General features: G+C 44.4%; 4 protein-coding genes and 1 pseudogene across 16 annotated transcripts in view; 2 read left to right on the forward strand and 3 right to left on the reverse strand.

Annotated features, from left to right (window-relative positions):
• Positions 1-5,299: 5,299 nt before the first annotated feature.
• Positions 5,300-11,674, reverse strand: UBE2Q2P13 (uncharacterized; annotated as a pseudogene). The gene is made up of 3 exons (XR_009209567.1): positions 11,555-11,674; positions 10,368-10,523; positions 5,300-5,413 (listed from the first exon to the last, which is right to left on the reverse strand). The product of XR_009209567.1 is annotated as an uncharacterized UBE2Q2P13 (transcript).
• Positions 11,675-11,754: 80 nt separating this feature from the next.
• On the forward strand, positions 11,755-26,044 carry LOC131381189 (dynamin-1-like). 9 transcript variants are annotated; one of them, XR_009209744.1, is made up of 6 exons: positions 11,755-11,834; positions 13,534-13,663; positions 17,537-17,674; positions 18,461-18,674; positions 19,243-19,714; positions 25,960-26,044. XR_009209744.1 is itself a non-coding variant. In XM_058427682.1 (6 exons), the coding sequence occupies exons 3-6, from the start codon at positions 13,574-13,576 to the stop codon at positions 19,428-19,430; spliced, it is 630 nt and encodes a 209-aa protein (XP_058283665.1). In that variant the 5' UTR covers positions 11,851-12,222; positions 12,844-12,894; positions 13,534-13,573; the 3' UTR covers positions 19,431-20,491. The 9 variants fall into 9 exon arrangements, 5 of the variants coding, with proteins under 5 accessions (XP_058283668.1, XP_058283664.1, XP_058283667.1 ...); XR_009209743.1 differs by lacking the exon at positions 25,960-26,044 and adding an exon at positions 21,058-22,337; XR_009209745.1 differs by lacking the exon at positions 25,960-26,044 and adding an exon at positions 21,028-22,337 and having other exon boundaries at positions 19,597-19,714.
• LOC116482036 (golgin subfamily A member 8C-like) lies at positions 25,571-34,251 on the reverse strand. Its single transcript, XM_058427687.1, is given in 19 exon segments — positions 25,571-26,048; positions 26,138-26,293; positions 26,389-26,486; positions 26,570-26,670; positions 26,801-26,848; positions 29,110-29,223; positions 29,491-29,747; positions 30,100-30,117; positions 30,120-30,186; positions 30,380-30,487; positions 30,595-30,681; positions 31,727-31,769; positions 31,771-31,822; positions 31,917-31,960; positions 31,962-31,990; positions 32,079-32,126; positions 32,392-32,430; positions 33,284-33,608; positions 34,188-34,251. Coding segments are annotated over 18 exon segments (1,683 nt in total). The 5' UTR covers positions 33,551-33,608; positions 34,188-34,251; the 3' UTR covers positions 25,571-25,941.
• LOC131380666 (golgin subfamily A member 2-like) lies at positions 27,672-28,298 on the reverse strand. Its single transcript, XM_058427686.1, has 2 exons — positions 27,881-28,298; positions 27,672-27,800 (listed from the first exon to the last, which is right to left on the reverse strand). Exons 1-2 carry the CDS (start codon positions 28,190-28,192, stop codon positions 27,672-27,674), a joined length of 441 nt encoding a protein of 146 aa, XP_058283669.1. The 5' UTR covers positions 28,193-28,298.
• Positions 34,252-64,892: 30,641 nt separating the features above from the next.
• LYSMD4 (LysM domain containing 4) overlaps positions 64,893-69,941 on the forward strand; it is a 6,002-nt gene continuing 953 nt past the window's right edge. Inside the window, exons 1-4 of one of the 4 annotated variants that reach the window (XM_032175789.2) lie at positions 66,449-66,642; positions 66,935-66,999; positions 67,154-67,179; positions 68,611-69,941. The exon at positions 68,611-69,941 is cut by the window's right edge and continues 953 nt beyond it. In XM_032175789.2, coding sequence (XP_032031680.1) covers positions 66,449-66,642; positions 66,935-66,999; positions 67,154-67,179; positions 68,611-69,219 — 894 coding nt within the window. In that variant the 3' untranslated portion in view covers positions 69,220-69,941. Of the gene's footprint in view, positions 65,099-65,574; positions 65,715-66,352; positions 66,643-66,934; positions 67,000-67,153; positions 67,180-68,610 lie in introns of those variants that run through there. The other 3 variants (XM_032175786.2, XM_032175787.2, XM_032175788.2) reach the window with 3 other exon arrangements.

Genomic DNA, 69,941 nt, shown 5'->3' on the forward strand with positions numbered 1-69,941 from the left:
AGCGTGCATCTATTTGTGTTTTGAATGAGTGAGTGAATTAATGAATGATGAGAAAGCAATGACCTATGTTTTGTCTCTACCTCTTACACAAGATTATAGATAGACTGATTTAACTGAAGATTCCAGGTCCTATTCCTTTTGCTGTTGTTATTGTATATGTTAGCAAAAAGCTTCATCCCTTCCAAAAACTTCTTCAGTGGTAGCAATAAATTCAGTGTCTTCTGGAAGCAACATTGTGCTCTCTCTCTCTCTCCCTGATTTGCCTATTGCTACTTTGAATAGTATGTGTTTATGACTTTATAATTCATTACAGTACATGTAATAGGAGCCCTGCTATTTCTTCATAAGTGGTTATGAAAAAATATTCACACTTGCTTATGTTTTGTGAACATCTATATGTGGTGGAGCACATGTTATTATAATCTTATTTTAAGCGGAAATATAGATTAATGGATTTTCTCTTACTGTTCTTAATGTAAAGCTTCTAAATTAGATATACAAAAGCGCTCATCTAGAAGCTAGTGGCACCACAAGCAAAACACAGAAAAAGGCCTACCGAGAACAAATTATAACAAACGTTAGTTTATTGCAATAGAATTACTGAATTAGTACATGATGGAACAAAAGATCTATAACAAGTTTAGATGTCAGTAATTTATTGGACATGGATTGTATATATTGTACCCACAAAATTCTATCAAATTGTTTCTATTTCAAGAAATTTTCAGTTTATTCATGTTCAACACAAAAGTTAATTATACATGAAATATAAACTGAATGGAAAACATTGGCATTGTATTTCCTGGCTTTCTGGGAAGAATGTCGGAGTAGGGTTAATATGGAAATGCAAGAGAAAGCTCTTGACTCCTCTCCTTGTTCCCAGGATAGGACAAAATACACACAGCCAAGAATGAGAAAAGTAGGACAAAACCCAAGGTAGTCAAGAGAGTTATGACCCTGAGGTGTGAGGTAAGATCTGGCCCTGGGAATGTTGACTGACACTGCAATATTTCGTGTCTAGACTGGAATGATTAGATACGAAGTGGGTTAACTTGGAGTCTTTAGAGATGGCGCTATTCCCAGAAAGATAAATGAGATCCAGTCCTAGGACAAAAGAACAAACATCACTGGTCGGAAAAAGAAAAAATGATTTAGAAAAAGAGAGAAAGAGAAACGAAATGTAGAGGAGAAGAAGAAATCGCAAGGATGGAGACCAAAGGGTTGCCAGACAGTCTGTTCCTTGGGAATGTGAGTTACACAGCAACCTGGAAGATGATGCTACTTCCAAGCCCATGATTCTGTCTCCATGACTTAGGACACTAGTCACGAAGAAATAGAACACACCTTTCTCTTTCTAGATGTCATTGTCAGTTGAAGAACTGCTACTCATGGCCTGCTAGAGTGAAACTCATTGGTTCTAGGAATGAATGAAATTGGACCTGCTGGAGGCTTTTAATTATTATGTGGGCATCAGAACTGATGAGGATTGGTGTGGCTGTTATTTCAATAAAGTGTTATAAACAATTCATATATGAAAACTTTACTTTTTCTTAATTTATAAATACACTAATATGGTATTTCAATGTTGTTATTCAAATTAAAGACCATGTCAGTTCTTAGACACAATCTCTTACTGTGTATTAATCTCAATAAGACATTGTAATAACCACATATATATTTTATATATATATAAATTAATAGACATTACTTTTTGAGCTGTTTTAGGTTTACAGACAATATTAGTGAAAATTAAAGTGCGTGTCCATAGACTCTCTCACTCCACCCCCATTTCTCCTATTTTTAACAACTTATGGTTTTTTGTTTTTTTTTTTGAGACGGAGTCTCACTCTGTCGCCCAGGCTGGAGTGCGATGGCACAATCTCGGCTCACTGCAAGCTCCACCTCCCGGGTTCACGCCATTCTCCTGCCTCAGCCTCTCCGAGTAGCTGGGACTACAGGTGCCCGCCACCACGCCCGGCTAATTTTTTTTGTATTTTTAGTAGAGACGGGGTTTCACCGTGGTCTCCATCTCCTGACCTCGTGATCCGCCCGCCTTGGCCTCCCAAAGTGCTGGGATTACAAGCGTGAGCCACCGCGCCCGGCTCATCTTATGGTATTTTTAACATTAGCATGTTACATTTGTTACAAGTGATGAGCCAATGTTGATAAATTATTTTTACCTAAAGTTCATAATTATATTAGGGTTCACTCTTTGTGGTGTCCATTTTACGGATTTTAACAGGGTATAGTAAGACGTACCCACCATGACAATGGTACACAGAATAATAGTTTCACTGCCCTTAAAATTCCCTGTGTGCTACCTAGTTATTCCTCCTTTCTTTCCTCCCCAGGAACCCCTGGAAATGACTCATCTTTTTACTGTCTCCAGTTTTGCCTTTTTCAAAATGTCATATACTTGAAACCACATAGTGTGTAGGCTTTCACATTGGCTTCTCTCACTCAGTAACACGCATTTAAGGTCCTTCCATGCCTTTTTGTGGCTTGATAGCTCTTTTTCTATACAGAACTGATTCATATTCCATTGTATGGCTACACCATAGAGTTGCTGGTCCATTTGCCTATTGAAAGGTATCTTGGTTGTTTCTGTTTTGGTAATTATGAATAACACTGGTATAAACATTTGTGTGCATGTTTTACGTGGGCATAAGTTTTCAACTCATTTGGCAAATACCAAGGAGCACAGTTATGGAATCATAGGCTAAGAGTGTGCTTAGTTTCATAAGAAACTGCTGAGCTGTCTTCCAAAGTGGATGCACCATTTTGCATCCCCACTAGCAATGAATAAGTTATTTCTGCTCATTGTTTTTGCCAGCTCTCAGTAGTGCTGGGATTTTGGATTTTGGCCATTATAATAGCTATGCAGTGGCATCTCATTGTTTTAGTTTGCAATTTTCTAATGACATATGATATTGAGCATCTTTCCATGTGCTTATTTACCATGACTAATATGTTGCCATCAGTAACTTTCCTTTCCCTTTCCATTGCCAGTGAGATCCAGCATTTTTTTTTTTTTTTTTTTTTGAGACACAGTCTCGCTCTGTCGCCCATGCTGGAGTGCAGTGGTGCAATCTCAGCTCACTGCAACCGCCACTTCCCAGGTTCAAGTGATTCTCCCTGCCTCAGCCTCCTGAGTAGCTAGGATTACAGGCACCCACCACCACGCCTGGCTAATTTTTTTTTTTTTTTTTTTTTAGTAGAGAGGGGGTTTCGCCATGTTGGCAAGGCTGGTCTGGAACTCCTGACCTCAGATGATCTGCCCTCCTCAGCCTCCCAAAGTGCTGGGATTACAGGCATGAGCCACCGCACCTGGCCAGATCCAGTATTTCTTAATGGAAACTAAAACTTCACCAGTTACCACATTTTTCCCCATATATTTGTAATAAGTTCCAATGTCTGATAAGGCAAGTCCAACCCTCTGCATTTTTAAAACTTAATCAAGTTATTTATTAAAAATTAATATTCTATGCATATTTTAGAATCAAATTTTTATTAAAATCAATGACCATATTAGATTTACTGGAAAATAATGTAATTTAATATTAAGTTATCACATCCATTAACATGATAATTCTCTACTTTTTTGGATTTCCTTTAAGATAAATTCCTAAAATTTTCTATATAGATGGTTTTAGAGTTTTTTTTTTTTTGTAGCTTAACTACAAGATACTTTGTAGTGTCTGAATTTTTATTACAGTTTTACACCTTCTATTCAATTATTGCTGACACGGAAGAACTTTTTCTTCAGCATCTATTTTAGATTTAGTGGGTACATATGCAGGTTTGTTACATGGGATACTGCTTGATGCTCAGATTTGGGGTACAAATGTATCCATTAACCAGATGGTGAACATAGCATGCAATATTTTTTCAACCCTTGTCCTTCTCCTTCCATCCCCCATCTAATAGTCTGTTACTTTGTACTGTTTTCTATTATAAATTGGGGGGAAGCCATTATTATTATATATTAGCTTCAGAACAACTAGGTTCAAGTCATGGAAAACAATTTCACACAAACAACTTTAGGAAACACTGCTTTGAAAACAGTAATCTGAATTATAGCTGAAGCCACAGAAGCCAAATATTTACTAAAGGTTCTTTTAAGAAAAATAAGTTGGCCGGGAGCAGTGGCTCACACCTGTGATCCCAGCACTTTGGGAGGCCGAGGTGGGTGGATCATGAGGTCAGGAGATTGAGACCATCCTGGCCAACCTGGTGAAACCCTGTCTCTACTAAAATAAAATATAAAAATTAGCCAGGCATGGTGGCACGTGCCTGTAGTCCCAGCTACTCAGGAGTCTGACGCAGGGGAATTGCTTGAACCAGGGAGGCGGAGGTTGCGGTGAGCTGAGACTGCGCCACTGCACTTCAGCCTGGTGACAGAGCAAGACTCTGTCTCAAAAAAAAAAAAAAAAAGAAAGAAAAGAAAAGAAAAAAAACAAGTTGTATGGAAGGAGGACATCATTAACAGTGTATCTCTTCAATAATGGTTTATTTTACTATTCTCATTCTTCTCATTCCTCTCTTACTATGTCCCAAATCTCTTTACAGGCTAAAAGAAACTCTTCGGAATTAATCCTATTCATAAAGAACACCACTTACTGAGTACTGCATTTTCTTCTTCAAATTCTTCAGCATACACTGGGAATACACCCTATGGACCATTTTTATGTTTTTAGTTTTGGGGTTTTTTTTTTTTTTGGCTAAAGAAACTGCAAAAAAAGATTTAGGACCTCATTCTATTAGGTTAGTATTTGTCTAGTAAACTTCAGCATAAGCAAAATAAAATACATGTTGTTGCTCTGGACTGAAACCCCTCAAAACCATATTGTAAAAATTACAAAAAAAATTAACTGAAATCATGTTTTTAAAAATCTTGTAGATGAAAAGATATGATATATAGTAGGTTTAAGTACCTATTTCAATGGTTCCCAAAGTGGGGCCCTCAGACGCCCAGGTCCAAACTATTTTAACAGGAATACTAACATGGTGACATTTGCTGTAAGGGTGCAAATACAATAGTGGGTAAAAATGCTGGTACTTTAGCACAAAGGCAGTAACACAAAACTTAGTAGTCATGGTATTCTTCACTATGCACAGGAAAGGTTTAAAAAGGAAGGGCAGGCCGGGCATGGTGTCTCATGCCTGTAATCCCAGCACTTTGGGAAGCCGAGGCAGGTGGATCACTTGAGGTCAGGAGTTTGAGACCAGCCTGGCCAACATGGTGAAACCCCATCTCTATAAAAAGTACAAAATTTAGCTGGACATGGTGGTTGCATACCTGTACTCCCAGCTACTTGGAAGGCTGAGGCAGGAGGATTGAGCCCAGAAGGTGGAGGCTACAGTGAGCTGTGATCATGCTACCGCCCTCCAGCATGGGTGAGAGAACAAGGCCCTGTCTCAAAAATAAAAAGAATGTCTATGATGAAGCAGTGAAAATGTTACTACATCTTCATCCTTGAACATGTCTCTTTAATATTTCCAGTGATGAAACGGGAAGTACACATGAGCATTCCTGCAGAATCCTGAGAAAAAACCCTTGTGTGTCTATGATGAAGCAGTGAAAATGTTACTACATCTTCATCCTTGAATACGTCTTGTTAATATTTCCAGTGATGAAACGGGAAGTACACATGAGCATTTCTGCAGAATCCTGAGAAAAAACCCTCGTGTGACTAAGTCGTGAAGTGAATTAACCACTTTAATGGAATACCATTTTTACTTGAAAGGATGACTGACAAACAATGTTATTTCAACTTGGGTTTTTGGGAGACATTTTCTCAAAAAATGAGATTCTGTCATTTCAAGAAAAACAACAGACAGGCCATAATAAAATTCAATAATAAAATTGCTAATAATAAAATTCAATTAGAATTTTAGAAAAAATTAGAATTTTAGAAAACTTATATCCACCATAGCTTTCCAGAAGTATTCTGATGAGATTGGTGACGTTGATAAATGTATTTTGATACTGTATAATCAAATGTATCGACATGTAGAAGATCTCAGTGAACCATTATTTTCTAAATGACCAATGCATGATGTTATAATATCATGCAAGGATAAAAGATCCAAAGTTCAAGAAAAACCAAGTTTTGATGGAGTATCAAAAAAGAAGCCTAGGCAACATGGCAAAACCCTGTCTCTACAAAAAGATACAAAAAGTTAGCCAGGTATGGTGATACACACCTGTAGTCCCAACTACTCTGGAGGCTGAGGTGGGAGGATCACCTGAGTCCCCGGAAACTAAGGCTGCAGTGAGCTGTGATCACACCACTGCATTCCAGCCTGGGCAACAGAGCAAGACCCCACCTCAAAAAAAATTTAAAAAATACATATATATATATATCTCCACAATGATCTAAAATGGCTATCTGTATGAGATTGGACATTGTTCACATTTTTTTCAAGCAAATATCACACAATAAATTGAATGCAGATGAAAATGACATACCAAACATCAAAGAAATTTGCAAAAAAATGTAAGATTGTGCTATTTTGGGTTTAGAAATGTTTTCATAAAAGCATTTATAACAATATGTGGTGAGCTTTTAAAGAATAGTTTAAATATTTGATTTAATTTCTAGCGATAAATACCAATAGATATAACCTACCTAAACCAAAGCTCCTTGGGCCCTCAATATATTTTTAAGACTGTAAAGGAGTCCTGATTCCAAAATTTTGAGAACTGCTGCCTTCCCCTCCATTTTCCTTCCTTCCCTAGAATTTCTTCATTGGAAGAAACATCCCTTTGCCATTCCGTATTAACTTACAGAGTTCCATTGAGGCCAGTTTTGCTACCTCCCTCCCATCTTTCCACCTCCCTCTCTTGGCACAAAACCTAACCAACCCACCCCATTTCCAGTGATTAGCTGTCAAGGTGGGCTAAGCCAAGAAAATCTGGGTTTTCCCTGAGACTAGACCTCTCTTTCTGGGAGAGCTGGAATCACAGGGACAAGGTTGGCCACGTTGGGATAGTCAGAATTCATCTTGCCTAAATGGGGAGAGGTTAGGCAAGTTTCTAGAAAGCCAAACTGCTTTCTAGAAAGTCAAAGATAATTATACTTTGTGCCACGACTGTGAGACTGCCCATTTTGTTGCACACTTTCTAACATTTTTACCAAACTGATAAATACAAGCTGGTACCTAGAAGAAAAAAAGGCTGGGCATGGTGGCTCACACCTGTAATCCCAGCATTTTGGGAGGCCAAAGCAGGTGGATCACCTGAGGTCAGGAGTTCAAGACCAGTCTGGCCAACATGGTGAAACCCCACCTCTACTAAAACTACAAAAATTAGCTGGGTGTGGTGGCAGGCACCTGTAATCCCAGCTACTTGGGAGACTGAGGCAGGAGAATCGCTTGAGCCCAGGAGGCAGAGGTTGCAGTGAGCTGAGATCACACCATTGCACTCCAGCCTGGGTGACAAGAGCGAGACTTCATCTCAAAAAAAAAAAAAAAACTTTCCATACAATATAATTTGTTCCATCTCTAGAAACCAATTCAGCAATCAGAACTGAAAGCTACCCCTTGGAAGGTTTCAAGGATTCAACTCTACCTATTGATGTCTAAAGCATTAGTTAAGGTAGAAAAAAATACACACACACACACACACACACGCACACACACACACACACACCCCTATGTATTCAGTACCAGGAAACATGACTGACTAGATGGTATAGTCATCCAACAGAAAGCCCATAATAACTGAAGCCACTGTAGAGGAGTAAGTTATGACACGGATCTACAATATTGTTGAGTGAAAAAGCAGATTACAAAAAAAAAACTGATTTTTCAAGGGAGAGGGAACATATACATATATAGGAGAAAAGAAATGAGCAGATGACTGGAAAAATACAAAATTCTGATAGTAGTACCTTCTGAGTCATAGAATTATCGGTAGTATTTTCTGGTTTTGCCTAAAAATTTTCTAAATTTCTTAAAATAAGAAGGTTTTGTTATCCATATGATAAAAGATCCACCACCACAAGAAACTTAACCTTCAGCACAAACTCTACAACATGTTCAAAGTTTGTTCAGTTTAATATTTATGAGACAATCTATTTTGAAAGACATCTAAAATGATGACCAATATTTAAACCTATGCATTAATATTTTTCAATAATATGCTTTAAATTTTGTAATTTTGATAAGGTTAAGCTTTATATCCACCTTGAAAAGATAAGTTTTCTATTTGTCTTCAAAATATGACCTAAAATATGCCAGTTTTTAAACAGCGAATTGTGCTCAAAAATCACAATATAAATTCAGGCACTGTTCCTTACATAGAATGTTTAAGTGCTTCTAACACTGCTGTTTTTCACCGGTGATGAAAACACATTACAATTATCTAAGCATCTAATTATTCAGGTCCCTTGTTTCTCCTCCATTCTATTAGTTTTATAGCAATTTTAAGGCCTGTAAGGATGAAGTTGTCTGTGACAGCTACCACAAAGGTTACTATAAGTGGACAAATTTCAAACAAGTTTATCACCACTACCATCCCCACCATAAAACTGTCTTGATCAAGGGCAACACATTTCAAGGTTAACCAAGACAACCTCTTTACCTGTCATTGCTCAAGAAAAGGATTTTTTGGTCTTATTTAGAATTAACTTTCTGTATCCATTTTTCTCCATAAATCCACTGAGACCAATGTGTGGCTCTATCTCAAGCAACAACAAGCAAAACTGCCTGCCAGAATGTTCAGTTTTTGTATCTTTCCAAATATAGGACACAGCTCTCTTTTGATACCATAATTTTTTGAAAATTGATGCACAAACTTCTTGAAAATTCAGCCAGGCACAGTGGCTCACGCCTGTAATCCCAGCATTTTAGGAGGCCGAGGCAGGTGGATCACGAGGTCAGGAGTTCAAAACCAGCCTGGCCAAGATGGTGAACCCCGTCTCTACCAAAACTATAAAACTTAGCCAGGTGGGGTGGCAGGTGCCTGTAATCCCAGCTACTCAGGAGGCTGAGGCAGGAGAATCGCTTGAACCTGGGCGGCAGAGGTTGCAGTGAGATGAGATCATGCCACTGCACTCCAGCCTGGGTGACAGAGTGAGAATCTGTCATAAAAGAAAAAAGAAAAGAAAAGAGAGAGAAGGGAAGGGAAGGGAAGGGGAGGGGAGGGGAGGGAAGGGAAGGGAAGAGAAGAGAAGAGAAGAGAAGAGAAGAGAAGAGAAGAGAAGAGAAGAGAAGAGAAGAGAAGAGAAGAGAAGAGAAGAGAAAGTTCAGATATACAGCAGTTATAATTCTTCTGAAAGCTAGTTATGGGACATACTACTTTCATATTTTGCTGTTCAATAAATGGGTGGAGAATAAGGTAAACTGACAGAATTACCATATAAAATAAAATTCTAAGTGCTCTGACAACAAAAGAAACTTACAGACACACACACACACACACGCACACACACACACACACACACACACACGGTTTTCCCTGCTAATCATTTTACAACTAAACAACCAAAGTAGCTAACCCTGAGCCCACAACAGCAGAGTAAAAATTCTAACACTTGGTTAAATAAAAATGCACATATACCCCTGTGAGCTAAAAAAAGATGCTTAAGTATTCAAAGACAGACAGCAATTACAGCTACTGAGAACATCATTGAAGCAAACTGAGGCAGAGAAAACAAAGGTGCTGATGAGGAGTTGAACCACCTAACCTGCAGAAACCCACTGAATGGTTTCCTAGGTTCCGAGTTGGCATTGTCTTTCAGAATGATTTCTAAAAGAGATCACATAATACTGTTACAAAGGAGAAAGGGACCCTTGCTTTATCTCTCTGGCTCTCCAGTCATGCTTTACATTTTCACTTCTTACACTCTCTTTCATATGAAACCAATTTACAGACTTCCATCAAGCCCTCAGAGACCTTTTTGAACGATCTGTGACAAGTTCTTGATGTAGCTCTGCACTTTTGACAAATTCTTAGCAGTTAACCTACAAGGCAGTTAAGATTTTTGTTCAAGCACAATATAGCTAGAATAGGGTCATATACTCAATAAAACAAATATTTACCAAGCATTTACTGACTGGAAGATAAAAAGCACAAAGCATAATTATAAAATATTTTCCCCTGCCACTATAAAAAAAAATTAAAAAGGCTTACAGAATATAGCATAATATGACCAAAGCAAAAAGTGAGGACCAAAGAGGGGAGGAAGGGAAATTATCAACATGAACTGAATATGACCCAGGAGAGCCTTGATGGTCAGACATGTAAAGACAGATTGGATAGGGTTAAGGGGTGGAGGTCAGGGACACAGTCTACAGGGGAAAACCAGCTGACACAGAAGCCTAAAAGGAAAAGCGGGCAGACACCTGTACAGGACTCTTACCTGCCGCCTCGACGGTACAATGAGCCTTTCCAGAACACAGCAGCGCGCGGCCAGGCCCGGGGGAGAGGGATCGCTCAAACAGCACCAGAGGCTGCATTCCACCTTTTCCTCCGTCAACGAGTCCGTTTTCAGTGTTAGTTTCTCCTTAAACACAAACTTAAAAACAACTGGCTTAAATCTACTGTCGCATCTTGCGTGATCATGTTTGTGCCTTACAGTGACAGGTTGCAAATGATAGAAATTCAACTCAAACTGTCACAAGAAAAGAAGGAAAGGCTTGTAACTATTTAAACATATTGCTAATTAAAGATGTCTGTACAAATTGACTCAAAAAAAAAAAAAAAAATTGGCCGAAGACGCGAGAACGGGGAAAACCTGACTGAAGAATGAGACCTTAAAACTTAAGAGTCTTGTGTCCCGGCGCGGTGGCTCACGCCTGGAATCCCAGCACTTTGGGAGGCAGAGGTGGGTCATTTGAGGTCAGGAGTTCGAGACCAGCCTGGCCAACACGGTGAAACCCCTTCTGTACTAAAAACACAAAAGTTAGCCAGCCTTGGTGGGGGGCGCCTGTAATCCCAGCTACTCGGGAGGCTGAGGCAGGAAAATCGCTTTAACCTGTGGACTGTCAAGAGACATAGGCTGCAGTGAGCCGAGATCCCGCCACTGCACTCCAGCCTGGGCGACAGAGTGAGACTGTGTCAAAAAAAAAAAAAAGAAAGAAAAAGAAAACTTTTTTTTTTTTTTTGAGAGAAGTCTCGCTCTTGTCCCCCAGGTTTGAGTGCAATGGCTTGATCTCGGCTCACTGCAACCTCCGCCTCCCGGGTTCAAACGATTCTCCTGCCTCTGCCTCCCAAGTAGCTGGGATTAAGGCGTCTGCCACCACGCCCGGCTAATTTTTGTATTTTTTAGTAGAAACGGGGTTTCACCACGTTGGCCACGCTGGTCTCGAACTCCCGACCTCAGGAGATCCGCCCGCCTCGGCCTTCCAAAGTGCTGGGATTACAGGCGTGAGCCACCGCGCCCAGGCAAAAAACCCGACCATCTCAGAGGCCTTTTCCCTTCGGCGCCTGGGCTCGTTGTTTAACGCTGGAGCGCCCTGCCCCGCCCTGTCGCGGTCCCGGGAGCAGTCCCGCTGACTGAGGGCGACCACGGGTCCCAGGAGGGCTCCGGCCGCGGCGGGCTTCCACCTCGGTGCGCAGCGACGGGGGTCCAAGAAGGGCCAGCAGCCCCCAAGCCAGCCCCGCGCTCGGAGCGCGAGAGACGCGCCCTCCGCCTCCTCCCGCCCAAGCCTCGCGCAGTCCCGGGGGCGGGGCCGGGCCCGTTGAGGGAGAAGCGGGGGGAACCGGGGCCTCTATTGGGCAGGCGGCCGTTTGTCCCGGGACTCCCCGCTCTCCGCCCCGGCCCTGCCCTCACCGCGATGTCGCAGTGGAGCGTGAGCCGCCGCTGCGGCTCTGGTTCTCGTGGAAGGTAGACGCCAGCACCTTCCGCCTGGCCTTAACCCTGACGGGGACATCTTCCCCTCATCTCCCGCGGGAGGGCGCGGAAGGGGAGCCGGTCCGGAGCCGCTGTCACTGCTGCGACCACCCGGCGGGACCGCCCGGCCGAGCTCTCGCGGCTTCGCCTCTCCCCGCCGCCTCAACCTTCGTGGGAGCGCGGGTGGAAAATGGCGAGGGGCACCGAGGCCTCGGCGGGGAGCGGTGTGGCGGCCTCGGGGGCTGCTCCCTGTGTAACCGACTCCACCGACAGGACGGGCGGCTCCTGTCAGCCGCAGCTTAAAAGGGCAACAGCGGCCGGGCGCGGCGGCTCACGCCTGTAATCCCAGCACTTTGGGAGGCCGAGGAGGGCGGATCACGAGGTCAGGAGATCGAGGCCATCCTGGCTAACGCGGTGAAACCCCGTTTCTACTAAAATGACAAAAAATTAGCCGGGCGCGGTGGCGGGCGCCTGTAGTCCCAGCTACTCGGGAGGCTGAGGCAGGAGAATGGCGTGAACCCGGGAGGCGGAGCTTGCAGTGAGCCGAGATCGCGCCACTGCACTCCAGCCTGGGCGACAGAACCGCCCCGCTACCGCCTGGGAAAGGGCTGCCCCAACCCTGCCACCTTCCCTGTCACCCCTTCACCCCTCACCCCGGCGCGCCCCGCGCGCACCCGTTTTGGCGGTTGCAGGAGTCCAGAGCGCGCGCGCGCACCCGGCTGCCCCCTCTTCCCCTTGACCCAGCACCTTTCTGCCCGACCCATCTAGTCCCTACATTCCTCAAACTCGCCTACTGGAGGCTCAGGGCGGCACAACCACCAACTGTAGTGAGTGTGTGTGTTTCTCGTGTGTGTGTGTGTGTGTGTGTCCCCCAAGGGAACAGAGCACTGTTAAGTTCAGGTTATTAGGTCATGGACTGTCAGCAAAATAGAGTCACAAGAAGGCTGTGGGCTGTTTTGTCTTTTGCGGTGACATCATGTTGCTCATGTTTTATGTTTTTCAGAGTTCATTCGTTTCTATTTGTTCTCAGTTAATATCCAGCTCAATAGATAGCGTAAGTAGAATACCCCCAAACTGAAAGTCACCTACATAAAGTGTAGTGAAAAATATGTCACCCACTTAAACGATAGCTTAAACTATAGTTGAAGATGTGTACACACTAGTTTTGTGTAGCCAACACTAGGTAATGGGTAAGGGCACAGGATCCTGGGGCTCTACTGCCTGGGTTCAAGTTCCAACTTAGCCATTTGCTGGCTGTGAAATACTAGACAGCTTTAAGCCTCAGTTTCTTTTTTTTTTTTAAACTTAATCCCAAATGTGATAGTAAGTCTCAGTTTCTTGATCTGAAAAACAGAAATTATTCAATGAGAGTCTATGTGAAAACATTAAAGTTTTTAAAGCCACTGCCTGGCTCAGGAAAGTCCTCAGCTTTAGCCATTATTAGCTATAATTATTATTGTGTTGGCTACAGGTGCATTAATGAGGTAGGAAAATGCTCAAGGATAACAACCAAGTATCCGAATTATCTCGTGAGACCGAGAGAGATGCATATGTGTGCATGCTCATGTTTCAGCTCAGAGCCCTTTGTCTAGAAGGCTCTTGAACTCAGAGGCCCAGGCACTATCGACTTTGCAATGGAGCCATCACTTTTGTTGATCAATGAAATTGACATAATGCTCATTTTTTTTTTTAGCACCAACCGTGTGCCGAGAGCTAACTGTGTCAAGAAGAGCATGCTTCAGTTGGCTGGTGTGAGCAATTCGACTTGTGGAGGAGTGAGAAATGTTAGGGTTGAGACAAGAAACATAAAACCCCAGGGTAAGGTAGGAATCACTGAAAGGCAGAGGAACTGGCGTCCAGTAATGAGTTAGGCTTTGCTGGCTTCTGGCCCTACAGATGGCTCTTTGGAGAGGAAAAAATTAAGCCAGGCCTGGGGCACAGATCCTAAGGGAATGCTGGCAGCCTAGGCTGTTTTCTATGGAAGAGAAGTAGCGGGTGGCACCTGGGTGAAAGAGGGCGTTGGGGGACAGAGCTTGAGCCTGTGTTTACAGATGGAGTCCTCTGATTAAACTGGCGACTGGGGAAGGAGATCGTGCCCGGATCGGGGACCTCAAATCAGAACTCTTCCCACCCACACCCCTTCTTTTCAGGGCGTCTTTCATTGCAAACAACAGATAAACTAGTTGGAAAGCTCAGCAGATTCTCACGGTGGTGCCTAGCAGGCCAGGCCTAGCTGCCCTTTAACCTGTGACTGAGGATGATGCCACTGGCCTGTAAACACACATCGGAAAATCTTTATGTGCATGGACACGCCATGCCCCACAGAGACAGCTGTGCACGGTTCTTTAGGTTTGGGGTGCTGTGCTGGCAGTTGCCTGATAAATGTGTAGGATTAAAATGGGATGCCCTGGAGCTTAGCTAATCTTTATCCCCCCTCCCCCCTCTAAAATGAAGGGGCTGCTAGTTTTGTTTGCTTTAGGAAAGACGGATCTGTCATTGTTTTGAGAACATTTGGAGAAAGATTTCTTGGGAGGAAGCGATCCTGAACCCCCAGAGATTTTCTCATTTACTAGTGCACCAGCTTTAGAGTCCTAGGTCTTCATCCTGGCCCAGCCACCCTCCGTCTGTGTGACCTTTGAGATGTTGCTTGACTACACTGAGTCTCATTGTCACCTATGAGTGGAGGTTGCTACTGTGTGGAGCACCTACCCCCAGGCACTCTCACAGGGTGATGGTGAAGAGTAAAGGCAATAATGAGGCTGAAGGAGGAGGATCGCTTGAAGCCAGGAGTTCGAGACTAGCCTGGGCAGCAAAGCCAGACCACATTTCTATGAAAATGTTTTTTTAAAAATTAGCTGGACTTGGTGGCTTAGGCCTATAGTCCAGCTACTCGAGAGGGTGAGGTGAGACCACTTGAGCCCAGGAGTTTGAGGCTGCAGTGAGCTGTGATCGCACCACTGCACTCCAGCCCAGGAAACAGAGAGAGACCCTATCTCAAATGAATAAGTAAATAAATAAAATAATAAAATAATGCATGCAATTAGTACATGATCAGGCACATGATAAATGCTCGATAAATGGTAGCCCCAATAAACTTTGTAATGTTTTAAGGGAGGATGTCCTTTGGACTCAGCCCAGTGACAGAGCATTTGAAAACACTGAGCACTTTGGGAGGCCGAGGCGGGCGGATCAGAAGGTCAGGAGATCGAGACCACGGTGAAACCCCGTCTCTACTAAAAATACAAAAAATTAGCCGGGCGTGGTGGCGGGTGCCTGTAGTCCCAGCTACTGGGAGAGGCTGAGGCAGGAGAATGGTGTGAACCCGGGAGGCGGAGCTTGCAGTGAGCCGAGATTGCGCCACTGCACTCCAGCCTGGGCGACAGAGCGAGACTCCGTCTCATAAAAAAAAAAAAAAAAAAGAAAACACTGATTTGTATGATGGCTATTTCCTCCAGGTACAAGACTGTACCTCCAGGGACCCAAGGCATTGGCTCAATGGGGCACCTTGCTCTGTTTACTCTTGTTTTGGTCAGCACCGATTGCCCTAGGGCTAAGAAGGACTGCCACCACAGACTGGATTGCCAAGAGTATCCTCCTCCCTAAGCTAGCCATGGGAAAGCCACTTGCATCATAAGACTACAGGAAATGAAAGGGAATAAAAAGCACAATTTAGTCACCTCTCTCCAGTTGATGGGCAATAGGTTTTTGCTATTTTGAACAGAGCTGTTAGGAACATTCCTCGTCCACATCCCCAGTTTTATATAGGCAAGAATTTCTCTTGCATGTAGAGTAGAATTGCTGGGCTGGGAGGAGTGTGAATATTGAACCTTATGAGAGGGAGCCAAACTGTTTTCCAAAGTGGTCATAACAGTGTATACTCCCAGCAGCAGTTCTTAAGAGATCTCAGGATCTCTATCTTCTGGTGATTTCACAAGCAGTCAAAAAGAATGAACGCCAGCGATAAACAACAATAAGAACTTTAGCAATATAATATTAAGTGAGAACAACAAATTCCAGAAGGATGCATACAGAATACTTTATATAACTTGAAAAGAAAATGTATATATAGGCCCGGCATGGTGGCTTATGCCTGTAACCCCGGCACTTTGGGAGGCCACGGCAGGAGGATTGCTTGAGGCCAGGAGTTCAAGACCAGCCTGGGCAACATAGCAAAACCCTTTCTCTACAAAAAACTAGAAAAATTAGCCAGGTGTAGTGGTGCAGGCTTGTAGTCCCAGCTACTCATGAGGCTGAGGTGGGAGGATCTCTTGAGTTTAGGTGTTCAAGGTTACAGTGAGCCATGATTGCACCACTGCACTCATCCTGGGCAACGGAATGAGACCCTGTCGGCAAAAGAAAACAAAAAAAGTAAATAAGTAAAATTTAAAAACAAAATGTGGGCTGGGCACGGATTCTCATGCCTGTAATCCCAGCACTTTGCAGGGCCGAAGTGGGCAGCTTATGAGGTCAGGAGTTCAAGACCAGCCTGATCAACATGGTGAAACCATGTCTCTACTAAAAATAGAAAAATTACCCAGGGTGGTGGTATGCGCCTGTAATCCCAGCTACTCAGGAGGCTGAGGCAGGAGAATCACTTGAACCTGGGAGGCAGCGGTTGCAGTGAGCCAAGATTGTGCCATTGCACTCCAGCCTGGGCAACAGAGCAAGACTCCATCTCAAAAAAAAGAAAAGTTGTTTTTTTAAAAAAGATAAACAACATTGACAAACAAAAGGAAACATGACAACTGATACCACAAAAACTCAAAGGATCACTAGTGGCTATTATCAGCAACTATATGCAAACAAATAGGAAAACCCACTAAAAATGGATAAATTTCCAGACACATCCAGACTACCAAGACTGAACCAGGATGAAATCCAAAACCAGAACAGACCAATAACAAATAATGGGATCGAAGCAGTAATGAAAAGTCTCCCAGCAAAGAAAAGCCTGGGACCTGATGATTCACTGCTGAATTCTAGCAAACATTTAAAGAAGAACTAACACCAACCTTACCCAAACGATTCCAAAAATAGAGGAGGAGGGAATACTTCCAAACTCATTCTACAAGGCTAGTATTACCCTGATACCAACACTAAATATACATCCAAAAAAGAAAACTACAGGCCAGTATCACTGATGAATATTGATGCAAATTCCTCAACAAAGTATTAGCTAATTGAATTCAACAATACATTAAAGTTGGGGTGCAGTGTCCCAGGTTCACTCAACCCTTCGCGTTTTCCTCTCTCTGTGTGTCTACTTTGCTGCATTCCCTGGTGGCAGCAGCGGTGGCAATTGTTGGTGTGTGGGCCTCCCAGGACAAGGGGAAAGTGAGTATGCCCTTTTCTTGCCTCCTGCCAGGCATCTGCAGCCTGGCACAAGCTCTGGCCAGGTCTTCAAGCAAGGGACCTGGAGATGTTCTTTTCCAATTTCTGGATTGGTAACTTGAGGCAAATTCTGGGCACTAGAGTCAGAACTAAGAGGAGACTTGAATCAGGGGAGTCTGGGGTCCTGAGAGGCAGAGGACTGAAACCATCTAGAGTGTGTGGGGAGCTGGGTGCATGTTCAGGCCAGTTGCTTCTCTCTGTGCTTCAATGTTCCAGGTACCCTTGGAGGGACTGAGATCCTAGGGATTCCTGGAGCCTGGCTGCATGGCCTGGCCACGCTGATGCCCTTGTGTTCTCCATGACAGGACAGCAAGGCTGAGGAGAATGGCTCCGACAGCTTCATGCACTCCATGGACCCACAGCTGGAGCAGCAAACGGAAACCACCCAGAACCTGGTGGACTCCTGCATGGCCATTGTCAACAAGACCGTGTGGGACCTCATGGTTGGTGTCAAGCCCAAGACCATCATGCACATCACGATCTACAACATACATGCACCTTCTCATGGGGGTGGGGGCTCCTGTGGCACTGGGGATGCAGGTGGCCATGTTGGCCTGGGGGAGATGCCGACCAGCCCTACGGGACCAGGTCCAGGGAGGGAGGCACGGTCCAGACCAGAGCTGTCTCATAGAAATATAACGTAGGACTGAGGACAGTGGCCCATGCCTGTAATCCCAGCACTTTGGGAAGCCAAGGTGGGAGGATAGCTTGAGGCCAGGAGTTTGAGACCAGCCTGAGCAACATAGTGAGACCTGGCCTTTACACAAAAATTTTAAAAATAGCTGGGCTTGGTGGTGGCACGTGCCTATAGTCCTAGCTACTTGACAGGCTGACATTAGAGGATCACTTTGAGCCCAAGAGGTTGAGGATGCAGTGAGCGGTGATCTTGCCCATTATACGCCAGCCTAGCGACAGAGTAAGAGCCTATCTCCAAAAATAATTTGAACAAACTGAGTAGACAGGTGTCCTGGTAGCATGATAGGTCCAGGGTCCCCTCCCAGATCTGTGAGTTGGACAGGTGACCTTCCCTCTGGACCTCAGTGTCCCTATCTGAGTGAGAAAAGGGCAGTGGGGAGGCAGATCTTTGAGTTTAAGCTGTGTAGAAGCCGCATCTGAAAAGCCATACTCAGGGCTCCAACTCCAGCACACAGTCCCAGCACGGGCCAGCGGGAGGCCAGGGCAGCACAGGCATCAGGACCCAACCTCCTTCCTTCTTTGCCCACTCTCAGACCAAGGAGTTCGTCTTCTCAGAGCTGCTGTCCAACCTGTACTCGCGGGGGGACCAGAACACGCTGATGGAGGAGTCGGCAGAGCAGGCACAGCGGCGCGACGAGATGCTGCGCATGCACCACATGCTGAAAGAGGCTCTCAGCATCATCCGCGACATCAACACGACCACCGTCAGCACAGCTACAGGGGCCCGTGGACGACTCCTAGCTGCAGGTACAGAGCGTCCTGGCTGGATGCAGGTACCAGGGCTGGCCCCCACTAGCCCCAAAGACCCCCAGCCTTCATGGCTGAGCTTGTGAGCTCTTGGAACAGGCTCTGTGCCCAAACAGGCAGACATGGGTGCTCTCTGGAGCTGTCAGAGGGCTCATGGCTTATGGTGTAAGGGCTGACAGCTTGGAGGGGGTTGTGTGTGGGGCTGTACTCTGAGGCCGCCAGAGGCCTAGGAATGTCATCCTGGGCACGCCGTACCTGTTGTGAAGTCTGAGTCATGCTGCCAGGGGAGGGCATCCAGCTCCCAGCCTGGGAGTGCTGAGAGCCAAATCCACTGCAGAGCAGGGGTGATAGTCAGGTCCCACCTCCTCTATCTGTTGACAATCCAGTGGTGATCTAGGATGAAACCTTGAGAGTCCCATACACACGGTCAACCCACAACACACCTCACAGGCCAGGCAGGGACGTACCATAATAGCTGCTAGCATGTGGCTGAAAGCAGGGTCCCTGGCCCCCGCTGAAGCACTACCAGCAGCCAGCAGGCTCACGCACCTTGGCCTGTTGCTTCTAGAGGTCGCCTCTGCTATTCAGCCAAGGGGACCCCAGTGCCTGCTGGCCCGGCTGAGCTCCGCCCAGCAAGCCCGCCCACCTCCCTTGCCATGGACTCTCCCTCTTCGGCTTTTCCCAGCAGGAAGGGCCAGCCTCACCTATGTGACCTGCAACCCCCAACAAGCTGAGGCTCCCCTCTTAGACTTATAAGTCTATAGCCAGTGGCATCCGGCTGCCTGTCCTCCCTACCTCCCCCAGGGTCCCTTCAGAGGGTCCTGGGCTTTCTGACTGCCCCGAGGGGCTCCGGCGATCACTCCAGCCATCCATCCCTTTTACCTTCAACATCCTGGTTCAAGCGGTGTTCCTTCTCTATCAGGCCTGGTGGATGTTGCGCTGGGTTCCCAAAAGCAAGAGGTGGCCCTGGGCCAGTGAGTTTGAAGACAGGGTGACCAGAGAAGAGGGAAACCGGAGGGGGCTGAGCATTGCTCTGAACGGTGGGTGCACTGCCCTGGGTGCCCTGCAAGAGGCCAGCATGTGTGGGGTGGGGAGGGCCGCCGCAGACCCCAGACACTAACTGTGAAGCTCTGGCTCCTCCCTCCATCTTCCTCCCCTTTCCCTTCCAGCCCCACTTTCCCAGAAACCTTGCCACACCTGCACCTGTGCCCTCCCCTCCGCAGCCTTCCCACAGCTGCTGTGGCCCACCTGTGCTCTGCACTTGCCTCATCAGCTCTCTGCTTGCTTTTCTCTCTCCTGTTCCTCTCTGCTTTCTCTCCAACTGCCAGCTGATTGGGTCAGGCAAGACCATCCCATCCTCAGAGCCCCAGCCCCCCCTTCGGCCTCTAAACAGATCCCTCCTCTTCTCAGAGACCTCCCTTTCCAAGCCTGCCTGAGCGGCTGTTCTGTGACTTGACAGTGGCTGCCCCAGCCCCAAAGCCAAAGCCAGCCCCCTACATCTGTGACTTAGTCTGTTGTAGTGGTGAGCTGACACATCCAGGTGTGACCATTGCTGAAAACTTGTGCCCCCTTTGTGATATGACCCTGTCCTGTTCTATAAATACACACACACACACATATATATACACATACACCAACATGTGGCTGACCGCCTTGTCTCTAGCCCTGGAAATCAGTCACCGTGCTGTCCTTTTGGAGTCTGTGGCCCAACAAGAGAAAGCTGTCCCCTGACATTGCCCCTCCAAAGTGCACCACCTTCAGGGAGCCTCCCTGTCATGCCCGGCCTGTGGACAGCCAGCCCCACCATCCCTCCCGCCCCCCCACCCCCCCATCCCCCCACCAAGCATGGGGGTGATATGCAGGCCTCTGTGTGGCCTGACAGTCTCTACCAGTCCTGCTGTCCCTCGGCTGAGAATCAAACCCATTTCTGGATGGCGGGGAAGTGTGTCCTCTGCTGGCTGTGTTCTGTGTGGGGCTCAGAGGAGGGGAAAGGCCAAGATATTTCTAGGGCGCTGTTGGGAGCTGTGAAAAGGCCACATCCTTTCCAAGGGACACTTTTCCTGGAAAGCCCCTGGAGCTTAGCTGGCTCTTATCCTGTGAAGCTGGCTCTGGCCACCAGGGGGCAGGGCTATGAACTCAGCCTGGAGGGAGCCTGAGGAGCAGCCGGCACTCTGGAGGGACAGACAGAACAGGCCACCAGGTGCAGACAGGAGAGGGAGGCAAGGAGACGGAACGGAAGATGCCTGGGGTGGGTGGAAGTCAGTGCCCTTAGGTGCTGGTACCTGTCTTCCTGGCCATGGCTAGATCAGGCTTCTGAGTCTGTTGGCAGTCAGGGCCGGCCTGCACCCCACAGGTCCATGGCAGTCCCCGTGGAATCCCCCAGGTGTCACCAGGCAGCATACAGTTAACAGGCCTGGAAGGTCCCCAACAGCCCAGCTGGACATGCTCAGACACTCCGGGGCTCCTCGTTCAGTGGCACAAACACCAGGACCCAGTGAGGGAAACGGGAACACACCAGGCTGAGCAGTATGGCTAAATCCATTTATTCCAAATAAAAAGCAAAATAAACAGGAGTCGTATCACCAGGAGCCATGACCCCATCCCTGCCTCCTTTCTCTGTCCTATGCTAGCAATAAATAAGTTTCCCAGCCACCAATAATTATTAGACCCTCCTCCCCATGTGCCAGCTCCAACCTCCACTAGGTATGATACAGGGGTGGCCCTACCCTCTGGAATATACAAAACATTACACAGACACAATATGTACACTGGGGAAGGGGGCCACCGCAGCAGCCCGTGCCCTCACCTGGTCCACAGTTAGCCCCACTGTCCCACCTCAGCTACCTCTCTGAATAAGAACATGGGAGCCCCCCTGAGGGAAAAGTTACTATGGTGAGAGTAAGGAGGCCATCAGACCTCCTCCAAACAAACCACCTCTGCCAGCCTCTGGCTCTTAAATAACAATCATCATCATCCAGAAATGTAAGGACTCAGCCCTGGTCAAGGCAAAGGGTCTGTTTGTCTTTCCCCATTAAACAGAGGTCTGGTATGTCTACCCTAATTGTAAAGGGGGGCCTGGGAAGGGGTGGTAGGCTCATGGTGGCAGTGGAGACTCCAGCCCTACTTCTCCAGGCTTTGATGACAGAGGCCTGCTTTTAATTTTTATTTTTATCCCATGACTTTTTAAAAAATCCCATAACTTCTTTTTCGTAACTTTTTTTGTAACTTTTCACAAAATTTTTTTCTACTTTTTTGCCACAGCTTTTTTACATTTTTTATCCCATAACTTTTTCACTCCATAACATTTTTTAATCCCGAACTTTTTTATTTTGTGTTCTTTTAACAAACACTTGCATGGCTATATTACAATTTTGTAAAAATGAAACAGATTATCTCATGCCAAGCATGCCCAGCATTCTCACAGTATCAACACCTTTAATACTATAGTTTTTCAAGACACGCAAAATAAAATTTTAAGGCAAAAACAGCACTTTGCAACAATTTAATAATTTATTACATTACAGTAGCATCACACTGGCAGTCAATAATTCCACTTTAGGCAAAAGTTTTTCAGTATTTCCATTATACATTCTGTTTACAAGAATTCATAAATTGGTCAAATTCATTCTAAGAAAACTTGGCAAATAAAGCCTTGGATTGGAATTGGCATTTCTTTCTCTACTTTTCCTTCCCACCGTTTCTTTCTTTTAAACTATAGTATTCAATCTTAAAATGTTTTACTTATTTCAGAACTTTAAGATAGCAGTTACATTTTTTAATAGTTACATTATTTTTAAATGACTCTTTAAGATAAAGTTTTAGAGAAACTATTATGGATAGGGCTGATTTACATTTTCAAATTTTCTAAAAATCAGCTTTGGTTTTAGAACTGATTTTTTTTTCATTTCTGGAAAACCTATCAGGTTTAATCAAATACTTAAAAAATAATTATTATATATTGCAATCTTTAAATAGATGTTTTGATTCTTCCTGCAGAAATTCAAATTTATTCAGTTGAACTGGCATTTTAAAATTCTATGTTTCTGATGAACTCTAACCTTCCTTCTAAGCAAATCGAAAGCTGCATTATACTGAATGAGGAAGAGCACAAATACTTGGCTGAATGAGGTATCGCAAAGGACTGTATGCACTTTGAAGAAAGACTTAAGTTAGTCATATGATTTCCATTCTTTTTAGCTTTCTCTTAAATATATGACAAATACCTACACAAAGAGTGGTATTTCAGTTAATATATAATTAATATATATTAATTATAATATATATTATATATTAATATATATTAAATATTATTATATAATATATATTATAATTAATATAGAATAATTATATTTTAACTTAAATACGACTCTCTTTAAAGTGATTTGATATCTATTATATTATATATTAATATATAATATAATTTATAATATATATTATATAATTTATATATAATAATATATATTATATATTAATATATAAAATAATATATATTATATATTAATATATAATATAATTTATAATATATATTATATATTAATATATAAAATAATATATATTATATATTAATATATAATATAACTTATTTCCAGACTGACATTCAGCTTAAATATGCCAGTATGTGATTTAATCCATAGGCACCTGATGAACACATTATTCTCAGATTGGTTACAGATGCTAAATGCTATCTGAAGGTCTTTCCTAGTCATTGATATTTATCGGGTAAAAGTGAAATGATTTCAACAATAAAAGTACCTTTGAAATAGTTTATCAATGTATTAGATAAACCCAGTTTCAGAATGATAAAGAAAAAACATTAGACCAAATAGATGTGGCTAATGAACAGTGGTACAATTTCTAGCCTGAGGGTTTAAAATGGACTTAAAGTAACTGTCTTTAAACTGAACTCAAAGAATGCAAAAGCAGCAAGTTCAGAAAATAAAAGGCAAGAACAGGACTTTAAGTCCTTTTTTTTTTTTTTTCTGTGACGGACTCTCTTTCACCCAGGCTGGAGTGCAGTGGCGAAATCTCGGCTCACTGTAGGCTCCGCCCCCCGGGGTTCACGCCATTCTCCTGCCTCAGCCTCCTGCGTAGCTGGGACTACAGGTGCCCGCCACCTCGCCTGGCTAATTTTTTGTATTTTTAGTAGAGACGGGGTTTCACTGTCGAGGATGGTCTCGATCTCCTGACCTCATGATCCACCCGCCTCGGCCTCCCAAAGTGCTGGGATTACAGGCATGAGCCACCACGCCCAGCCCTTTAAGTCCATTTTAAACCCACAGGTTAGAAATTGTACCACTGTTAATTAGCTGCATTATTTGGTCTAACATTTTTTCTTTATCATTCTGAAACTGGGTTTATCTAATACACTGATACATTCATACAATTTGGAAGAGTCAGTTGAAGTCACAAGGACCCAATATTTGCGCTCTTTCAGTGAATGCAGGCAAATCTGTTATTCCATCGGCAGAATCGTATTGTTGCTCTCCTGTTAATGTCATATTTAGAAAAGTATCATGAGGACGCCAAATGCTAAAAATGGAGATGGTCTAGTAACTAGAAATCCCCACCCCAGGGAGCGCACATACACATCTCCCTACATCCTAATAATGTGATGTGTTTTGGAACACAGACATTAGAACTTCATGAAGTTTGAACTGTTGAGTCTTTCCCAAGCATCATCAAGTTATGATTTAGGCAATGTATGACTGAAATCATTCATTCATCATGCATAGGCACAATCACATAAATATTGCACAAAATATGTCCCTAAATGAAACTGAGAGGTACAAAAACATATTTCACTCTTAGTAAACAAGTTTGTGAGGAAATGTAACTCTGTGATTGTATAGACACGTTTCCTGATAATACATTGGCATTCACAAACAATAGATTGCACTGCAGTTTATAAACATTTTAAATTGCATAAACTTCTCCTTGATTTTCAAATATAGTATAATACTGTCTAGTAAAACTCCTTTTTGTTTCAACTAAGTACTCTCACATATATTAGTTTATAATAGTGTTTGTTATTATTTTTTAAAGTGTTTTCCATTCAAGGAAAAGAAGTAAATTCCTATGTCAGAGTAACCAAGGTGGTTGAAGAATAGGTATTAGCCAGAGAGGTCTAGATGGTAAAAATCAATCTTCAAGCCTCAAAGAAGCTCCATGAACAGAGAGGAATGCCAGGTGTCACGCAGCTTTCCTTCACTCTAATTCATTCTTGACTAGAGCCTGTATGCCTGTTCCAGGGACATTTAAACTCTTAAAGGATTTCTTATGATCTTTACTAAATACATTAAGAAGAATGCCAACCAGCACTCTTTTGTGTACTGGGACATGTGCTCATGTGATTAAAACAGGTAACATCAACTCTGACTTTAAAATGTATTATAGATACAAATGCTCTAAGCTAGGGAAGTTTTGCCACATCTACAGTCAACGATGGGAGCCTTTCGTTCCTCGGAAATAATCACTTTTTAGGTCATCGAGAAAGAGTACAACTGCTGCAGCTCATGATGCAATGTCTTCATGAGCCCAGAGCACATACAAATCCGAAGGGAACTACCATAGTACAGCGCTAATTCTTGGCACCGGAACACACTCTATCCTGCACACACCTGCCAGAGCAGGCCACTTTCCTCTTCTGTGAGATTTTAAAAGCTCCCCCAAAATGTTATTACTCCCATCACCAATACACGGAAAATAGGGGAAAGGCTGTTTCCAGTTCTTGGCCTTTAAACAACCCTAAATGTCAGTACTCATAGTGGCATATTACAAAGTAATAAACAGCGCATACTTGGGGGCAAACCACATATTGAGCTAATGAAGAGCTCACTGTGATTAAGATTAGATGAAACAATAGCAGAACATAAGCAAATTTTATCTGAATTCCGTAGTGAATATACATGCTGCAATAACATTAAAAAAGCATGGCAGCCTATTCCAAACCAGCAAGAATAATTTTTTGCAAATAGTGGGTCTTTGTGTATTTGAACTCCCACCACATAAGGGAAAACTTGATATGCATGCTAATGACCTACAATTATGAAACTAAAAAAGAAAAATGCTAAAGGATGCCAGAGTGAACATCAGTGAAAGCCACAGAGACCCACTCTCCTTTAACTTTTTACAAATAAACTATAAATTACAAACACAAATAATCATGAGTGGCTCTAACATTGAAGTAAATGAATTGGGTAGGAGATTAATCCGCTAACTTTGTTTCCTCTTTTAAAATTTCTTGAGCGCTCTTTGATGATGGTGATGTTTATCTCCTTCTTCTCAGCAGCCAAGCCCAGGAAAAGAACGGCATACAGGAGTTGCTGCCCAAGCCTGGGTGCTCCACACTGTCAGTGAGGCTCACCTCACAAAGATCTTTGGAGAGACGGAGGTGGGGATCTGAGGGCAGTGTGAGCCTCCCCTGCCCCTGCCTGCCCACCATGCCTGAGGACTCTACTCACCACCATGCTCGTCAGCACCTGCAAGCTCCTGGGGGGCTGGGGCGCCTGGACCGGGCTCATCAGCAGGGTTCAGGGCAGTGGCCTGGAATTTGCCGTGTCCCTCGTTGTAGTCATCACAAGCCACAACATCGTCTCCGGCAGCTCCGGCAGCTCCAGCAGCTTCACCTGGAGGGAGGGGTGCTCAGCTGTTACGCACCTACCGGCGCCCACAGTCGCGCCCACCCCCACCCCTGCAGAGATGCTGTACACCCTACCTTCATCTCCTTGTCCTGGACCAGCCTGATGATGTCCTCCTCCTGTTGCCGCATCTTGGGCACTGCCCCCTGGCTGTGTTCTAGGGTGATGAACATTCCTGTGGGAGGACAGGGCTCAGACGCTGAGGCCCCTCCGATGGCCCTGCAGCTCTCCCTGCCAGTGCCCTGGCCTCCCGCTCACTGATGGCTTCTGTCTTTCCAGTACTGGAGGAATCGAAGTTCTAGCTTCTCCACTCGCTCCCTCAGGTCCACCTTCTTCTCCAGGAGGTCCATAAGGCCGCTCTGGAGCCAAAATAATGGGGTCACATCTCGGCAGCGACCTGCCCCACCCCTGCCCTTCTTGGCCCATGCCAGGACTCACCTCCAGCTTCTCCATGACCTCCTGCACAGCCCAGTGGGTCTTCCCACTCACAGACTCGCCCCCAGTCACTGGGGCTGGGACCGCTGCCTCTGGCTCCTGCTGGGCCGAAGCCACCAGGTGAGCCAGGCGCTGGCAGCACACCCTCTGCCCTTTCACCTGCTCTCGTAACCGTTCCTGCTCCTCCTGGGCATTGGCCCCAGCGGAGTTGAAAAATGCAACCTGAGAGCAAGAGGTGAGCATTCTTGTAGGGGCATACACAGAACAAATGGCAGAGAGGTGGAACGCAGCCCCTTCCCTTGGGGCCTCAGAGAGTGCACCTGTTGGTCACAGGTGAAATGGTGTCTGACCACTGGCTCCCGGAAGGGGTGAGGGTCCAGAGAAATCAGAAGGCAGGGAAACCAAGAGCATAAAGGGGTCTTGGAGGGACCACAGAGGAAGGTGGCAAAATGGGTGCAGGGGGAGTGAGGCTCACCATGGCCTCCCAGCTCTCCAGGTCCTCCGGGTTACTCAGCATTGGCTGAAGTGCCTCCTCATCCTCACTGTCCAGATGTCCTCCTTCATCTCCTGTGGGGGGTGGCCAGAAGGGTCCTCAGACAACCCAACAAGGGAGGTACTGTGGGCCCACTTGTGCCTCCACACTCACTGTGTAACCCTGAGCCAGCCACTACCCAGACAGCAATGAGCTGCTGTTCTTTATTTTTACTTTTAAGAACCAGGATCAGGCATAGTCCCACTACCGGTCGGTGCGGGAGTTCTGACCCACTCCCTTTCTGACCTGAGCCAGTTCAGCCATCCTTAGGCAACTTGGTGGCCCCCCACTCCCAGGAGGTCACCATATTGATGCCGAACTTAGTGCGGGCACCCGGTTGGCATAAGGACCAGCTGTTCTAAAGGTCTCTTCCAACTCCTCAATCCTATGCTGCTAACAGTCCCCGCTTCCTCCTGGGGCTCTCTCCTCTTCCTCTGGGCAGTCTCCTGTACCTTCCCCAGGGAGAGCCATGAGGCTCAACTGGGCCTGTAGGGGCTGGTTCTGCTGGCTGGCAGTTTCCAGGCACTCCTAAGGGGCCAGGAAAGGGTGAGAAGGCACAGTTTGTCAGGTTGTCCCCCTTAGGGCCCCGGCCTCAGCAGCCCCCTCCCCTGGGTCTCCTGCAACTTTTGGCGGGCCAGGTTGGCTACCGCTTTGCCGCAAGCTTCCTGCTGCTGCAGCTGGTTCATTAGCTGGGTCTGCTGCAGTAACTGGCTGTGCAGCGCCTCCTTCTCAGAGGTCTGCTGCTGACAGGCAGCCACCTGCTCCTGATAGGTGCCCACGTACTGCTGCAGGTGACCCAGGTAATAGTCTGGCTGCTGCTGCAGACTCTGAGCCTCTTGGCTCTTCAGCTGCACCTGCAGGAAGACCCTGGGCATGAGGGCACATGGTTGCTGGCTTCCAGATTCTGGGCCCATTAATAGAGTAGCGAGGGCATTGTGGGGCTCTGTCGCCTGCCCAAGCCCCTGGCCCCTTGCTCCAGGCCTAAGTGACTGCCTCCTTTTCCTAGAACCCCATGCCTCCTTCCCCAGCCTCAAATCTCATACTCTCTTCTCACCATTTAAACTGTAGGCCACAGACTGGTGGAAAAGCACTGGAAGCCAACCACCATCTGCTAAGTGTGCTACATGCCTAATGCTTTCCAAGTGTTATCTCAATTAATCCTCAGCACCTCTGTAAGGAAAGTGTTAACTTCCTTTTGAAGTCAAACGAACAGAGACTTAGAGATGCAAAGTACTTGATTGGTGACCAGTGGAACCGAGGCTGGAATCCAGTTTTAATCTAAGAAGCCTTTTTGTTTTGTTTGGAGACAGAGTGTCATTCTGTGGGCCAGGCTGGAGTGCAGTGGTGCAATCTCAGCTCACTGCAACCTCCACCTCCTGGGCTCAAGCGATTCTCATGCCTCAGCCTCCTGAGTAGGTGGGATTACAGGCATGTGCCATCATGCCTGGCTAATTTTTTTTTTTTTTTTTGGTAATTTTAGTAGAGATGAGGTTTTACCATGTTGGCCAGGCTGATCTCAAACTGCTGACCTCAAGTGATTCTCCTGCCTTAGCCTCCCAAAGTGCTGGGATTATAGGCGTGAGCCACCGCTCCTGGCATAAGGAGCCTCTTATACCACTGTCTCTTCCCCTATGACTGGGGACTCCATGCCGCTAGCTGGGATGATGATGTCCAGACCTGGGAGGAGCCCAGGGCTACCCACCTCTAAAAGTCAGAAGGCAGGAAGCAAGAAATAGTCACAGGACTGCCCTGGAGGGTGCTGGGGTCACCTGCCCACAGGCTAGAGCTGCCTCTGGCCTGGCACCTCCCCTCCCAACAGGCTGGTGCCCGCCTCCCAGCCCTTCTTGGATGGGGCAGAGGTTACTGTCTCCTTCACCTCGACAAGCTGCTCCTGCAGCTCCTCTACTTGCTGCTCCAACTGCAGAGAGCTCTTGTTCTCATTGTTCTGGACAGAGAGAAGCAATCGGCAGCCACTCACTGCAGCTGGAGACCCCAGAACTTGGTGTCTGCCTCCCACGGCACTGGGAAGGGTGGAGGCAGGTTAGAAAAATCATCCCCTCTCTCCCACAGTCACCAGAGCACGGCTCTGGCTCACAGGTGCCTTTAGAAGTAACATTTCACATGAGGGCTACACTGCCCCATTTTACAGATGGGGAAATGAAGGCCTGGAGGGCTAGGGAGGAGGGCAGGTTCTCTAGGTGGGGCAACGCACCAGCTCCTCGAAGCTACTCTGTGGCTCAGCCAGCTGCTGAAGCCTCGCTTCCTGCTCCCAAAGCCTCTCCCCCTGCTCCCAAAGCCTCTCCCCCTGCTCCCGAAGCCTCTCCTTTTGCCCCGATATCAGGACACTCATGCCCTTATTGTTATCCACCTGGGCTTGGAGTTCTGCTGCCACTCTCTCAACCTCCTTCCTCAGGTGCTGCAGCTCCACCTCAGAGGGCACTGCTGGAGGCTCCAGGGTCAGGGGTTCAACTGAGAAAGGAAGCAGACAATAAGGGCCTCTGGATTCTCAAACAAACAAACAAAAAACTCTCCTCTTGGTGCACAGCTCCTCTCAGGCTCCCCAAACTTGGCCTCACTGCGACTGATTCCTCGCACCTGGATGGTAGGCAATCTTCCAAGCCACTTCCAGATAGAGAGCACTGTGGGTGGCTGACAACAGGCCCTCTTTGCTGATGGGGACACTGAGGCTCATGGAGATGACAAGACTTGCCATCTCCTGGCACAGACCTCGTTCCCTCTGCCTCAAAGCCCTTCCATCCACCCACCTCCCTGGGGCATTCTAAGCCACCCCCACAGTCCTCTGATGCCAGCCCCATCTTACCCATCTGGTTTTTGAGTTTGACAAGCTCCTCTCCAGCTTCTCTACCCGATGTGTTTCATGCTTCTTCTCCTTCTTTAATGTGCGAACCTGCCCAAAGCACAGGGGAAAGGGCCCTGGAGAGAGGGGCTGGAGGCTGGACAGGCTGCTGTCTCCCTCTCTGCCCCCACCTCCACAAAGCCCAGACCCAGGACCACCTCTGGCTGTACTATTCGTATTTTACAGATGCCCAGAAAGATCCAGTGACTTATCTAAGGTGGGGGGCTGAAGGGTCAGATCTCACCTCCTGTGACATTTTCCTCATCCTCTGCTGCCACCGGGCCCTCTCTTCTTTTATATGTTGAGCATATTCATCTCTCTCTAGCCGGATTTGTTTAAGCAACTCCTTCAACTGCAAGAAAGGGCACAGAAGTTAGGAAGGGCTGTCACTGGTCCTCACCTGCTCCTGGCCACCTGGGGTCATCTTCCTTCCACATCCCTCCCTCTGCAAAACCTCACCCGTGTCGCTTGTGCATTCAGCAGTGCCTGCTCCTGTATGGACCGCTCTAACTGCCACTCAATAACTGCTTTACTGCAGCTCGAGGTCTGATGGTGAAGAGTGAGAAGTTTCGATCTGGAGAGCCCGGGCCATTCCACAGTTCCCCTTAAAAGGGTCAGGCTAGGCTCAATATACAACTCAGTAGAGAGCAAGGCCTTTCCAAGCCCGTGGTCTGGTTTTTAAAAGAACTCAGTCAAGTTGGAAAGGACAGGGAAAGAGATCGAATTTACAGCTGGCTAAGAGAGGCCCAGAGAGATCAGATAATATGGCTTTGTTATGACTGTTATTGCTACCACTGTTTGAACCTTTATGGAGTGCTTCACCAGGTACCGTGCTAGCAATCCCATTTAATCCTTGCAACCAGCATAGGAGACACTTACTATGATTACCTCTATTGTGTAGGTGAAAACGGAGTATTCAAGGTTAAGTGCTTGCCTAAGATCACTTAGGCAGAGCTGGGATTTGAACACCCAGGTCTATGCCATTCTCTAAGCCCATTTTTCTTGCTGGGGGTGGGGGCACAGATAGGAAGGGGAAAATTAATCTTTTGTTCACATTTTGAATGGATGATACATTCGCATAGTCCAAAACTCAGAAGGTACAGAAGGGAAGTATCTCCCAGCCACCCTGTTGCTCTCTCCTGAGTTTTTTTATGAACCCTTGCATACATGTTTTATGTATATTATCATAGTATGCGCGCGCGCGCACACACACACACACACACACACACACACACACAGTTTCCTCTGTCTACAGAAATGGTAACATATTAAATGTACTCTTCTGTACCTTCACAGTATAAGTACCTAATACCCCACCTAGGACTTGGCCAAGACCACAGCCAGGTAGGGGCAGGGCAGGCACTTGGCCCCCAAGCTCTGCGTCCAGTGCTTGCTCCTCACAGTGGCCCCCAACTCACTCAGAGCAGCTGACTCAGCCCCAGGCTGCTCTAACAACCATACACAAAAGCAGCGGGAAATGGCCATGCTGCATTCTGGGCAGGACACTCCATCCTGCAGAAGGGACCTTTAGGCTCACTCCTCCATCTAGGAAGCCAAGCTGCCAGGGGATGGGGCACGTGGCTGAACTCACACTGTCCTCCTTCTTCTCCTGTGTGACAGTGACAGCAGAGACAGCCCTAACTCTGCAATGAATGTTGCAGGTGGATGGCCAGATCCTTGGACTCATCTGTAATGAGAGAGTTGAGATGGGGCCCGAAGGACTCTCCCTAAGACTTGTCAAAGTGCCAGGTTGAAAGATGACAGGGTGCCCAGATTCTTACCTTCAAAATATTTGAGAGAACGTTTCATGTGATATTTAGTTTCCCTTCTGTGTGTTCAATCTCTGGATTTGAACCTTCAGGAGAAAAGCCAAGCAAGCGCTGAAAGAGAAGGAAAGAAACATTCTCTGGAGGACAGGAGGGAACTGCACACCCTCCGCTCACCTCTAGCTCCTTTTCGGCTTTGTGTTTCTCATTGTTTGCTTTCTTTTCCTGTGGGAAGAGGAAGACAGAGCTCTTACCAGGGGGAGGCAGAGATGGCACAGCAAGAGACATGCACCTAGAATGCCACCAATGCCCCAGGACAGGCCCACCCACGGGACCAGGTTATCAGGGACCCTGTGGGGATGGGGTGGAATCTGAGGGGTGAGCCTTCTTCCCCAGGCTGGGAGTGGGTGAGATGAGACTGGGGCCTCTACATCTGAATGCCCCCCAAACCCAGCAGTCATGTCAAGAGCAAACAAAGAAATCACGTTACTTCTTCCAGCTGATGTTCCACTTGTTTCTTCTGTTGTTTCTGTGGGGAGAGTCAAATCAAGGTGATGGAGGGTGGCCCCCTCAGCTCTATTCCCCAGACCAGGAAGCGGTAGGCAGGGGCCAGGAATGGATTTTAAAGGCAAAGTTCTCAGACCCAATGGGAACACGAACTGGTAAACTCTCTTCAAGCTCCCAAGGACAGAGGATTTGGGTCTTTGTTGGTTTTCGCCCACAGCCACAAAACTCGAAGTCTGAATCTGGAATCTCCTGAGAGGAGAGTAACATAAACCTCTAGAAATGGAGTCTGAGAAAGGCCCCCCCTTCTGCCAGCTTGTGATTTAGAAAAGTGTGTTCATTCAATAAACATTTACTGAGCACGTACGGGCCAGGTACGGTTCTTCACAGCAGATAAAGGATGGAAAAGGACAGACAGGAGCCCTTGGCCCTGAGGTTTCCATTCTAGGGGGCCTTTAAATCTCGGACTCTCAGAGCTGACAGAGAGACCTTTGATACTCACTACCTCCTCTCAAAACACGAGCCCAAAAAGGAGAGGTGGCTTGTCCAGAATCAAAGAGCAAATTAGGGACTGAGTCACAGCAGAAATCCCGGGCCCCTGACAACCAGTCAGGCTAGCACTTCCCCGAGAGGCAACAATCCCAGGGCGTGTGTAGCAAGGACTGGAGCAGGGGTGTCTGGAGAGGAGAGAGTCGGCAAAGGGCAGCAAAAGAAGAGCCATGCTTCATGTTCTGGGGTCCCTCCAGGTGAGGCCTGGGTGCCCCAGCTCCCTATTTGCCCTTGGCACCAGGGGCCCCCGGCCCCTTTCTTCAGGGCCCCAAGGGGAAATGAGCCCAGGATTGGCAGGGTGGAATCAGGGGACCCCACTGGACTCTTACCAAAGATTTGATGGTGTTCTTCAGTTGACTGGTTTTTACAGACCTGGAGTCCAGGACTACTGCTGGTTCTTGGCACGGGCTCTGCGGCACATGCAGCGAGGAGGAGGTGGAGGAGGAGTGGAGTGGGCGGAGAGGTAGAACAATCATTAGGGCTGTGGTATGTGTGGACTGTCTCAGCTGGCAGAGGGGCACCTGGTCCCCGCTGTGGGAGGAGGTTGGAGGGCTGGCCTGCAGGGTCACTGCACCTCCGCCCAGAGCCTCTTGCATCCAGATCCTTCAGGGTAGCAGATGATGTAGGGCCCTCCCCGTGGATACCTGGTGCTGACTACAAGAGATGAGAGTGCACATGGAGATGTTCTGTCCCCCTCAGTGTCTAAGCCCTCTGACTTCCATTCTTCCCCATCAACTGGCAACATTTTCTGCCTATCTCGGACCTTTTCTCCCAAAACTCCTTCATGACAACTTCTCTCATGGTTCTTATCTCCCCATCATCCCACCCTGGGGCCCTTTCAGTGACTTCTGATGGCAAGTGGCTGTTCTCATTGTCCTGGCTTCCCCTTGAGATGGGGGATGAGGAAAATCAAACAGCAATGACCATATCCTGGGTGTCCTGAGTGTTTTCAGCAGGCCAGGTACTAGGGATTAACATAAAAACAACAATAACAAATCTCACTTAAACTTCACAAAAGGAAGTCAAACGATACCACCTCTATTAGAGATGTGAAAAGAGAGGCCCAAAGAGCTCAAGCAACGTGCCCTAAATCATATCCCTAGCAGCCGGAGAGGCAGGATTCAAACTCAGAATTCTTATCCAGTACCTAACAGTCCATCCACAATCCTAACAATTACCCTCCACTGCTCCTTGGGTCCCCTGTCCCCAGGAACCTGGCCAGCCAAGACTCACATCCCCAGGTGAGTGGCCACCATCAGAAGTGGCTGTCTCGGTGCCACTGCTGTTTGTTTTCCTGTTCCTTTTTGCTCCTGCTGGAACACCAGGGCTGTTTCTCTGCCAATATTCTTTTAACTGTGGGAAAGAAGAGCAGTAATACTCATGAGAACTATCAGCCACATCCTCCTTTATAGTTTTTACAAAATACTCTTATACACCATCTGATTTAATGACACCAACAACTGTACAAGGTGTTGTCACAATCATTTAGTGACTGAGAGGGATTGATATCATGGCTAGAAAAAAAAAAAGAAGAAATGAAGGAAGGAAGGAAGGAGGAAGGAGGGAGGGAAGGAAGGAAGGAAGGAAACAAGGAAATAAAGAAAAGAAAGAAAGAAAGGAAAGAAAGGAAGAAAGAAAGGAAAGGAAGAAAGAAAAGAAAAAAGAAAGAGAAAGAAAGAAAGGAAGGAAGGAAGGAAGGAAGGAAGGAAGGAAGGAAGGAAGGAAGAGAAAGAAAGAAAAAGGCAATACTGGAACTTTGAAACTCAGTCTTCTGACTCCAAGCTCTGGGGTTTTGCCAAGAATCAGCAGCTGTCAGGGACCAAAACCAGAGGCAGAGGTAGAAAAGTAAACATTAAGTAGGCAGGAACTGTATGCCGTGTGGTTTAGAGTCATACATCCTCACACGTCTGTTAGTGTGAAGAAGTGCGCCAGTACCTCTCAAACTTTTATATCACTGTGTCCTCATGGCAGAAGGCAGCCTTTCTCTTAAATCTGGGAATTTATGAAAAAGAGGACAACCCAAGCCTCATTTCAGAGAGAAGTCTGGTATACTCTTAGAAACCTATGTGACTGTCATTCCTAAGTATATTAATGCTTTTTCTCGTGATCTCAGGAGAATCAAGGGAAACTGATGCTTCAGAAAGATGTCCCACATTTATCCTGTGGCACTCAAATTACCCCAGGTTGAGATAATACGAGGAAGATTCAAGCTGTCAAGTTCAGTTTCCCAAGATCTATTCCACAAAAGATGAGCAAATCTCACTTCAGAGACCACTGAATAAAGGGAAGTCTGGTCCCAGAACCATGGAGAATTAGAATATGAGGTGGAGAACTCAGGAAAAAAATGTTAAAATCTCTCTGGAAAGTAGAAGCCTGGGAGAAAAACCAAACCAAACCCATTCCCCCACTGCCACCCAGAGATACTGTCAACATTTTGAGCTCATGGGGAAAGTGTAGGCTTTTCCCACTGTTAAGGGAGAAAGGCAGCGTGAAACCTCTTGCTTCTAGGTCCCATAGTCTCCATTCCCCTTCCAGCTGGAAATTTGTGCTGTGACCAGAGGAACCAGAAATGGGATGAGAACGCTTAGGTGAACTGGGTCGTAAGATCAAAGGCTGGTCTTGCAGTAATGACAGTTCCTAGGCGGACTGTGACATCACTATATTCCACTCCTCCTGGTGGGGGGGAGGGACCACATCAGCAAGGTGTCTGAGTCACCTCTCCACAACGGGGGAGGAAACACAGGGTTGGGACCCAGGTCCTTGGAGATGCCAGCGCAAAGAGCCCAGGGAGGTCGACCTTGAGGCAGCAGGAGGGGAGGGCACAGTCTGCAGCAGGGAGTCCCAGGAGTCACCAGCCCAAAGTCACCCAGGGATGACAGATGAGGGCGGGGCCTGGGCTGGGGGACCCAGGTCCTTGGAGACACAAGCCCGAAGAGCCCAGGGAGGTCAAACTTGGGGCGGCTGGAGGTGAGGGCCCAGTAATGGAGTGGGGATCCCCAGGACTCACCCGCCCAAAGTCAACATAGGGCAATTGGCAAGGGCAGGGACTGGGCTGCTTGCTGAAGGGGCGGGGCTGACTGACAAGACTTCGTTGGGGGGACCCCAGAGATGCCACGGTTGGGGGCCCAGTCCAGTGTGCCTCAGGAGTGGTATGGACTCTGGCAGTGGTCTTGTCATCAGAGGGGATCTGTGGTTGGGTTGAGGGGCCATGACCTGGTGCATATTTACCTTTTTCTTTGCTGCGGCCAATTTGCTCTGTCGAGTTTCTTCTGCCATCACGGGGTGGGGAGGGAGCCGGGGTGGGGAGGGAGGCAGGGTTGGGGCCACGTCAGCGAAATCCCAGTGAGCACTGATGAACACTTCCACTCGCCTACCAGGCAGCTGTGTGACTGAGCCAGAGGAGGCGTAACCAGGGCCCCAGTAGAATGCAGAACAGGGGCGTGGCCGTAATGCTCCAAGCCCATTGGTCAATGACAAAGATGAAAGGGAAAGGGGGCACGGCCAGGCAGCAGTATGTCCAGAGGGACCTGTGGCTCACAAGGAAAGCTGCCCATGCAACCTCTATCCCAGCCAACTCTAAGAGAGTGGAGGAGCCGCCCACTCTGGGAGAGGGGAGGAGCTGGCTTTTCCTTTAAAGATTTAAAACTTTAAAAAATATATGTGTGTATACTTTATATATATGTGTGTCTGTGTGTGTGTATCTATGTGTTCCTCCAGAGCTGTCTTCATTATCCAGCTTCTATGCAAGGTCTATGACTTTGGCCTATATTTTTCATTTTCAAACACAATACAAAAATTACCAGTATTACCATAACTGAGATAAAGATCCTATAAAAATGGAAAATCCATAGCATGTTTGATGATTAATGAAGCAGACTATATTATCCAACATTCCAATAAGATAAAATAATCACAATAGTTTCTCTTTTTTGGAAAAACGTTTCTCTTATTCTCCTACGTTATTGTTAAAATTTTTTTTCTTAAACAAGAAACATGTCTGATATCTGTAACAACACAAAGCTTTTGGGCCAGATGCGGTGGCTTGCGCCTGTAATCCCAGCACTTTGGGAGCCCGAGGCGGGTGGATCACCTGAAGGCAGGAGTTCGAGACCAGCCTGGCCAACATAGTGAAACCTCATCTGTACTAAAAATATAAAAACTAGCCAGGCGTGGTAGTGGGTGCCTGTAATCCCAGCTATTTGGGAGGCTGAGGCAGGAGAATCACTTGAACCCAGGAGGCAGAGGTTGCAGTGAGCCAAGCTCACACCATTGCAGTCCAGCCTGGGTGACAGAGCGAAGCTCCATCTCAAAAGAAATAAAATAAGATACAAAATAAATTTTAAAAGCTTTCAATTTAATAAGCACTCAAAGCTCTTTACTGGTTTAAAACACGGCCCATTTTTCTAGAATCACCTGGCCTCTCTAAGCCTTGTAAATGAAACTGAATTTCTCACTTCATACTTGGCTATGACTTGCAGTCATGAAAACCAAGAATTGTGTTATGTCACTGTGTACTGCTTGTTACCTGAATTCCACACTAGGTTGGCATCAAGGTTTGAATCTTTCATGATTTGCTCCATAACCTGTGTGCTTCTTATCCCAGACCAAGTTTTTGTCTAGAGTTCTACAACTTACAGTTAGTAGACAAGAGTAATGTAGTCTCTGGACTAGCAGCACCAGCAGCACCTGAGAACTCTTTATAAGTGCAGATTCCCAGGCCCTACCCTGGACCTGGTGAATCAGAAACCCTGGAGTAGGGCTTAGCAATCTATGCTGCAGTAATCCCTCCAGCTGTTTAAGAAGCTCTGCCATACAGCAGGTAGAAAAATGTGTTTCCTTCTCTAGGTCCAAAGCCGGGGATACCATATGTTCTGTCTTGATATGAAACAATGGCATGCAATTAAAACACATAACACATAACTCTCCTTCCTACTCCCACCCTCCATCCAATGTGTTTTCTTTTTATGAGTTCCATAAGAAAACAAGTGGCAATCAGAGGTTTACTCTAAAAAGTATGTTTACAAGTATCAGTTCTCATCCAGCCTGATCTCATACAAAACCATTTACATCCTTTTACTGCTGAAGTTTTAAAACGGTATCTTCACAGTGTAAGACTCAGGCACACTAGGAGTTCTATAATAAAACACCAAGTAGATTGGAATGTCCAAACTTACTACAGAAGAAAAATGGAATCATTGGCTATATTTTCAAATTGCATTCAAAGGAAATTTAAGTTCTGAATTTGTTCACCTTCATACTTCCAAGTTAATAGAATTCAACCAGAACACTCCATTTCTTCAAAGCCTCTAGCCAGGCAAAGTTTTACTGTATTACTTCTTGCTTTCAATGGATATAAAGCAGAGTCCTGGTAGGCACATTTTGTATACCTGCAAAGATGCAGAACTAAACAGTTCCGTCTGTTCCATATTAAAACAAAAGTCCTGTAAACCTTGGGTGGTGAGTGTAATACTTCAGCACTAGCACCAAAGCCTCAAATAGGAAAAGATACCAAGAACACCACTAGCAAACAAAACTAAACTCTCGGCCGGGAGCAGCAGTCCACACCTGTAATCCCAGCACTTTGACAAGCCAAGGTGGGAGGATTACTTGAAGTCAGGAGTTCAAGACAAGCCTAGGCAGCATAGCGAATTCACATCTCCACAAAAAATATTAAAAAATAGCTAGGAGTGGTGGCACACATCTGTAGTCCCAGCTACTCGGCGGGCTGAGGTAGGAAAATTGTTTCTGCCCAGGAATTTGAGGCTGTGGTAGCTATGATTATGGCACTGCACTCCAGCCTGGGTGACAGAGCAAGACCTAGATAATTACATTCGCTCCTGCTCCTGTTTACACTAAAATAACTAAGTTAAAACACTTCGAAATTTAGCAGGATAAAAATTAAGTGAAATGTGACTTTGGAGTTTGGAGGGAGAAAGAAGGAAGGAAGGAAGGGAGGGAGGGAAGGAAGGAAGGAGAAAAGGAAAAGGAAAGGAAAGGAAGGAAGGAAAAGAAAAGAAAGGAAGGAAAGAAGAAAAGAAAGGAAAGGGAAAGAAAGGAAAGGAAAAAAAAGAAAGGAAAGGAATTAATATACATCCAACCATTAAAAATGATGATGCCAGAATATATTTACTGCCACAGAAATATGCCCAAAATATAGCAAGTGACAAAAGGCTATCTATTATGATTCTACTTTTTAAAATGTTTACATGCATAAAAAAGTATAAAAAGCAACAAACTAGAATGTTTTGAGTGGCAAAGATTTTTCTTAATATTTGTCATCCAAATTATTATAATAAGGGAGAAGTGTTTTCATTTATTTTTATTTAAATCTCTTTTCTTTTTCTTATTTTTTCTCCCATATGTATCCCATGTAGGCTAGAATCCCCGCCTCTTGAGGGAAACCAGCCCATTTTTGGGAAGTGCACTACATAAAGCTGCCCCATCTTCCTTTTAAGAGATCGGGAGACATTTTTGTTTCAAATTGTTTTATTGTTCTCAGAATATATATATATATGTGTGTGTGTGTGTGTGTGTGTGTGTGTGTGTGTGTAAATATGAAATTGAGGAAAAGACAAAGGAAAGGCCGACTCCCTACCACCCTCCTGGGGATACTCTTCCAATTTTTGCTGCTATTGTCATGTATTAATATTCACTGGGTACTAAGAAGATGGGCAGCCCCTTAGATCCTTTTTCTTATCTCTTTCTCATAATCCTACTTCATTCCTTCATTCACTTATTTTTAAAAGGGTCATATGTACAAATATATAGTCCAGAAAATTTTTAAATATAACTATCTATAAAAGTATGGGACAAAATCCCATTCACAGTCTTATTCTCCTTCCACAGCCAAACACTTTTAATTCATTTCTTATATATCATCTCAGAATTTATCTTTGCAGATACACATGTATATTCTTATTCTACCCTTCTCTCTCGACACAAAAAGTAGCATACCACACATACGATACCATTCCTTCTTCCTTTTAGAAAACACACAGAATATATCCGAGTTCTTCTACGTGAGTACAGAGTCTTTCTCATTCTTCTTTTCAGCTACACAGTATGCATCATTTGGATGTACCACAGTTTACTTAACCAATTCCCTTTCGGCAGACACTGAAATCATGCCTATCATACTATTACAAACAATAATGCCAAGCATAACCACCTACACATACCAAGTTCATTGCTGAATCTGCCTTTGATGAAGCCTCTGTTTGAATCACCATAAGGTCACAAGGCTGAAAAGTTAGCCCCTGTTTTAGTTTTCATTATGTACAGCAGTATGTAGCAAAAGACTCCCTTGGGCAAAGGAAATGTACTCTTTGGGGATTTACTTCATAACAATAAATGGATAAACAGAACACCAAGGAAAACATTTATATTTAACCATGCACATGTATGTATACAATACATGCATATGCATAGAAAGTACAAAATAAATCCATCAAAGCATTAAGCATTGTCTCAGTATGGTGGATCTAGGGAGTGCTTTGTAGACCGCCCTCTTTGCCTATCCTTTCTAATTTCACAACAGTAAATACATATACTTTTGCAATATAAAATTTCAAAAAATGTTAAGTTAAGCTGCATGTATACCTTCAGTCTGTCCTGTATTTGTATGATGCTCCAGAGTGCTCAAATACACTTCATTAAAAACACTTTTACACTGTTGGTGGGACTGTAAACTAGTTCAACCATTGTGGAAGTCAGTGTGGCGATTCCTCAGGGATCTAGAACTAGAAATACCATTTGACCCAGCCATCCCATTACTGGGTATATACCCAAAGGAGTATAAATCATGCTGCTATAAAGACACATGCACACGTATGTTTATTGCGGCACTATTCACAATAGCAAAGACTTGGAACCAACCCAAATGTCCAACAACAATAGACTGGATTAAGAAAATGTGGCACATATACACCATGGAATACTATGCAGCCATAAAAAATGATGAGTTCGTGTCCTTTGTAGGGACATGGATGAAACTGGAAAACATCATTCTCAGTAAACTATCGCAAGGACAAAAAACCAAACACCGCATGTTCTCACTCATAGGTGGGAATTGAACAATGAGAACTCATGGACACAGGAAGGGGAACATCACATTCCGGGTACTGTTGTGGGGTGGGGGGTGGGGGGGGGCGGGGACAACATTAGGAGATATACCTAATGCTAAATGACGAGCTAATGGGTGCAGGAAATCAACATGGCACATGGATACATATGTAACAAACCTGCACATTGTGCACATGTACCCTAAAACCTAAAGTATAATAAAAATAAATAAATAAATAAATAAAAAATAAAAACATTTATTTATTCAAAAAATGACTTTTGTGAAGATCTCTGTGAATGTCTATGTGTTAGGTCACAGTAAAGAAGCTCAGGCATTCACATGCTTGATTCACAAGGAGACTCGAAATGTGGAGCTGGAGGGTGAACTAAGTGCTCACCTGTTCCCAGACTCGCCACAGTAGGTGGTTCTGTTTTTACAGAAAGTGAGTGATGCAGAAATATTTTGACAGCACATCCGCTCAATCACTGTGTTCCTTTGGACTTAGATTCCAGATAATTGGGACTCTCTTAGCTGGTGGCTGGCATGAATGAAGTATTGTTTTAAAAATGCAAATGAAGGTACATATATGAATGGAAGCCTATTTTGTACAGAAATCATCGGTTTGGGATTCTGAAAGATCAGGAATGAAATGCTAGGCCCATAACTTCCTCCTGTGTGATCTTGGACATATTACTCCTTCTGTATTTATTTTAGATTTTTCATCCTTATAATGAGTACAATAATATCATCTTAATCTTTCCTTTCACTTCTATCCCCTTCTCTTTCTAGGAATATTTATTGGAAGTTTGTTCTCTTTCCACTTTGCTGGCTGCTTTAAGATACAAGTTGAGCAAAACCAATGCTACGCCTGGTCTGCTGGACATTTCAGGCTAGTAAGGTTGTTATGAAGATTAAATAAGATAACATATATAAGTTAGCTCATGTGCAGTGTTTCAACAAGTATTGAGACCCTTTCTTCTTATGAAAGGTTTATGAATATCTTAGGGCATTCTATTCAGAAGATCCAAATGCCTCTTGCCAGTCACCCAAATAGAACAACTTGTTCAGAGCCTAGGAGAGCAGGGTCAACAGATGAATACTTTACAACACCTAAGAAGTTTAACAGGCACTTAATTCTGGTCTTTAAATGACTTTATTTTGTTGCTTATTTGTAGATGAATACATAGAGTGACAAAAAGGTGGAATGCACTATCTGAGCTATAGTAAGATAAATCTTGTAAGTGTGAGCATTTTAGACATCGACTCAGTATTAATTTTGACTTGTATGGAAATGTTGTGTCTGAGGGTTCCCAGGTCTGCTAATGACATACTTAATTGACCATATAATTGTGACACTGAAGAGTGTGAAATTACAATCTTAAGAAGTATGCAAACCAATGGCATGATTCTTTGTGTGAACAAAGCGGTTTAACTGAATAGTACCTTATTTATGATTGGCTTTTCATACCTAGATAATTCTGTCTGATATCTAATGGAAAAACTGATCTAAAACATTAATGACCATTTGCCACTTTAATAAAAATTGTCAGAAACAGATATTGATGATATTTCTAAAAATTATTAAGGGGAATAGAGCAGCATTTCACAACTAGATTCCAAGGATTGTGGTCTGGACAGCACAAACCACATATTTTCATCCATTGCCTAGATCTTTATTAGGTCTAATGCATTTATAATATTTTTGCAAGTTTATATTTTTAATTACTGCTAGTACCTCAACGCCCAGTAGAGATGATACAACTAACCAGTAAACAATAAGATACAGACTTTGAGTTTTGTGTTTCAGGAGTTATGGGTTGCAATGTTTTATTTATACTCAATGACACTGTTTCTCTGCAGCTCCAGTGTAGTGATTGAAGCCTCCTACCAGGCAGAGGACTAGGTGACTAAGTATGTATGGCATGGGCCACAGAAGAGACAAGACTTAATCCCGTGCTTTTGGACTAATGGTCTGGTGTGCTGGCCAAATACGCATTTCAAAACAAATGATTCTCATCAGTATCATGATGTGTTCTCCTAACAGAATGAGGATTTTATTTTTCAAATAGGAAATGGCTAATTTATTTTAAACTATGTATCATATTATACTTTCAAATTCCAAACAGTGTCTTAAAATGATATGAATAATTAAGTTTATAATTTAGCTTTAAACAGTTATGTAAATTGTATCTTGACACTGACAGGATAGAAATCTACACTGGAGGGCCCGGCGCGGTGGCTCACGCTTGTAATCCCAGCACTTTGGGAGGCCGAGGCGGGCGGATCACGAGGTCAGGAGATCGAGACCACGGTGAAACCCCGTCTCTACCAAAAATACAAAAAATTAGCCGGGCGTGGTGGCGGGCGCCTGTAGTCCCAGCTACTCGGAGAGGCTGAGGCAGGAGAATGGCGTGAACCCGGGAGGCGGAGGTTGCAGTGAGCCGAGATCGCGCCACTGCACTCCAGCCTGGGTGACAGAGTGAGACTCCGTCTCAAAAAAAAAAAAAAAGAAAGAAATCTACACTGGAACTTTTAATTCCTTCATGTTTTTATAGTGTCATCAAAATACAATAAAATTACTGCTCTATTGCATTAGAAGTATATGCTCATTAAGGAAATGGCCAGGAAAAAAGTATTCACGTACTCAGGGAAATTTTAACACGAGATATTTTGCCTTAGTGGGTACATCACTTGAACTTCCTTTGAACTCTGTGCACTACTTGCTATTTATGACAAAGAAAGCCATTGCTCACAAAGTATTGGGTTTGCCTTTGAAGCAATATCAAGAGATCATTGACAAAAGGCAGGGCTGAGATTAGATGTTGAGGGTTATTGCCTTGCTATAGTCCCAAAGCTATGTGAAATGTCAGCTCATTGAAAATGGTGATTATTCTAAATAACAGTATAAACTGTTTCTTTCTAGGATATGTGTTGCTTTCAAATTAATAGCCATTGATCTGGTTTTTTGTTTTTTTTTCCACAATCCTTCTCTGTCCTTTTGTCAAATTATCTAGCCATCGGTCCTTGGGACAAAACCCATTGCATCATTTATATTGACCATGGTTTAATGAGTGACCTGGGGTTCCTCTTTGCATAGACTGTAATAGGCCCACCCACCTGAGAGTCTGTCAGCCAGACTGAGATGCGTAACCTCTACGTATACTTAGTTTCTAAGTGGAAAGACTTTAAAATGAAAACCAGGTAATTGTGTTACGGTGGCCATTGCATTTATTTCAGATACTGGTCGGGAGAAGTCCTATTAATCACAGTCATAATAGATCTTCAAATTATGACCTACTGAGCAAGGTCATCCCATATGAGATGAATAATATATATTCAAAATGTTCAGCTTGCTTCTAATGGGCAGTACTTCATACCAAATGGTTTTGAGGGAAATACGTACGGTATAATTTTTCAGACAAAGAATTAAAATTCCTAGTTGTGATGGTGAAAAAATAAACCCTCTAAAGTGGAAATTAGAAATACATGTTTTCCATGCTATAAAATGAACCACAAGTACACTTTGATTCTGTAAAATTGAGTTTCTTTGGAAAATATTTCAGAGTAACCTAATCCCAAATCAAGGCTCTCTATTGGAATTGGTAGACAACCCAAAAATACTTGGGCTTGATCTGTTTCAACAAAGTGAAGAAGACAGGAAGAGTATGAGAAATTATTCAAATATATTCAGAAAAAATATCTGCTGAGGTTAGAAGACTAATATACAGTGATTACAGAAAAGTTATATTCTGTCCTTAGATCAAGCCTTGCCACAAAATCATAAAACCAATTTTCTTTTGGAGTGTGAAGGAAATGAGTACAATGTCTTTCTAATTGTACTAAAAATAGTACAATTAGTGCTTCCTCTAACTTTTTTTTTTTTTTTTTTTGAGACGGGGTCTTGCTCTGTCACCCAGGCTGGAGTGCAGTGGCACGATCTCGGCTCACTGAAAGCTCTACCTCCTGGGTTCATGCCCTTCTCCTGCCTCAGCCTCCCGAGTAGCTGGGACTACAGGCACCTGCCAACACATCTGGCTAATTTTTTGTGTTTTTAGTAGAGACGGGTTTTCACCGTGTTAGCCAGGATGGTCTCAATCTCTTGACCTCGTGATCTGCCTGCCTGTGCCTCCCAAAGTGCTCGGATTACAGGTGTGAGCCACCACGCCAGGCCAACTTTATTTTTAACTAGTAAATTGTAACCAGGAAGTATACTCACAAACTGTGGAGGCAAGGACACAGGAACAAATTCAGCATTGAAAATAAACACTTGAAGATAGTGAATCTGACACATTTAATAATGAGCAAATGCTGTTGTGTTCCACAATATTTAGGCACACCTATGCAAAAAATCATTTCAGGAAACTATGACTTTACATGTTAGGAAGCAAAAGTGGAGGGAAAGGGTTGGCAGTGAAGAACAGCTTGTTCACATGCCTTGTTAAAGCAATTCCTCATGATCTTATTCCATTTCAAACCAAGACTGTTTAGAATCCTATGTCCTGTTGCCACAAGAACTGAGCTCAATACTTTACAGTCCTAAGCCCAATATCTGAGAGTGGGTGAAGGTATTTTGGGAAGAACCCAGGCATGTATCTGTAGAACCTTAATAAACCTCCTGTTTTGCATAATTCTCTCCTGCCTCCCCAGTCTGTCTGAGGGCTATGATTTCTTCTTCCCTCTCCTAAGTGAAGGTAATTGACTGACGCTTAATTGTTATTTCTTTCTAAAACTGATAACATAAAATGAGGACATTAGGTTTCTTCCTTGAAAATCTTGTGTTTTTATAATAAAAGTAGCTGTAGCCAAAACCTGCCCCATGTAAAAAAATATCTGTTAACAATTAAAAAAAATAGTCATATGCATCTGTTTTTTAAACTCAATGAAGTCCCAGAAATCTTTTTAGTGCTCTGATACCTTGTAATAAAGGACCTCTAGAGGTTACTGAAATGAAAGCATGCAGAGTTACTGTAGCAGTGTGTTGTTACAGGGGAAAAGGAAACCAGCAGCCATTCACTGTACAGCCTACATTGCTGTACCCGGTGTTGCCCGGTAAACTATCTGGCATGCAAAATGCTAAGTGTTCAAAGTACCTGGCATTCATGATCATTGTAATAGCAAACTGTTGGTATTTGGTTTCTTTTCCAAAGCCAGACCATTTGTACTTCTCTTAAATATTTTGGCTTTAGAACTTTGTTGTTGATACAGATCATTTATCTCCTTATTGCCCTGTTTCCCTTATTGCTGCCCTGCATTTAGCTGCAATTTGCTTTGAGTCATCCCCATGATCATGGAGAATTTGTTCAGTATTTTGATGTTTAGCTTTCATCTCATTTTGGATTGTTTATCTTGATAGTTAACAGTATTGCACGAAGACCCAGTTGAGAAAAAATATTATGTAGGAAATTCGTTCTTTAATAGTTAATATAAGCCTTCACATGCTGAGTGTCAAAACCTGCAATTTCTCTTGATCCTTAAAAGGCTTGTAAATAAAGACAGTTCAGCTGAAGAAACTATACTGTTAAAGTCAAATATTTTTGGAAATCAGCTTTGAGTCTTGCGGATTTAGAAATTTACATAAATGATCTGACTCTCAGCAAGCTGTAAATAAACAATAACTATTTGACGGGATAATTTAAAGACAGCCTCCCATCACAGTGATCACTGTCTGCAAAAGTGATAATTCGCTAAAAAATTATGCCTCACTTTGTAATAAGTTAATATCACAGTGGTAAATTTTAATCAATAAACTGGTATATAATCAGATTGGGGAATATGTAAATCTATATCAGTTCAGTGAAACCTACCAGCAGGGAGAGAAAAGATAAAAATGTAAAAATCAGATTGAATTTTGGGGGAAAGCTTAAAAGAAATGCAGTTACACCTCTGCTGTCATACTCAGCATGGGACATAAACAGCCCCACCGCAGGGCTTGAATTTACAGGAGTCTATCCAGCCCAGCTTTATCCAACATTGGAGCTTCCTAACAAACAAAAAGAAATCTTATACTCTTGCTTGTTAGTATTTAATACATGCATTATGTGCTTTTTAATTTTTTGGTCCTACTAAAGAGTAGCTGCTAGTGCTGTTTTGAAGGCATATCTACTCTGCCTCTGACGAGCAATATGAAATTGGTTAAGTTATTCAATCTTTCTACATTTCAGTTTCAGGAAATGAAGTGGACAAAGATCACCATTAGGCAATACGTACCTCTAATATTCTCTATTATGTGGAGATATCAAGTCTGTATGTGATTACACAAATCATAGTTCCAAAAGAGTTCAGAATGAGACATATAGAATTGAAAGTCCTATTTACACAGATACTGGTTAAAGCCCAGGGATTAGGTGGGTTTAAAATGCTTTATCTCTATACAGAAAAGAGTACAGGACCAGGAAAGGGCCCAGGGGCGTACCATGATTGAGCCCAGGAGACAGTAAGAGAGTTTCAGTGACAAAGGAGATGCAAGGAGAAGATGGGCTTTCCGAAACCAGGAGAAGAAAGCCTTTATCGCAGAAGCAAGTGATAAACTTCACTGAACACTTCAAAGACGTTTTGGACAAGAACAGAAGAGTTACCTTCGGATTTCACTGCATGTAGCTTAACAAAAGTTCATAAAGGCAGTGAAAATGAAAGCTCAATTAGGGTGGTCTCAGGAGAGAATTCAGGTGATGAAGTAGAGAATGCAACTATAGATGGCTGTTTCTAGAAGTTTTACTTTTAAGGGTAGCAGAGAACTAGAGTAGAGCTGCAGGCATAGTTCCCCCTCCTCCCTCTTCTCCATCTCCAGTTTCTTCTTCTTTCCATGAGTGTAACAGAATGAAATTTAGGGCATAATCCTGTAGAAGGTAAGAAATTAATGATGCAGGAAAGAGATTGGATAATTGCCCAAAATAAATAAGTCCTCAGACGATGCAAGGCAGTGGGCTCTAACACATAAAGGGGTTGACATCTGATAGGAATTTAGTTGTTTTATCCACATAACAGTTATTTTCTCTGAGAAAAATCTAATTGCAAAAATATAGCTGAAAACCAAACATTAGCCCTATGTGTGTGGTAACTTGTGATGTAAAATGCATTTCTCAATAAAGGTCCTGGTCAAAAATTTTAAAAGTAAAATACCTTGAGGGAACTACAGTTAGAGGACAGCAGGATGAAGGGTAATCATCAGAAAGAATACAAAGTGGGCCAGACATGGTGGTTCATGCCTGTAAACCCAGAGCTTCAGGAGATGTTGTTGGGAGGGTCACTTGAGGTCAGGAGTTTGAGACCAGCCTGGGCAACCTAGACCCACATCTCTACAAAAAAAAAAAAAAAAAAAAAAAAAAGACTACAAAGTAGAAAAAGCAGAGTGAAACAGAATCTTCAATACAAACAGTAGGGGGATTTTAGCAAAGAGTAGCTGACTTAGATGGTGCTAAGATTTGTATGGAGTTCAGTGCTGAGAGGTCTTTTTAACAAGCAATTTAAATGTGAATATTGCCTTGTTTACATAGCTCAAATAAAATGCAGTATAATGTGCAGAAAACAAAAAAAAGTAAAAAGCTTAAATAATCTTTATTCTTAGGACAATGTTTTTCAAATAAGGATTATGGCTCACTATTGGGTCATAACATCAAATACGTTTCTTATTGTGGATGGCTCCAAGAAAAAGAAAACCCAAGTTTAAGAAGGCTCTCCAATAGAGAGTTTACCTATGTCATAAGAAGTCCCAGTTATACATCCACTAATAACAGCTCCATGGCCAGGTACATGCTAGGGTTTGCATTTTGGAATGGTCTTTCTCTCCCGTTTGTTGTCTCATGGTCACAAGATGACAGATTATCCCAGGCCTCATGTTTACATTTGAAGACTAAAAAACAGTGTGGTAAGTAGGAAATGCCCCTCCCCAGAGATGACTCCCAAGTCCTCATTCCCAGACCTGTGACTGTGTTGCCTTACACTGTAGATGTACTCTGCAGATGTGATTAAATTAAAGATCTTGACATGAAGGGATTAACCTGTCTGGTCTGGGTGAGTTCAATGGAATCATAAGAGTCGAGTGAGCCAGGAGATTCAGATGGGGAGGTGTGACCATGGAAGCAGAATGATATGCAGCGAGAAAGACTCCCCTAGCGATTGCTGGTTTTAAAGATGGAAGGGTATCACCAGCCAAGGCACATGAGTGGCCTCGTGAAGTTGGAAGAGGCAAAGGAACAGGCTCTCCCCTGGAACATCCAGATGACTTCACTCACTGGGTTCCACTTCAGGCTTCCGACCTCCAGAACTGTAAGATCACTAATTTTTGTATTTTAAGACACCAAGCTTGTAGTAATTTGTAATAGCAGCAATGGGAAACTAACAAACATGTATGGGCAAAAAGGGGAAGAGAATCACGCCAGTTGAGTTTGTCACTTTCTATCTGGAAAAACCTTCAGAAAAACCCCACTGAGCTTTCACTTGCTTCTATCCCCCTTTCCAGAATTAGGCTGCATGACCACTCTGAATCAACCACAAACCAAAAGAATTCAATTGTCATGGCACTGTTCAATTAGACAATGACAGTTCATCCCTTGGAGCTGCGACGGGATCATTTCCTTTCTAAGACCTACTGAACTCTCATTAGCTGGAAAAAAAATCAAATCCTACTGGAAGAGAAGAAGGGGGTTGAAGACAAGTAGATTTTTAATACCTAGCTGATGTTGGGAGGCTAAGTATAAAAAGATATTCTGATGTTGGGTGTGTAGAAGATTGTGCCTGACACACTGCCCCATATTCTTTCCACTAACAAGTCTCATTGTTTTCTTTCAAAAATACATTTCAAATTTGTCTTATATCCACATGTCCACAACGACCATTCTCTTTTAATCTAACAACATCCCTCTTTCGAACTACTTAAATGACCAGTTAATTCCCCTCCTAGAAACTGTTTTGCTTCCCGCTCACCCTTATCTTATTTTTTTCCATTAGGCAGCCAGCAGAAACTCGTAAAAAATTAACTTGTCCATTCTCTACTTTTTATATTACCTAACCACTTCTTGTTGGAGTTAGGATTAAGCTCAAAATCCTTAAGTGACTTACCTCTCTTCCAACATTGCTGGAAGAGTAAAAGGTTCCTTAACAACATTCTTCTTTCCAGTTTTGGCCAGGTTTTTTTTTTTTCCCCTGAAATACCACTTTTTATATAATTAAAATTTAGTTTATGCACCAGTTTGAATGAATACTTGATAAATGTCTCTACTTCTAAACTATAACTTCCATTAGAGCAGAAGTCAGGTACACTTTTACCCACTATTGTATTGCACTTAAACTAGAACTGCTGCTGAGTGAGTGAATAATTAGTCAATAAAACAAGGGTGAACAGTTCTCATCCTCAAGAACATTGTAATTCAGTAGGAAGAAAGAATGAGTAACTACAGTTATGCCTAGCTTAATGATGGGGATACTGTATTAGTCTGTTCTCACACTGCTAATAAAGATGTAGCTGAGACTGGGTAATTTATAAAGGAAAGAGGTTTAATGGACTCATAGTTCCACATGTTTGGGGAGGCCTCACAATCACGGCAGAAGGCAAAGGCACATCTTACACGGCAGCAGGCAAGAGAAGCTTGTGCAGGGGAACTCCCATTTATAAAACCATCAGATCTCCTGAGACGTATGTACTATCACAAGAACAGTATGGGGGAACCGCCCCATGATTCAAGTATCTCCACCTGGCCCCGCCTTTGACATGTGGGGATTATTACAATTCAAGGTGAGATTTGGGTGAGGACACAGCCCAAGCATATCAGATACATTGTGAGAAATGCATGTTTCTGTGATTTCATAATTGTGTGAACATCATGAGCATGGTTACCCCAACCTAGATGATACATAGCCCACTCCCCACCTAACGCTACATGGTGGAGCCTTTTGTCCTCAGGCTACAAACCTGTATGGCATGTTACTGAATAGTGTAGGCAATTGTAACACAATGGTAAGTATTTGTGTCTGTAAATATAGAGAAGATACTGCAAAAATACAGTGTACAAGATAAAAAAAATGGTACTTTATAGGGAAATTATCATGAATGGAATTTTCAGGCCAAAAAGTTGCTGTGGGTGAGTCAGTGAGTGGTGAGTGAACGTGAAGGCCTAGAACACTATTGTAGACTACTGCAGACTTTATAAATACTGTACACTTAGAATACCCTACAATTATTGAAAATATTTCTTTTTCTTTAATAATAAATTTACCTTAGCTTACTGTAATTTTTTACTTTATAATTTTGTTTTTTTAACATTTTGACTCTTCTATAATAAATGTAGACGGAGTCTCACGCTGCCGCCCAGGCTGGAGTGCAGTGGCGCAATCTCGGCTCACTGCAAGCTCCGCCTCCCGGGTTCACTCCATTCTCCTGCCTCAGCCTCCGGAGTAGCTGGGACTACAGGCGCCCGCCACCGCGCCTGGCTAATTTTTTGTTTTTGTATTTTTAGTAGAGACGGGGTTTCACCATGTTAGCCAGGATGGTCTGGATCTCCTGACCTCGTGATCCGCCCGCCTCGGCCTCCCAAAGTGCTGGGATTACAGGCGTGAGCCACCGCGCCCGGCCATCTCTCTCTGGGTTTGAAGGCAGAGTTCACCTCTGTTCAGAGACTTGAGCCAAAGCCAAGTCAATTTAACATTTATCTATATATTTCACTATGTCTCATGCCACTTCCTGGCATTGAAATGACTTAATATTTGTATGGATGGCTAATGACTTAGTATTTGTATCGATGGCTGTCATGCACTAGTATACATAGTGTTTGAATGTTCAGCAAATGAGAACAATGCCTCCTTCAAGAAAAATAACAACAAACTAGAACTTATTGCCCATTAACAGCAAAGGAGAAAATTAAGTCTGCTAAGAACAAAGTATGCTTCCATTTTACATCCTCAAACAGTTTCCCTTTTTCTCATTTTGACTTTCTGATTTCAAGTGATTTTTAAGAATCTCTCTTTTAAATAAGAGTTTTAGGCAGGAAGGTAGGGGTAAAAGGGGGAAAGTTTCTTTTACCAAACACACACACACACACACACACACAAATTCTTTTTTGTAAACCTTGACTTTGGAAGCTTGATATAGCTATTTGTCTGTAACATATAATATCACTGACAACTATAATTCAAGTATACTGAATGTTTCTCCCTGTTTCTTAAGCCAGAAATATCTATTCTTCAAAGAAATAAAAAATGTTTTTGTTTTCAGTGTTTGGATTTTAAGCATTTTAAATCTAAAGGTTGTGAATTTTTTATCTCTACGTATGATTTGATTCCATTTATATTATTTAGATATATATATTTGTGTATTCTTTCATTCCAATAATAGATATATTATTTAAAAAATGAACACATAAGAATTTTAGCTAATGTTTTAATGCATTCTCAGTAAGTAGGAAGCATTATTATCCAGGTCAACCATCTACATTTTTTATTAAATTACTCCATGGGATTGAGCTCTTTAGCCCCAAAGAATTATGTTTTCTCTATTCAGTATATATGTCTCTGATAATAGCTTTGTCATTTTGAAGAGTAGTTTGTAATATCTATTAAATTTATGGCATGAATGAAGTAAGAGCACGACTATCAATTAATTTTATCAAATTACAGAAATAAGTAGGTATCAAAATAGGTCTCTTTTGTCTTGATTTTCAATCAGGATCCAGAGGCCAAAAGTAAGGAAATATGTGTCAAGTAACATATTCCATTGGCAGGTATTATCTATATAAGACCTGAAAAAGGAGTAGTAAAAAACTTGCTTGGAATCTATATTTTGACTCATGCTTAGGTATACATGTTTGTCAAAACTCAGTAAAGGTACACTGAAAATTTATGCATTTCTTTTACGTTAAAAACTACTGGATTGATGGCACTTGGAAAGATATATCAATATGTGCACACATCATTATCAGCAGCAACAACAGCAGCATATACAACATAATTATTATCCTCATAATATTTGGATCAGTGAGGCAGAAGACAAACTCATGCTCATCTGTTTTTACAGTTTTTATTTTACCTTGGTTTGTTTATTTTTAAGCTCATCTTTTAGAAAAAACCAAAGGATTAATATCCCTACCAATGTTTGAGCTATACTCCCATCACATCTACTCTTGGGACGTCATCAAATAGAGCTTTAACTAGAATGTTGAGCACAGTATGTGCAGAAAACAATGCTGACAATGCTGTTTAGCTTTCGCGATAATTGTGAGTATTAGTTAGATTCATACTTATGTTCTCAGGACCAGAATTCTTCGTATTCTGAAACAGAGAATTTCTTTACCTTATGAAACCAAAAGACTGAAGAATTGAAGCACACAGTGCAGCCCAGTGTATGAGAGTTTAAAATTTTTTGTGTCCCTCCCTCACCCAAACTATGACAATTACCGTAGACACTGCTAATCTAAAACCAGGCAGCCAAAAAGAAAAAAAAAAAAAGAGAGAAAGAGAAAATAATTAAATAAAAATTGAGGTCTCAAAAATCTTCTTAAATTCTTAAAAGTCAAAATTGGTCAGATTAACCAGATATTTTCTAAGGAAAAAAATCTTGAATAACAGTGAAATTTGAGATGCATAGTAACCAAGAAATTTCTCCAAAGTCATTTACTTTGCAAAAACAGAGAACTCCCATAATATACTTGCACATAGGAATATAATTTCATCTGAAGGAGCTACTAAGAGTAAGATAAAGGTTTAGTGTAAAGACAAGAAGAAAGCAACCTGTTTTTATTTTGATTTAGGGTGGCAGAGCATGAAAATTGCTTCACTGGGGTGAAACAGGGATCTTGAGATGAAGTCTAGATGTTAAACTCATTTGGTATTGAGAAACAGTAGGAGGTAGGAGGTGTAAGAAGAATTACTGCCTGTGCAAGAATAATGTGAGAAGAACAAACAAACAAAAAAAGGAATTATGAAACTCTCTATGGAAATAGAAAACTAATCAAAATATAGACCATTTGGTGAGAGAGAGAAAAGAAGTCAATCAAGTCTCTCAAGACTTTCCCTGAAGGGCAAACGAGAAATAACTTTTAGCTGTTTAAAGAGTTTTTTCATTTTCCAATTAGTACTACAAGATACTAATATGCATTAATTTAAAATATTAAAATAGTCAGGGCTTCTCTGTGATGTTACTCTGCTAATGTAAAATGAGAAATCTCCGAAAAGTGAAATACTGTAAATTGTTTCCCAAACTTGTTTAATGAAAATCCATTTTTAACTTTGAGAATTTGGTGTAATATTTCACAAAACCATCTTGAAAATACTAACGTAAAGGAAGTGTGAAGAGTGAAGGAAGAGAACAATGGCTATCAAAAATTTCCATTTCAACGAACCCATATTGAAATGCGGGCAGCTTTTCCAGTGCTGTAAATACTGAGAGAAGTAAGTTAACTCCTCACAGAGCCTTCCCTCTATGTGCTCACATGCCTGCTGTCTCACTGCATGGCGAAATTTTCTCTCTTTCACTTAAAAAAAATTTTTTTAGGGATGGGGTCTCAGTCTTTCACCCAGGCTGGAGGGCAGTGGTGTGATCATAGGTCCCTGCAGCCTCGAACTCCTGGGCTCAAGTGATCCTCCCATCTCAGCCTCCCAAGTAGCTGGGACTACAGATGCGCACCATCACGCCTGGCTAATTTTTTTTTTATTTTTTTGTAGTTAGGGGTCTTGCTAATTTGCCCAGGTTGGTCTGGAACCCCTGGCCTCAAGTGATCCCCAACCTTGGCCTTCCAAAGCAGTGGGACTATGGGCAGAAGCCATCATGCCTGATCCAAATTTCCTCTTCTTGTAAGGACAACAGTCAGATTGGATTATGTTCCCATCTTACAGGCCTCATTTTAATTTAATCACCTCTTTAAAGACCTTACTTCCATTTTTCAGGCACTGGGGGTTGGTACTTCCACGTATGAATTTGGGAGAGACATATATCAGCCCTTCACAGTCAGGCTGTATATTTCCTCCAAGAGTGGCAGCTTTTATTTTTCTTTTTTCTTTTTTGTTTTTTGAGATAGACAGATAGAATCTCTCTCTGTTGCCAGGCTGGAATGCAGTGGTACAATCTCAGCTCACTGCAATCTCTGCCTCCTGGGTTCAAGCGATTCTCCTGCCTCAGCCTCCCGAATAGCTGGGACTACAGGTGCCCACCACCATGCCCAGCTAATTTTTGTATTTTTAGTAGAGACGGGGGTTTCACCATGTTTGTTAGGATGGTCTTGATCTCTTGACCTCGTGATCTGCCCACCTTGGCCTCCCAAAGTGCTGGGATTACAGGTGTGAGCCACCACAATCAGCCAGTGGCAGCTTTTCAAAGGGTATAGTTATCCCTCAGAGGATCGATTCCAGGGCCTCTCATGAATACCAAAATGAATACCTGATATAAAATGGTGTAGTATTTGCATATAACCTATGCCCATCCTTCCATATACTTTAAATCATCTCTAGATTATTTTGAATACCTACTACAATGTAAATGCTATGTAAATAGTTGTTAGACTGTATTGTTTAGGGAATAATGACCCCCCAAAAAGGTCTGGATGTGTTCAGTACAGATTCAACCATCGTAGCCTAATTACATTTTCGATCCATAGTTGGTTGACTCCACAGATGTGGAACCCCTGGATTCAGAGGGCCCACTGTAATTAGAAGCATGTCTCCTGTCCCTGTCCTGAGGGACTGGGAAGAGATGGAGACCACGGAAGTGTTGAGTTAGGCCCTCCAGAGCTGGGCATAATTCCCAGGAAGGCCAGAGCCGAATTTAAAAGTTGGCAATAGAAAGAGCCAAGGGGGGCCTGGGAGGCTGAGGCAGGAGGATCACTTGATGTCAGGAGCTCGAGACCAGCCTGGTCATCATGGTGAAACCCCGTCTCTACTAAAAATACAAAGATTAGCTGGGCGTAGTGGCAGGTGCCTGTAATCCCAGATACTAGGGAGGCTGAGGCACGAGAATCACTTGAACCCAGGAGGCAGAGGTTGCAGTGAGCCAAAATTGCACCACCGCACTCCATCCTGGGTGACAGAGTGAGACCCCATCACAAAAAAAAAAAAAAGAGCCCAGGGGATTGGAAAATGGGGGTGGAGGGGTAGGGAGGATTAGGAATTGAGTTTTTGCTCCTGAGAGGAAAAGAGAGGAGGTATTAAGATGTGAGTATGAAAACTCTATGAACATCCTGCTGTACACACAAAGTTCTGCTGGCTGTGCCTTGCGGGTGAAACCAATAAAGGAGACTCAGTTCCCCAGCAAGGTGGAGGTGACAGAGCAGCCCAGGCTCCGAGGAAGGGAAGGGGTCAGGAGGAAGTCAGCCCAGGAAGGTGAGCCCCGTGGGGAGTCCTGGATGCTGGGGTGGGGCTCTGGACTTCCCAAGTGGAGTCTCACACAGGTCTGAAGGGTGGCCCCAGCTGACATCTGCCTAGGACAGCTTGCCCAGTTCATCAACCTCCTGTTTGCAGGCACCTCCCCACACCCTGGCCCTGGGGACCACTGAGTCTGACACAAATAAAGCTGTAGACAAACAGACTTAAAACACCCCACAAGCCTGTTTTCAGATCAGAGAAGATATGGGCCCCAGAAGAGCCTCGCAAACTACCTCCAGCTAGGTAAGTTAGGGCAGTGTCTTAGTCCAGGCTGCTCTAACAAAGCCCCATAGACCGGGGGCGTAGAAGCAACAGACAATGGTTTCTCAGTTCTGGAGGCTGGCAGCCTGAGACCAGGGTACCTGCATGGCTAGGACCTCTTCCAGGGTGCAGACAGCTAGCCACCTTCTCACTGTATCCTCACATGGCAGAGAGAGGGTGAGAGGGCTCTTTGGAGGTCCTTTCACAATGGTACTATTCCCATTCCTGAGGGGTCTGCCCCTATAACCTAATCACCTCGCAAAGGCCCCACTTTTTTCTTTTTGTTTTGAGACAGGGTCTTACTCTGTCACCCAGGCTGGAGTGCAGTGGTGCCATCATAGCTCACTGCAGCCTCCAACTCCTGGGCTCACGGGATCCTCGTGACTCAGCCTTCTGAGTAGCTTAGACCACAAGCACAGAGGCCCCACTTAATATCATCACTGTGGGAGTTGGGATTTCAACATATGAATTTGAGGAGGAAACGGACATGCAGCTCATTGCAGGCAGGAATGCATTTGTTTAATGAAAAATTAACTTTTATGCTTTTATTGTTTCCCCTTGATAATAATGATAGCTAACATTCCTGGAGTTCTTACTATATGCTAGGGACCTGTCAAACACTCAACAGGCATCGCCCCATTTAATTGTCATAATAGCAGCAACCATCTCAGATCCCATTTCATAGATGAGAAAATTCAGGCTTGCAGGGACCACAGAATTTTCTCATAGGTACTAAAGGATGGCTCTGGATTCAAAGTTGAATGTTGAATGCCTGACTTCAGAAACTGTGGTTTTAACCACGGTATGGTATGCCACCTCTTTATAATAAGAGCAAATGTGTGCCATAGAGACAAGTTAAACAATGCAAATGAACAGACATAAGGCAATGAAAGTCACCTAGGACTAGACATTATGAGCCTGACAACCCTCTGGGTGTCCGTGAGGTGATGCTGCGGGGTTTATGTTCCTGACTTCGTTTTCTAGAGATTTTTATTTTCATTTAAAAATTTTTTTATTTCTTTTTTTTGTTTTGAGACAGGGCCTCACAGGCTAGAGTGCAGTGGCTTGATCACAGCTCACTGCAGCCTCAATCTCCTGGGCTCAAGCAATCCCCTCACCTCAACCTCCCAAGCAGCTGGGACTACAGGTGCACAGCACCATGCCTGACTAATTTTTGTAATTTTTTTTTTTTGTAGAGATAGGGTCTCATTATATTGCCCAGGCTGGTCTCGAACTCCTGCCTAGGCCTCTCAAAGTGCTGGGATTACAGGTGTAATCCACTTAGAGTTTTTTTTTTTCTTTTTTCTTTTTCTTTTTTTTTTTAAGACGGAGTCTCGCTCTGTCACTCGGCTGGAGGGCAGTGGTGTGATCTCGGGTCACTGCAACCTCTGCCTCCCAGGTTCAAGCAATTCTCCTGCCTCAGCCTCCCGAGTAGCTGGGATTACAGGTGCGGGCCACCACACCCAGCTAATTTTTATATTTGTAGTAGAGATGGGGTTTCACTACGTTGGCCAGGATGGTCTCGATCTCCTGACCCTGTCATCTGCCTGCCTTAGCCTCTCAAAGTACTGGGATTATAGGCATGAACCATCACCTAGAGATTTTTAAAACAGTATTTCTTGTTCCTAAAAATCTTTCCATGTCAATAACTATATTTTTACAAGATTATTTTAAATAAGCATACTTGATTCCATTTAATAAATGAGTTTAATGAACTCAACCTCATCTCCCACTCTTGGACATTTTTAGTTTTTCTACCATTTCTCACTATTAAGAACAGTCTTGTAGCTAAATCTTTTTACATGTCCAAATTGCTTCCTTGGTAAACTCCTAAATGTAGGAGATCAGAATCAAACAATATGAACATTTAAAAAATTACTACTATATCATGCTATAAACATCCCAAATTTACATTCCCACGAGACTGCCCAGGAGTAAGTACACTCCTTTCCCCACGTGCACAGCCAAGGTCACTATCATTCTTTTAGGTTTGACTTTTTCCAAGTCTGTAGGCAATAACGAATATCTTGTAGTTTTCTGAAGTTCCATTTACTTGACTATCTGTAAAGTTAACAGTTTTTTCCTATATGTATTTCTTCAGTGAATTTTTGCATCATTTGGTAGTTTTTCTATAAAGTGCTTCTTTTATTGAGATCTGTATGCCTTTTATATATTAACGACATCAACCTATCAAAGATGGCAAACATTTTTACCCAATTTGTCATAAGCCCGTTAAACTTTTAATAATTGTTTTTGCTGTACCAAATGCAATATGTTTCCTATTTTCTTCTTTCTACTACTTTCTCATGAATTCCTGAAGTCGGCAGTATCTTTGGAGCTATGAGCTCTCACACTCATAGCCATGTCTCTTCCAAGGGCTTCACTTCTCACAATGACTTGACAACAAGTAGAAGTCAGGAAGTTTTCTTCTTTCCATTTCATGGAAATGGAAATTCCACACTGGCAATAACCAATGGATTTTCCTGAGTCATTAGAGGGCCCACAACTTAAGGAACCAAATCCAGACTACTAGATACTGCAGAGCAGGGATGGCAAATCAGTTTCCCCTCCCCTGACAATATTGGTTGATTGGTCATGGCTGTCTTGAATACTGACAGCCATCTGGGCCTCTGCAATGAACTGGCAAAGTCTGCTGGGGGGTCCGTGGGGAGCAGGTACCAGGTACACAGTCCATGGGCAAATTGTCTATATTAGTCCATTCTTACACTGCTATAAATTAGAGCTACCTTCGACTGGGTAATTTATGAAGAAAAGACGTATAATTGACTCACAGTTCTAAAGGCTTAACAGGAAGCATGACCGGGAAGCCTCAGGAAACTTACAAACATAGCAGAAGGTGAAGGGGAAGCAAGCACCTTCTTCATATGGCAGCAGGAGGGAGAGAGTGAGGGGAATGTTTAAAACATCACACACACATTTAAACCATCAGATCTCATGATAACTCACTCACTAGCATGAGAAGAGCATGGGGGAAATCCGCCCCCATGATCCAATCACTCCTAACAGATCCATTCCCCAACATTGGGAATGACAATTCAACAAGATATTTTGGTGGGGACACAGAGCCAAACCATATCACTGTCACACAGAGAGGTGTAGGGTGTGTCCAGACACTATGAGGCAGGAAGGAGTGTTTCTAATAATTGTGCTGTGACAATAGGCACGCTCTGGGATTGTTTTGGACACAAAGAATGTATGGTCACCCCAAGCACAGGGAACAACACACTAGCAGTGGAAAACCAAAGTCCAGAAGGCTTACAGGACTCAGTCAAGGTCACACAGCCACTGAATAGAGAGCTGGCTTTGGACTCAGCTCATCTCCCGGTGTGCTAACCTGCTGTGCAGCCTCAGGCAGGTCCCCTCATGTCTCTGTGTCTTAAATTCCTCTCTATAAAATGAGCAGTTGTAGCTTAAGAAATTCTAATGACTTTGATAATACAGTTCTCTGCTCTCCACCCACTGGATTTTTGACACATTTTGTGAAAGCCAGCCACTCAGTGAGCACCTGCTACTTTTCATCTCTCCCTACCGTCGCTAGGGCTCCAAGGGATGAGGTGACACAGCTTTGGCATCTGGGCAGGCATGTCTGCTTGTGCAGGTTTAGTCACAGCTTTCTTGGGGCCACAGTAGTGGAGTCCTTGGTGGACGTGACCCTGGCACACTTCAGTAGACAAGTCACGTCACTCTTAACACTTCTCATCTGGCCTCAGGAAACTCAGGCCAGAGATACTGTAACTCAGCTAGTCAAGCCAAGGCCTGGGGAGAAAACTTGGGGATGTTTCTGGGGAAAATGTTGACCAGGTGAGCAGGCTTCCTGGGTGGGGCTGAGTCAGCAGTGAAAGCAAAAATGGGCTCTGCTCAGAAGCTTTCACAAGATTGGGGCTATGGAGCCACAGTCTGGGGTTTTATCCTCTCTTGTACTTACTAGCTATGACATCTTGAGCAAGTAACTTAATCTTTGTGCATAAGCATATAAATTAGGAATTTATTCAGCTGCTACTGATAGAGATCTTAACAGCATCTTAAACATGGGGACATTTATTTTTCTTTTACACCCCGTCCACCATTCTGCTCTGCCATCCTTACTTAGCACATGGATTCCACCTCATGGTCCAAGATGACTGCATGTGCTCTGGCCATCACATCTTTATTCCAGGCAGCAGAGAGGCAGGGAGAATAAAGAAAGGCACTCACATTTCAGAGCTTTTCCAGATCTTCCCCTTTTAAGGACTTTTTCAGTAGTCCCGCTCACATTTTCTTCTTTTACCTCATTGTCTAGAAGTTACTCACATGCGTACACCCCACTGCAAGGAAGGCTGATATGTGGTCTTGGCTTGGCATGCTGATGCCCCCAGTAATGTTGGGGTTCTGTTTCTAAAGGAAAAGATGAGAACTGATATGAGGTGGCAAACTTGCAATTTCTCCTCTACTCAGTTTTTCCAACTGTAAGTTGAGGATTATAATAGTTCCTACCTCACAGGGGTGTTGTATTCAGTAAGAACTCAATAAACATTAGCTAAATTATTGTACATCAGGAGAAAGTGAAATGCAAATGGCAAATAATGTTGGCATTACTATGAACATCGTTTGGACATCACAGACTCCGGGATCCCTAGAACACACTTTAAGAACTGCTGCCTCAACAATCACTGAATTCTTGCGCAGTCCAGCTGGCCAAGTCCTCATATGACCTTGAAAGGACACAGCCATTCTTTTGCCTTTCCAAAGTTCATATAATTTTTGCTCACATGCATGACCTTGTTTCTTTGGAAGATCTTGCACCATCTGTAATGACCTTTTCTGTGTATGTCTTTGATTTTCCATCTTCCTTCTGGCAATTGTAAGGCTATGAGGCTTTATCAGCCTTATACAGCCAATCAAAGTTGACCTTATAGCTTTGTCTGCCACTGTGCCCCAGCACACGGAAGGAGTGCCACAGACATAAGCTTGACAGTGCTGAACTCTACCCAAACCTTGTGCTCCTGGAGAACAGTGGAGTTTAAGAAATTCCTCCACCCTTTGTGTTCTGGAAAACACCTACTACAAAGAACCTTCCTTCTCCGTATGACTTAGGTAAGACCCACAAATGCCGCCCTGGTTTACCTATGACAAAGCCAGCCTCAGACCCTCCAAATTCCCTTTGTCTCATAAATAATTAGTGGAACTGCTTGACCCCAGTGATCAATTGGAACAAAATGCTTGCTAACCAAACTTTGATTAGGCTTCTCTCTTCCCCTAGCCCACTGAACAAACCTTGACTCCACCACAACCTGAGCCAGCATAAGCTCTTCCTGAGACTCAGCTGGCCTCAGGTAGAACATTCTCTGATCTACTACTGGTTCCCACCACCCTGTCATCCCGCTTCTCCACACCGTGCCCTTTCTAGCTTTGTTACTTCGCTGTGAAAGGAGAACTCTTTCTGTTTAACTCTTGAGATGTTACAGAGCTTATGGTCAGAAGTTCTCCCCATTGCAATAGTCCCTCCCACCACCTTGCAATAATCTTTTGGAATAAACTTTATCCTTACTAAGTCTGGATTTATTTTTTATTGGACACACTGAATGAATGAAACAACCATAACTGATCAGAGAGCAGCAATACTAATCCAGCTTTGCAAATTCTGTTGTGACTTTTCTTGCCATTAGTCACACTTTGAAATTCTGACTCCTGGATTTGCCAAACCCACCAGGCCATGGCCAGGCACCTTGGGCCCAAAGTACAGCTGCTGGCTGAGAGCCAGGCCTCTGGAATAGACATACTAGGATTTGGATTTTGGTGCTCTCAACTCAGGATTTTAATCCTTTGTCGGAATGCATTTATTTTCCCCAGATAATATGCTTTTTAATTTTGGTTTTCCTTCCCGTATCCTGGGTCAGGTCATCAGAACAGCTCTCCTAATGAGCCCATATTGAATGAGCACCTCTAGACGCCGCCACTCAGCTGGGCCCTGGAAGCTGTATGGGGACAGGAGGATTCTGGCAATAAATGACAAGTAAATGAACTGGGAAGTACTATGAAGAAACCGTGTTCTCACAGAGCACTAAGGGAGCACCTACATATACCCAGTGGACAGGGGAGAACTCACTGGGAAGATGACTTACTTGGAGGCCTGAGGCTCAGACAGTCCAGTAATGCGAGCAGCTTGAGAGAAGGAGCCTTGAAGCCTGTATTAGTCAGGTTCTCCAGAGAGACAGAACCGATAGGAGATACCTATCTATCTACAGATAGACAGGTCCTCTAGAGAGACAGAACTGATAGGAGCTATCTAATCTATCTGTCTGTCTGTCTATCTACCTACCAATAGGAGATATCTGTCTATCTATCGATCATCTATTGATCGATAGGAGATATCTATTATCTATCCATCTATCTACAGCTGTATATATCTATATCTACCTAGAGAGAGACAGAGAGAGAGCGAGTGAGAGAGAGGAGATTAGAATTGGCTCACGCAATTATGGAGACTGGAAGTCCCGGGACAGGGGGGTCTGCAAGCTGGAGACCCTGGGATGCAGATAATATGGTTCAGTGCAGGTCCAAAAACATCAGAACCAGGGAAGCTGATGATGTTACTCTCATTCCAAGGCCAGAGTCCTGCGAACCCTGGGGGTTAGGGGAGGGTAAGTCCTGGAGTCCAGACCATTTTGGGCTTTGTCTACCAAGATTAACAATTTGACTTTTAGTTTAAGTGGGTGTATTAGTCCGTTTTCACGCTGCTGATAAACACATACCCGAGACTGGGCAAAAGAAAGAGGTTTAATGGACTCACAGTTCCATGTGGCTGGGGAGGCCTCACAATAATGGCTGAAGGTGAAAGGTGCGTCTCACATGGCTGCAGATGGAAGAAGAGAGCTTGTGCAGGGCAACTTCCCTGTATAAAACCATCAGATCTAGTGAGACTCATTCACTATCTGGAGAATAGCACAGAAAACACCTGCTCCCATGATTCAATCACCTCCCACCGGGTCCCTCCCACAGCAAGTGGAAACTGTGGGAGCTACCATTCAAGATGAGTTTTGGGTGTGGACACAGTCAAATCCTATCAGTGGGAAAAGGTTTGTGAGATCTTGTTTTAATGTTTGCTTTGTTGTTTAATCCGATTGCAAGTGAGGGTTAAAAACATTTTCAACCTGTTGACCATTTGCATTGTTTGCTGAATTATCTGCTCCTGTTCTCTCTGAGGGAGAGTAGGTCTCCTTCAGACCTGCTGAGGTCTTAGCATCTTTCCTATTGATATGAAGTCTCTCTCACGAAGGATTTTAATCCTTTGTTGTGTTTATTTTCCCAAGGTTATCTGCTTTTTAATTTTGATTTTCCTTTTTAAATAGAAGCTCTAAACTTTGTGCCTTAGTGTGCGAGGTTTTGTTTGTTTTTGAGATGGAGTCTCCCTCTGTTGCCCAGGCTGGAGTGCAGTGGCACGATCTGGGCTCACTGCAACCTCCGCCTCCGGGTTCAAGCAATTCTGTCTTAGCCTCCCGAGTAGCTGGGATTACAGGCGCCCGCCACCACGCCCGGCTAATTTTTATTTTGTTTTATTTTTAGTAGGGACGGGGTTTCACCATCTTGGCCAGGATGGTCTCGAACTCCTGACCTCGTGATCCGCCAGCCTCGGCCTCCCAAAGTGCTGGGATTACAGGCGTGAGCCACCGCGCCCGGCCAGTGTGTGAGAATTGTTCCATCACTTTTAATCTTAAGAAATCCTCGGCCACCTGACATTTGATAAACATGATTTAAGTTTTCTTGGTCCCTGTTGTCCGGATCCATGTTTTACACTCGTGGATTTCTGTTTTCTTCTCGGGGTGGGGCAATGCCTCCCCCTGGTGCGGCCCTCAAAAGCCCAGGAGTGCAGATCCCGCCGCAGAAAGACCCCTCGCCCATCTGAGCCCAGCCCTTCCCCGCAGGAGGGCTCAGGGGACCCCAGGCTACTGGAATCCACCCCAGTCACAGCTACAGATCATTACCCACAAGCGGGGTCAAAGGCCTCTTTACGGGCGAGAAAGCTGCGACTCAGCAGAAAGCCAAGCACTTTGGGAGGGAGGAGCTGCGGTGCTTTAATACTCCGAACAGACGCGAAAACAAGCCAGGGCCCGCGGGGGTGGACCTGGTAGGCGGGTGGGCGGGGCGAGCGCCACGTCCGGGGTGTGGAACCCTGACCCCGCCCCGAGCCCCGCCGCAAGCCCCGCCCCGGGCCCTGTGGTCCCGGGATGAGCTCTCCGCGCAGCCAGGCTCGCTCCAGTCCCCGCCCACCGCTGACTTCATTGGCTGCCTCCCCAGTCCCGCCCCCAGGAGGGCCCTGCTGCTGTTCATAGCCAATCCGCAGGCGCGGCGGCGGCGGCGGGTCGTGGGTCGTGGGTCGCGGGTCGCCGGTCGCCGGTCGCGGCGGAGCCTGGGCGCTGAGGTATCGGGGCCTGGAGGAGGGGGCCGCGGTCTGGCTAGGGAGCCGCGCGGGCTCATGGCGGTACGGCGGCCTGGCCTCGCTCGTGGGTTCGCGGGCGGGCCGGGGCTCCTAGGGGGACCCTCCTGCTGGAGGGGCGGTGACCGCGACTGTCGAGGGCTGGCCCCAGGTGGCTAGGGTTGGGGGTCAGAGGTCAGAGGTTCTGCCTTATGGAATGTTAGGGCCCCGCCCGTGGAGCCCTAGGGCCGGGCCGCTCCCCATTTTCCTGTCAACTCCTGTTGAGGTGCCCCATGTTTTCGCAGAAGGGACTCGGAGGAAAGCGGGCCTGAGAGCTGCTGCAGCCCCTGAGCTGGGACGCGAAGGCTGGCCCCGTCCCCGGGCTACCGCCGTGGTCCTGCAGATGACCTTCAACCCCTCGGGCACCGCCGTCCACCTCCCTGCTCTGGGCAGGCTCAGGAGTGCGCGGAGCGGGGTGTGGGCCTGTGACCCTCGAAGGCGTGGGCGGGGAGTAGGGGGTCGAGCTGGGGCCACAGGCTGTCCCCGTATGGGCTGCTCCCCTGTGGCTTCGAAGCCAACTTTTTCTGAAGTTGTTAGCGTGTTGGAGATTGCGTTTCTGGAATCTCACTCGTACAATTTGGAGAGAGGAACAAGGGTATTGTGGCTTTGGCTGTTGACTCAGGTGAAAATAAAAACCAGACGTGGGGATGTAATGAATGCAAAGTGACCCGTGAGCAAACTGGACGGTTTTCTCCGGCTGACAGGCATTTATTTTCCCCCTAGCTTGCCCCACATACTATGACTTAAACTGGGTCAAAATAAGAGCAGTTTAGTCCCATAGTTCTAAGCAAGAGTCCTTAGCGTTGACCTTCTTAGTGAAGATACTTTGCAATGTGTAAAATATTGAATACAAAATTATTGTGCAAAGGTTCTGAGTTGAAGATTCCGCGTGCATGGTGGCTGGCAGCAGCCCTTACTTTCCATTGCCAGGATCTCAACTTACTACTCTGAGACCAAAAGTAGTTGTTTCTTTACATATGTGGGTTTGGGGGAGACAGCTATGGATGAGGAATAGGGGCAGGGTTTGTTTTCTGCACAAAGCGTATGCAATTAGAAAAAACATGGTTTTTATTCTGCCTATCTTCTTCCATCTCAGCCAGCATAAGCACATTCTTTTTTTTCTACTGATGATATTTGTTGAGTATTTGCAGTGATTAGGAAAAGGAATACTCTCTACCAACCAGACACTTGTCTTTTAAACTAGGCGGTGGAGGGATGATTATGTCTTCTGTGGAATTAACCCTCGGGCTTGGTTTTCAGTGAAGAAAATGAGGCACACGGAATTGTTAACCAAGACCTTCCAAGGCCCAGCTGTTGTCTGTGGGACTCCGACCAGCCACGTATACATGTTTAAGGATGGCAGTGGGGCCTCGGGGGACTCTTCTGAAGAAGAGTCTCATCGTGTGGTTTTGCGGCCCCGGGGCAAGGAGCGCCAGAAGAGCGGTGTCCACCAGCCTCACCAGGCGGGAGCAGGTGACGTGGTGCTGCTGCAGCGGGAGCTGGCCCAGGAGGACAGCCTTAACAAGCTGGCTCTGCAGTATGGCTGCAAAGTAAGACACCCCTCAGGGGCTCTGCCCCACTCCGTTTCAAGGAACACGGGGAACTCACTGCAGGGTGGGTGCCCTTGCCGCCCTTCTTAATCCTGCCAGGCCGTCAGGAGAGGCCTGCTGTAGCAGCCAAGGACTCCCCTGTTTAGCCAGAATTGGAATGCAGGTGGGAGTACCTTTAGTTCGGAAGCCTGGCCCCCAAAGAGGGAGGGTTGGTGCATTTCCTTCTCTGCAGGGAACTTCTTTTCCTGTTTCCTCCACACTGAAATTCTGAAACCTTTTTTCTTCTTTCGAGCACATTTTATTTTAGACCGAATGGGGCTGGAGGTATCAGGCAGAATTTAATCCCAGGTTTCTATGGTCTGCTTGCCTTTCTTGTTGCTTTTATTTTTCTGTACCTTTCTTGGTGGTAGCGTACTTGACTGGTAAAGTTTTACCTTCTCTTTTAGAACTGCATGATCTTTTGTATGCTGTGTATCTATATAACCCTGTTTTTCTCTAATTATGTTTTTAGCATTCAGAGTGATTAACAATGGCCAAGTAAGTAGGAAAGTATTTCTAGAATTGCTGCATTTTCTCCTAGATTGTAACTATTTCACTTTGCTAACACCGTGCTAAAAATTTCTATGGCCTTCTCTAAGGGTATGTAAGCTACTTAATTTAAAAAATCTCTTTCTCCTACAAGTGTCTTATCTAACAAGGTCCAAATGTCTAAAACATGTTGTGTGGGGTGTTGTGGTCTTTCAGGGAAATAAACAGGTTGGTCTCTGGGGACACATGGTGGTCTTTAACTTGTACTGACATTTATATTTGGCTCCGATAAGCAGCTTCTGCAGGCATACCGTGTGGCTTACAGAACACGGGCTTAAAAATGAAGCCTGTCCCACAAAGACTGGAATGGAGTAGGCTTCTTGGTATGGTGATGTCTAAATCTGTAAAGAATATATAAAGCCTTTGATAAGTGATCAGTTTTCCTATTTGAAGAAAATAAATTTGCTCTTAATGTATTAAAGGCAGAGACAGAAAGACCTCAAGGGTCTCATGCATTAGATTCAGGACATAGTAAATTAAAAATGTCCCCTACCCCAATTCAGTTACAATGACAGCAGTTGCCGAATAATGGAAATGATTGATTTGAACGAGAGCTGTTGGCTGTATTCGCTTTCTAGTTTAAGTGGACTTAAGTGTTAAAAAGTTAGAGTTCATCTCTGATGCTTTTGGAAAGTTTTCAAATGTTAGTGTGAGGGAGGGGTTACCCTTTGACTTACATTTCCCCCTGCTTCTTAAATCTTCGTGTTTGATTATGAGAGGACTTTGTCATGAACTTTGTTACTTGATAAAACTCGCAGCATTATTCCTTTTTCCTGACAGTTCAGTACAGTAACTGTAAGTCACTTTTATTTAACAAGTTTATATGCCCCACAGTGTTTCTGGGGAAGAGAATGCCGAGGGCATCTGTCTCAACTTTATTACAGGTAAACTGGATTTTGAGTGTGTCTGCAGAGCTGGCTGAGGCTGTGTGTTTGGTGAATGCTAACATCTGGCAGCTACTTAGTTCTGGCATGAGGGGGAAGGCAGGCAGATGGGGGCACTATTGCCTCAAAAGTTAAAGGTGGAAAAGGCTGCAACATTCCTTTTAGTGCCGTGGTGGTTTCGTCCAAAGCATTTTGTTGCAGTCACACTTTAAACAGTTTAAGAACTGTTTCTCAGAACTGATCTTAAATTGTTCAAACCTATAAATCTTTAGGAATATCTGATTACTAAACTATATATTGAGGTTGAGTGAAAGCCAAAAAAACAAAATTTCAGCCTAAACTAACTTTGTGTACAGCTGCAGTTTTCCAGTCTTCATCAGATTCGTAAGTGAAGTGGGCTTGAATCATCACCCAGAAAGATTAAGAGCCACTTTTTGGAATGTTATTTTTAAGGAGCTCCACATATTTTATGATGTTTATCTTCATGCCTTCCTAGGTTGCAGATATCAAGAAAGTCAACAACTTCATCAGAGAACAAGACTTATATGCTTTGAAATCTATTAAGATTCCAGTGAAAAACCATGGGATCCTAACAGAGACCCACCAAGAACTAAAACCCCTTCTGAGCCCATCTTCTGAGACCACAGTGACTGTGGAACTGCCAGATGCAGACAGAGCAGGCGCAGACACCGATGCCCAGGCCAGCCAACTGATGGATTTCTTTAAGGGGATTGACCAGAATATTGAGCGTGCAGTGCAGTCAGAAATCTTTTTACATGAAAGTTACTGCATAGACACCTCCCATCAGCCACTGCTCCCGGCACCTCCGAAGACGCCAATGGATGGTGCAGATTGTGGCATTCAGTGGTGGAATGCTGTTTTCATCATGCTTCTAATTGGTATTGTCTTGCCTATCTTTTATTTGGTCTATTTTAAAATACAAGCTAGTGGTGAGACCCCTGATAGCTTGAACACAACTGTCATCCCCAATGGCTCGATGGCAATGGGTACAATTCCAGGGCAAGCCCCCAGACTAGCAGTGGCAGTGCCAACCGTCACTTCTGCAGACAGCCAGTTCAGTCAGACCACCCAGGCAGGGAACTAAGCTTTGTTTTTAAAGAATCAGCCCAGCTTTAGCAATTGGCTGTTGATGTGCCTCAGCTGTCATTGGCGATGTCCTAGGGGTGCTGCATTTTGCTTCCGGGGAAGGATGGACACTTTTCAGAAGTCACTGCAGTACTCTCAATTGCACTGGCCTGGGCATGCCCTTACCCAGTCTAAGCCGGCAGGATCTAAAACAGCAGCGACCTCGGCCTCTATCCAGAGAGGTGCAGCAAGAGAGCCATTTCCGTGTGACATTTAGTGGACTGGCCAGTTCATAGCAGCACTGTGTGGACCCCCAAGTTGGACGTGCTTGGAGGGAAAGAAATGGCCTCTGTCAAGGGACCTGCAGTGTGAGAGCCAGTGGCATCTGCACGGGTCGCCTGGCTCTCTCTGTATCCTCACTGCTGTGGAACGGGGATTGGCTCTGAGAAGGAGTGTTCTCTGTCTCCCGGCAAAGGTGCTGTGGAATGGTCTTGGCATGCCACCCTGTTTTAGAGAGTGATAGTTACAGTTGTAACAAGCCTACTTCATATTGGCCCCCTCAGTTAGCCTTTTTGAGGCAATGCCATTTCTAGAGTTGAAAAAGCCCTGGACCCAAACTGCTGCACTGTTGAATAAAGGGCAGTCCTGCTCCTGTCCTTTTAGAGCTGCTTAGTGTGACACACAGGCTGTGCCCAGTTCCGCAGGAGCCGTCCCACAGTGTGGCTCTCTGGATTCTCCCAC

The sequence above is a fragment of the Hylobates moloch genome, unplaced genomic scaffold (assembly GCF_009828535.3).
Source record: "Hylobates moloch isolate HMO894 unplaced genomic scaffold, HMol_V3 SCAFFOLD_14, whole genome shotgun sequence".
Lineage (NCBI taxonomy): Eukaryota > Metazoa > Chordata > Mammalia > Primates > Hylobatidae > Hylobates > Hylobates moloch.

Bases quoted from the DNA above. Each gene is read 5' to 3' on its own strand.
- LOC131381189 (XM_058427681.1), top strand. From the start codon at position 11,785: ATGTCGCAGTGGAGCGTGAGCCGCCGCTGCGGCTCTGGTTCTCGTGGA. The intron at 11,835-13,533 runs GTAGACGCCAGC...TTTTTTTTTTAG, and splicing joins GGCTCTGGTTCTCGTGGAAG to CACCAACCGTGTGCCGAGAG. The intron at 18,675-19,242 runs GTACAGAGCGTC...TGTTGCTTCTAG, and splicing joins TGGACGACTCCTAGCTGCAG to AGGTCGCCTCTGCTATTCAG.
- LOC131380666 (XM_058427686.1), bottom strand. From the start codon at position 28,192: ATGGGCCCAGAATCTGGAAGCCAGCAACCATGTGCCCTCATGCCCAGG. The intron at 27,801-27,880 runs GGGCTGCTGAGG...CCTTAGGAGTGC, and splicing joins TGCAGGAGACCCAGGGGAGG to CTGGAAACTGCCAGCCAGCA.